Source organism: Cavia porcellus, unplaced genomic scaffold (genome assembly GCF_034190915.1).
Source record: "Cavia porcellus strain 051 isolate PalLab524CR breed Dunkin Hartley unplaced genomic scaffold, mCavPor4.1 scaffold_2, whole genome shotgun sequence".
NCBI classification, from domain to species: domain Eukaryota; kingdom Metazoa; phylum Chordata; class Mammalia; order Rodentia; family Caviidae; genus Cavia; species Cavia porcellus.
In genome coordinates this window covers 138,645,359-138,717,447 of record NW_026947485.1, presented here as the reverse complement: position 1 = coordinate 138,717,447, position 72,089 = coordinate 138,645,359, and the positions used below count along the sequence as shown (strand labels likewise).

Genomic DNA, 72,089 nt, shown 5'->3' with positions numbered 1-72,089 from the left:
AATAATACTTTCCACATAGCAGAGGTATCTTTGTATGAAATGACTACCAAAAAAAAAAAAACCAACAAAAACAAACAAACAAACAAAAAAACACCCAGAACCTTGTCCAGGGTGGAGATGGATCTGGAGAAAGTGTGAAAACATCAAGGCTATGCACTGAGTCCTTGAATCTCTTGGAGGTCACTAAATTTTGAACCTGCCTGGCTCTGCTACAGTCTCAGGTTGTGCAGAAAGGAGAGAGTGTCCAGGAAGAGGACTATTTCCTTCCATTCCACATTAATCAGGTCCCTTAGCAAAATAAATTCACTCATGGAAATTTGTTTTTGAAACCACTTGTTGCTAACTCTCCTGAGCTGGTGTGCTCATTAACTGACTCTGAAATTCTTTGTTGTATGTTTGTGGACAATGGTAGATTGTTGGATAGATAACTATGGTGGGGTGATTTACCTCCTTACAGAGCCTCTCGGAGGTTGTAACAAAAGCAGACTTCAAACCAAATTCTGCCTTGAGTCTATCAAATGTTTACTAAACAAGCATCTATTAATAAGTAGACCCAGTATAGTTCACACAATCTGAATTCTCAGCTCTCTGAAATCTGTAATGTAATTTGAACATATTTTCATAAAGAACATGCTTTATAAAGAACATATTTTCATAAAGAAGTTTCTAGAAGCAGATGTGGCAATATTTTAATGACAGAAACTTGTAACTCTTCTGCTACAGTTTGCTTCCAAAATGTAAAGAACTCTCAAAAGAGCAGCAGCTTAGATTTGTGAGGCAGATCAACAGAATCTAGCAAGATGCTTAAGAGAAAAAAGCTTGAGCCACAGACCTGGGTTCAAATACTGACAGTTCCCTTATATTGCCTTGGAAAGGCCACACAATTTCTTTAATCTTTCATTTCTTCGTCTAAGAAGCAGGCCTAATAAAAGACTACCTATTGTGAAGGTTGATATAGGAGCTAAGCTAAATAATGTCCAGAGTGCCAGAGAGCACTCATTAAATATAAAGTATTATTGCCGCTGTTTTGTGTGACTCCAAAGGAAGAGCTAGAAGCCATGGGTGAAAATCAAAAATAGGAAAGTAGTGAGTCTCTGAGCACAGTATTAAGATGAATTTGTTTAAAATATTAGGAACATTTCAGAGGAAATTCAACCTGAGCATAGAGGGATCTCTCTACTGCTCTGAAACATAGAGCTCTTAAGAGTCTTGGTGCTTTCTTTTGAGAAATAGTTAAAATTCTGATCACTCATGTCTATTCTCAGGATCGTTCTCTAGCCTTGTAGTTTTACAGATTGAGAACTTCCAGCTATATAAATCACCATTTCTTCATTCTTAACTTTATCATCCTTTTTTCCAAAAACCAGTTGGGAGCCCTTCTGCATGTTTAATCCTGCTGTAAACAATGCAAACAATTTTCTGTTCTCCTGTACCACTGTTTGCAATCTCCATTCTGTAGACCAGTCACACACATCTTCAACAAGCCCCACCTCGTATTTGTTTTAAAGGATGGGTCTGAACTGAAACAATAAGACTTTGTTTCTGGGATTTTAACCGTTCCTTGAGCTGCCTCTTGAGCTGTTTGCAATTTACATATTTATGCTCTTTGATTCTTGCACAATTTGTATGTATTTGCCTACTTCCCTGCTCCTTTATTGTATCAAGAAGTTTACACCCAGCTCTTATAAAATCTGTGCCACAATATTGCTGTCCATACAAAAATCCTTTCCTGACCTTCTTACTGGCCCCAATCATGTTTGAATCCTACCTCAAACCCTGCTCTGTTAGCCTGGTCATCATTTCAACTTACTAGTTATACTTTACCTAAGGATTCCCCTAACACCCAAATTATCTGTTAGTTTCACTCTAATGTTTAACAAATTACAGTCAATTTTTAACCAGCTCTTGTTTCCTGTGTCCATTGTTTTGCACATGAAGAGTCAGAGGAATCCCTTGGTCTTTGATGAACAGGCTAATCAAAAAGTGATATAAATGATTTGTAAATATTTTGAACCTTTCATTCTCACCCAATAAAAGCAGCAAAGACTCAGAGTCAGTTGTGCAGTCCATTCCTAGGGTAGGTGTCCCATGTTGCAGGCAGCTGAGTTAGTTAGAAATATTATGGGCAGTCAGACAGGGCTGGTTCCTCGATGGAACCAGTACAGATACCTGGCAACTACCGGGAGACAGACACTTCCTGCTGTGGGCCAGGCCTCAAGACAAAAGACCAAATGAATACAACCATATCCTGAGGACTGGTATTCTAAATAGTTCCCTGTCACCCTGAGGAAGCCTGGAGACACTGTCCCATTCCCTTAGGAAGAGTCACTGCTCCTTAAGAATGCCCGCCTTTTTCATGCTTCCCCATTTGTCCATAATGTAATCAATTTTACCTGAACTATTAATCTTATTGGCTAACTATAGTTATGTCCCACCTTATGTTCACCTGCCTTGTGAGTTCCCAGTTTTTCCCCCCACCTTGCACCCATGGTTTTACTTTATAAAGTCCCTGGAAAAGACAGTCCTTGGCAACCGCTCCGGACCCCTTCTGTCTCTCTTCAGAAGGAAGCTTTCTTTCTCTCAATAAATATATTCTACTCTTCACCTCTGTTGTTGCTAAAATTAATTCTTAGGTTTTAGAATACATGAACTTGCAGACATAGTAGGTCATGAGTTTCATTCCCCTATATCACTAGGACAGGCATCCATTCCTCTCCACTAATAAGGATGTAACATGGTACATATGTTTGAGAGAGCAGTTTGTTTCCTACCAAAAGTGTAGGAATATATAAAGAATTTTAAACATATATTTTAGATACTATTGGTTTCAAATACAAGATATACAAATATTTTTGCCTACTCTATGTCTGATCTTTCATCTTCTAAACAGTGTCTTTAAAGAGTAAGTTTGATTTTGATGCAGTCCAGGTTATCAATTTTTCTTTGAAGCCTGCTTTTGTTATCAAGTTTAAGCCCTAGACTCAGAATATTTTCCCTTCATGTTTTTCTAAAATTCGTATAATTTTACATTTTACATTTATATCTGTGATCCATTTTGAGTTGATAGTCATATAATGTATCAAATAGGTAGGCTTTCTGTTGTTTTTTAATATATGTCCAAATACCCTGGCATTCTTTGTTGAAAAAGCTCTCTTTTCTCTATTGTAATGGCTCTTCATTTTTATCAAACATTTGGTGGCCATATTTATGAACATCTATTTGGGGTTCTGTATTTTGTCTCATTGACCTATGAATCTGTCTCATAGTCTAAGTCCCTGTAGTTATATAATGTCTTAAAATTTAACAGGCTGATTATTTTCATTTTATACCTTTTTCAAAATGATTCTATTTCAGTTCCTTTTCGTTTTTATGAAATTTTAGGATAATTTTACCTATATGGATCAAAAGTCTTGCTGGGATTTTGATAAAAATGTGTGGAACTTATGTAACAGTTTGGGAAGAATTGACATAATTACTATGGTGAATTGGCTGATCAGCATCAGCATTTTGTAGTTTTCATCATACAACTCTTGTACGTTTTATTAGATTACACTTAAATATTTGTTTTATTTTCAGTGACTATAGATTATATTTTATTTTAATTTCAGTGTCCATGATCTCATTTGTAGTATACAGAAATATAATTAATTTTTATATAGTTTTCCTCTACTTTGAACAATTGCAAACTCATTTATTAGTTGTGAGAATATTTTGAATAGATTCATGGTGATTTTCTATAAAAACAATTGTGTCACATGCCTTATGGACAGTTGTATTTCCTTCATTAAAATCTGTAGGTCTTTTCTGCCTTAATGCACTGGGTGAACTTCTGAGTGGTGAAAATAGACATCTTTTATCTGTTCTTAATCTAAGGAAGAAAGTATTCAGTCTTGTACCACTTTTAAAATCATGAAGAACGTGCTTTTTATTAAGATATTTCACCTGTGTTCCCAATTTTATTTCTTGAATAGAATCTGGATTCTGTCAAATGGTTTTCAGCATCATTTTTCAGTAATAATTTGTTTGTTACTAGTTTTGATGTAAAAAACCTAATATTGAATATCATACAACTGCATACAAAATATAGTATCGAAGATGAGTGCATTTGCCTTTGTGCTCTAAGTACTTTAGACATTTCTGCATTGACTGATAAGATCAGGTAAATTTTCTCCCACCTTTCCTGAGACTGAGTAGTTTCTCCTGTTTCCTGTCACCCTTCTTGACCTCCTCTGCCTGATAATCTACATTCTTGAACTTTAATTAAAAGGCATCTACATCTTTGTCTTCTCACTTTTAGTTAGAGTCTCCAAAAAATACCAGTTTAGCTCAGTCCCAGTAAGTCTGGCTTTATATTCATATATCTATTTTCTTTCTTTGGTTGGAACTACTTTCTACTTATGGATTTACTTCTGTCCTTCTTATTATATTCTGCTACTATTAATGTTAAGTTTTTCTCCACACAGATGTTAATACTGAAGAAGATGGTTCTACTCAAAATCTGGCTTGAACCTGTTTAGCTACTTCCTTTAGTTTTCCCAAAAATTTTGGCCCTATTTCTGTCTCCAGTGTTCCAAATGAACTTACTATCTTCCTGAAGTTAACAGTCCTCAGATTTTCTCTTTTAGGGATAAAATAGCAAGCATAAATCCTTACAGCTATCAACATGGTCTGAGTAATAAACAGGCTTTCCACATCATACCTGCATGGACCTCTGTTATAGTATAGATCTAAAATATCCCCCAGAGGCTTCTGTGTTGAAGGCTTGGTCCCCAGCTTGTGGCACTAATGGGAGATGATGGACACTTGGGAGGTGGATACTAAGGGCTTCCCCCCGGAGGGTAAATTGTCTCTAGCCTCACATTTCTACATCTTGATCATCATGAGATGGTCAGCTTTCTTCTGCCATGTCTTCCATAATGATGTAGTCTCACCACATACCTAGAAACAATGAAGCCAACGAACTGTAGACTAAAACCTCTGAAACTGAGTCACAACAAATCATTTCTTCCTTTATGATGTGCTGAGCATGCATTTTTCAAAGAAATAAAAAAATATGACATGATCTAGAGTTGGGAGGGTCTTTCCACTCCCCACTCCCCCACCTTGTAGAAGCTGTCTCTCTTCATATGTGTTCTTGGAAGGGTAAACTTTGATGCAAATCTAGATCTGATTTCCTTCATCTCTGCCTATCCTCATTTTCTAATGGTCCTACTGCAGCTTGCCTGCAGTGAACACTGCTTTTCCCTTTTCTTTCTTTTTTCCTGCCCTTGCAAGTTCTTCCACCTTCAACTTCTATATAATCCATCTACCAGGCTGTCTCCTTCATGATTACCATAGGTTTTTCAGTCCTTTCAATACATGTCCTCTATTCCTTTAACTGGCTTTTAGTGATCATTCATTTCTTTAGAGGAAAAACACATCAGCCATATAGCACACACACACACACACACACACACACACACACACACACACACATACACACACGCAGCACGCACAGGATGTGCCTTTCATTCTTATAGCACCTCTTTCCAACAAAGCAGATGTTCTTCCTTCATACAACAAATAAGAAATGTAAACCACATCAAGATAGAGGAGCAACTGCTTACTAATAGGGTCATGGACTTAAAACAAGATGTCATTTGATTTCTAGCTGAGATCCACATGGGCCTGCAGAAAGGAGAAAATTCCTTTCACATTACAGTATCTGTGTGCTCTGGTGGTGAATGATACCTCATATTTGACCTCCGTAGCTGGTGCAATTTTCATCATAGTTTGCTTTGTAAATGATCATGTATGGAGAAGGGATTAGTGGGTCCTAGAATCATTTAAAGAAATTTACAAAAGTACAAACAACCAGGCTCCATTGGGAGGAGGAGCGAGGAAAGGAGTTAGTTACTCTATGCCTCTAAGAGTGAAGCTGGCCATAAGATATTCTTTCAAGGTTTCTCTGAGCAACTCTGATATGCACTTGAGTTGGAAAACGTGTAGACTCAAATCATTCTCATTCTAACTTGCCTTTGTATTTCTTAAGTTTATGCAAAGAACCAACCTCTTGACTCTTTTTGAGCACCATGAACTTGGCTAACCTACATAATTATTTCCTGTTCTTGACTTTTACTAGTGGAAAGTGACATGACAGGAATATCCACTGCTCCAAGATTGCACAGAACATGCAAGTGGAGATGGTAGCACTGAAGCCTGAATCAGAAGACACACCTAGAGAGTCACCCAGAAAAACAGAGTCCGTCCCTAATTTCCAGGGCAAGGAGGATACAGGCTGATTAGGGAGACCAGAGAGCTGTAGATAAAACAATGTCTGAGGTGGAGTCCAGTGTGAGCTCTACAAACAGATCCTCTGTGATGTATAAAAGAGTTCCCAAAATGTCTTCCCTTTAAAAGAAAAACATAGTATGGGACATAGAATGTCCCCACTAGAGATAAAAGCTTTCTTTTAAAAAGTCACTATTAGTTTTTCAGCTGATAAACCAAGGCTGAGTAGTTTCTGTGTGTGTAGCTGGTAATTGTCCCTGACTAGAAAATGGCCTTCATCTACCTCTAGTTACCACACAGCTCTGGGAGGGACCTGTGTGAAGCAGTGACACAGAGTGGACAGCCACGCAGTCATCCAGATCAGCTGAATCAGCCTTGGGGATCAGTCGAGTGGCAGATGTCCCAACCAGATGGTGCACACATTCAGTCAATAAATATACCCTAGAAATGTGAAGTCTAAGGGAGAAAGCTGCTCATGAGGGCTCCTATCTGCGAACAAGTCATGAACATCAGCTGAAAAGACAGGCGCAGGGAAGACCACAGAGCCCCTGCCTTGCAAGGGGGTCCCTCACCTCCATATTTGATGTATGAAATCTCACCTCATTTCTTGGTTTAAAAATTTCTGTTATGTAAAAATAAGAGTACATTTATGAAGACTAAGACAACTCTGCAGGCATTTAGTTCACAGGCCAAAAGGACTACAGACAGGTATGTTTTTTAGATCAAATTTATATATGAGGGAAGTATGATGTTTAATTTAATGTGTCAATTTGACTGGGTTATTGGATGCCCAGATACCTGATTAAACATTATTTTTGAATATTTCTGGTGAGAATAGTATTTAAATTAAATTGGTAAATTAAGTAAAGATATGAACCTCCCCAATGTGGATCTGACTAGAACAAAAAAGCAAATGTTTGATTCGCCGTCTGTTTGCCTCACTGTTGGAACTGGATTGATCGGTCCTTGGTGTATCTGGTCTCAGAACTCCAGATCAGAAATGGAATCTACACCTGTAATTCTCAGGCTTTTGAATTAAACTCTGGATTTTCTGAATCTCCAGCTTGAGGATGACAGGTCTAGAACTTCTCAGCCTCTATAATCGTGTGAGTCAACACCTGGTAATAGATCTCTATAGAGGGGCCATATGTGAAATGATATATGTGACAAACCATCAAGTGTCCTACACATGCCGTGAGCAACTGGCTATTTTTCACACTCTTCCTGAGGGCTGCTACCACACATTTTAAAAATGTCCTTCTGAGCTAATCCTCCTCCACCACAGGAACTCACATTAAATACTGTACTCCCTCATTATCACATCTGACAAACCAGATCGCAGCTGTTAATGACAAATTAAAGCATTTCAGATACCCCTATCTCCTAGAAAACAGTACTCTTCAGCTCTGAAGGGAACATTAGCTTTTTAGAAACTAGCCCTAGTGTTTAGGAAACAAGCCAGAGATAGCTCCCAAGGAGACCTGATGAGGCTTCTTGCTTGTTTGCCTGTCCCAGATCCCCAGTACCTTTTTCACGAAGCCCAGGGGAAAGAGAGAGGAAGCAGTGTCTGGGGTCTCCAAGGAAATAAGTGACGGTCTCCTCTCTTCTCAGAGTGCCATGGAAGCAGGACTACAGCACGCCCAGGGTTGGGTTGCCCAAAGCATGAGGCAGAGGAGAGTACATGGGAGTCTACAGCAGCTGCTCTGACACCAAACTGAAACATATCACTCCCTTCCATGCACTATGTCATTGAACAGCTTAATGATCAGACTACCACGCAGGATCTTCCTTCAGTGGGAGCTGCTAGGACCTTCCAGAGCTTAGTGATCAGTTATTAAAAGAACCTGGACCAATCACAGACAAGCTTCCTGTAAGACCATAGGGGTGCAAATATTCCCAGAAAACAGGTCCCAGGAAACCTGGCTAAAGGGACTGAGGGTACTCAGCTTAGAGAACAAAATGGTGGGGAGCGCAAGAAGGTGGAGGGGAGGTTGTTGAATGGAATAAAGAGGCAACTCTGAGACTCAGCTAGAAAAAACGTGTGGGTGGAAATTAATAAGTGTTGGGTTCAGTAAGGACCCAACTAATAATTAAAATCTCTCAACATGAAGGAATCAACAAATTAATGCATCCTTAAAATTCTCTTTAGGCAAAGCTTTCACATAGCCACATGAATCTCTTGATGAAATAGATGGCACTGTGTATTGAGTGAAAAAAAGATGAATTCTGTATTCCTTCTCTCTAGTTATGTTCACAGGTAAGCCTAATGGACACAGGCAATAAAAAATGATCTCATTTTTAGAGATATATAACCTGCTTACTGTGCTTTCTTCCAGGGCTCCCAGGGTCTCAGGCACTAAAGGATTGGAACCTCATCTATTTCCCATTTCTCTCACTGACGTTGGCCCCTTTTTCCCATGAGGGTTACCCTTGACCCAGCTCTTTGGGTGCACTTAATACGGATATGATGAAGAAGCTGTAGAAAAAAAGTATTTTCCCTAGAAAATGATTTGACCTGGTAGTGGAATGAAGAAAGCTGGAAGTGTCTGATCTCTTACAGTTCCATTAAATTTGCAGCCCAAGATGGCCAATCTCTTCTGTGACCTTCTTTAATTACTGCCTTGTGCGGCTGACACCTCGGCCCAATCAACTTACCCTGGTTAAGCACCAATAGGTAATGTGGAACTTCTCTTCCCTGCTCCATTATAAACCAATGAACAGTTTTACTTTACTCTGCTTCCTCAGTATCTTATTCCCTGGATTATAATAAAATAGTGGCTGGTGACCTTTGAGGGAGAATAATAGGGGGAAATTCAGACAATGTGACTAGTTGGGAACTATTTCAAGAGTGTAATTAATAATTAGTATAAGTATTCACTTTGCTCTAATCAGTAATTATTAATTACAATAAGTGAAATTACAAGTGCAGTTTTTTGAGATGAACATTTTGCAGTTAGTGCATTTGTAGGTTAGTATTATTTATTCCTTAAAAGAAACATTGGGTCAGTATAAATAAGCTATATAAACTGAAAGTGTTTTATTATAGTGCTATAACTCGGTTCTTTGAATTACTTCTGTCATATGCCAAAATTCATATTGTGACTTATTACCCAAAATATTTTTAGTTTTTTGCCACCCAACAAGTTGGTAAGGTCCTTCTGAAGAGAAGGAAGCAGAATGGGGAAAAAGAACTAAAATATATCATGTAGAGGTACACATTTCTTATAATAAATGCGATCATTATGCATATCTAATTTGTATCAACAAACTTAATTTTAAAAATGAATTTAAAAGAGTAACAAGTTGAAAAGAATATGACTAGGAAAGAGATTTATTATCCAATTGTTTGGATGATTCACTTTCTCAAATTCTGGAAAGTATACCAAGACAGTTTTAATATGATTTATCAAATTATTGTTAATAATGCTGGAACACCTTTACTCAGATACACCTTTAAAAAGTCTCTCTCTTTAAAAATGACAAAAAATATGTTTTTAATTTGATCACACTTTTGTCCAAAGAATGCTTTTTGACAAAATGCTTTGGATCTTATTTCTTACTTTAATATATTACTTCTACTTGGGAGCTGCAGGCTTAAGAAAATTGTAGAAAAGGACTGTCAAAGGACCTCAAGAGGAGGGTCAATCTTCATTGTAAAGCTGATTAGCCAAATCAGATTTATATCACAAAAATGTTTGACTTTTTTCAGCTCAAAGATCTATCTTAAGAGTTATTATAAAAATCACTGAGAACTAAAATTACCACTAAAACTATAAAAATCAATGTGACACAGGTCTAATGCAATTGTTGGATGTTACTATAAAAACAAGATTATCAATACCATGTCATTGGGAACAAGAAAAATGATACAAGGTATGAAAATTCCAGCAAAACTGTGTGCAGCTACACACACACTGGATTGACTTGGAAGAATAATTAAGAACTAGTATAAAATCAGAAATACAATTCATGACAAAAAGATTGTAGACTTCTACTCAGTCTGACAACACATAGTTTTTGCTATAATTATGAAAAATGTATTAAATATCTTATAGGATAAAATATAAGAATTGACTAAATAAATACCTCAAGCTATGGTTTGATGTAACTTAACAACTTTGATGCCATCAAATCTGAAAGAATCTACATGAAAGCTTTTTATCCATGGCTTTCCACATATCTTGTAGAAATCTGGTATTTTCAAAAAACATTCCAATAAAATTTATAATAATCAACAAGCTAGGCATGGTGGCATGGCTGTATTCTCAGCGACTTAGGTCACTGAGGCTTCCTGCCCAAGTCCAGGAGTGTGAGTCTACCCTAGGCAACACAGTGAAATTCTATCTCAAAATAAGCAAGAAGAGAGAAAATTAAAGAATCAACATTACAAATCTATGCTACTTTAGCTGTTCCAATTTAATTTTCGTCCTACCCAAGATACATCCTAGGGTGGATATTGAGAATAGTGGAAAACAACTACTTGTAATTACATGAAGAAGCCAATTTTACTGTTCAGTGTCTCCTACCAATTTTCTCATTGTCTCACTCCTTCAAGATTTTCCCTCAAGAGCAAAGCAGTCTTTGTGAGCATCAGGAAGAGAAAAAGGAAAAGGTGCTAAATCAAAATTGTCGTAATTTCCATCTTCTTGAATTCTAAAAATACATACATGGATCGAAACATCCCGTTTCTATTTTATTAAAATCATACTCACCTTTTATATGTGCATATGGGAAAACTGATGGATTTAGGATTAGTCATTAAAGAATTACTGTTTGCTACATCTGAAATTTTGGTGTCATGATAAAGACAATGTGTCATGTTAAGATTTGGGATAGGTGATGTCTATCTTTAAAGGAAGAACACGGGGAAAGGACTATTCTGAACCCAGACTCATTCTCAGCAGATTAGTATTAGAAAAATTACCATTTATACGGATGATGTATAAATTAATAATTTACATTTGCACATATTTATGCAGAGGAGCAGATGGAATTGCATCAGACAGAGAACTAATGTTGCAAACTGCCATGCCAACAGAGCAGGAGAGTGATGTAAATGACTGAATTGTGTGTGAAGGGAGACTGAATATTGGATCAAGGAGACAGAAGCCTCATCTAAAGGTGGAACTAGCTATTCAGCTCCAATTCCATTACTGATAGGTTGTCCAGTTTTCTGCTCACATTTTTATGTGAAATTTTAATATCAGCAATGAAATCAATGTTTTTCTAAAACACATTGTAGGTAAAATGAAACAAGTCTGTAAGTTAAACCTGGTTTAAGATTATTAGTTGGAAATGTCCACCCAAATGCTACATGGTAATATTTTTGCCTCTGGTGAGAAAACAAAGTCATGTTCTATCAGAGCTTGTGTTCCAAAACTGACTTCAGCTGGTTAATTCTTAGCTCTGCCTCAGCAGTTATTAATCCTTAACAAGTCTATAGTTAATTCTGACATGATTCCTGCAAGTCCAAGTGCAGTACAGGGTCAGTCACTTAAGATATCAAGCATTATAGAGGCTGAGGCAGTTGTCGTATGTGACAATGCACACATTTTCTCAGAAATTAAAACATCTATTCAAGCTCCATTGTCTTTATAGCTTCCAGTAGCATTCTATGAATGTTCCTGATGAGGCAAAAAACAGTGATTAACAAGTGAAGGCTGAGCAACTCAAGTATCATACTTCTGGCACACTCTTCTCTTACACTTTCAGTCTCTGGAGCTCCAAGGACTGTAAACTTTTTCATTTGAAAGAAGTAGGTCTTATTTTGGTTTAAGCTTTTTCTCACATCCAAGCCCTGGCATCAGTGACAGAGTTCTTGAACATCAGGTGATGTGTTGGTTTTGAGCAAAAATACGCTCAAAAATTGTTTACTTTTCCTCCCTTTCAGATGTAGATATTAGTTCCTTTCTTCTTTTATGTGGTCTATACTTAATAACTTGCTTCTAATGAACTGAATATGATAAATGATGGTGTTTTGAGACTAGATCAGACATTTTGGCTTACTCCTAGGCCTATCCTGAATTACTCACTGTTCAGGAAACTGAAGTTGTGAAGATACTTAAGCAGTTCTACAGAGAAGCCTATGAATAGAGAAACTGAGGCACCCCTGAAAGTAAGCCATAGTAAAAGCAGATTCTTCCATCCGACATCACTAAGACTGTGACCCTTGTAGACATCTGAACTGCAATCTTGAGACTCTGAACAGTAACTACCAGCTAAAAAATTCCTGAATTCCTGGCCAACAGAATCTGAGATGTGAAAAGTTCATTCGTTCAAGACCAAAAATGCGGTTGTACTGTACTATGCAGCAATAGATAAATAATACAGATAGGAACCAAGGAACCCAGGCCGCTCCACCCCAAGGCGCACTACCATCACCTTATTCCATTCCCAGTTTAGCACAGCAAGAAGGTACAGGGGCACACCCCACACCTCAACTGGGATAATGCTACAAGTGATGGGAAATGAGTGGGTTTTGTAGACTGAAATGTAGTCAAATATAAGAATTTTGCTTACACCTAGAGGTATAAATCTCTGAATGGAATTGCTCAGAGGTAATGTTAACTCCATTTTAAGAATTTCTCTTCAGGTTGAACAAATTCTGATTATCTGGTAGGCAATTTGGGTTTAGTTCCACCCTTGGCTATTTATCTTGGAAGATTAAAAGTTGGGGTAAACAGGACACTCAACTAAAAATCTGAAATGTTTAATACTTTCAAATTGCCATCAGTATCCTTCCCCATTTAAAAATCTCTCTTGATTGTATAATAAAGCCCAAGATTTCTCAGCAAGCACATTATGTGTACTCTCTAGATGGAGGGCTCCGGTTAGGGGAACAGTGTTACCTTTAACTTCTCCCTCTGCTTTTATCTCAAATTTTCTATTCCTTAGCCTCTGTTCAGGAGTAACCTTAGTATCGAAACCCAGACAATCAACTTAGTAACTTGTGCATATCCAAGTTAAAATTTCACTCTCACAATAGATCACGAAACCAGCAGACTTTTATCAACTCGGGGCACCGGAGTTCCCTGAATTCCAGCCTTTGAAGTCACAGGTGGCCTCCAGACGACTGATTCTGGTGATGTCATCTTATCATCTGTTAGGTTCCAGGAAGCTGAGCACATATAAATTAAGTCTTCAACTTAAAATTCTACCTGAACATTTTATCCTCTTACAAGTGTAAGCCTTTTATCTGTGTAAAAGTGCAAATATTCCATGAAGATGTGAGGTCAGGTGTCTTTTGGATAAAGAATTTCACAAAGTAGTTCTTAATGGCAAAGAGTAAGAAAGAACAAACGTTGAGGGGTGTGGGAAAGCCCTGAAAGGGAGAAAAGTCTAGAAATAAAAGGATCTTGGTCTAATTCTCCTTTGTGTCTGGAGGCAACTCTGCTAATACCATCTTAATGAGCCCCTGCCTAGCCCCTAATCTCATAAAACCCTCAAGAGGGAAAATGCATGTCAGGCAGAGCTGATTCTATCTCCTTTGATATTTACCCCTGGGTTTACTGGCCTGACTTTTGGAAGTCTGGGAACATAAAAATTAGCATGAACCAGTGAAGGCATTCAAAGTAGGACTCTTCAATAATGCACCAGATCAGACAAGTACCTTACAACTTGCATATTTATTGAACAAATACTACTAAAATAGCTAAAATACATTGGGTACTTATGAGTGCATCAGTAAAGATCACATTGTTACAAAAGCCTGCACTTTCAGCAGCACACAACTGCAACTCTACATAAATGCCACAGATGCAGAATACTGTTTTCTTGCTCTATTTACACAGCAATATACCTATTCTAACAAAGGAAGGGGCTGGGTGAAGTGCACAGGAAACTCAGGCCAACGGGGAATCGCGGAGGGCAGAAGTGCAGCGCATGCGTCATCGTGTCTAACAGTCAGGAGCAGAACAGTTTAGAACAAGGCCTGCCCTGTCAAAGGAAGAGCTAAAAGACAGTTATATAAAAATTAAGGTGGGCTTTCAGACTGGCTAACACAACAACACTCCATGAGTCGATGGTATTATCTGATTTTATTTTTGTTTATCCATTTCATTGGGAGCAAGGACAAAAATGTAAAATCTATACCTTGCTTGTCAAAACTGCCCCAAAAAGAGTGCTCTGCCTTTTATTATTAATTATGATTTTTGCAAAGATACTTTTCCAGTTTAATTTTTGGAAAAGGTGTATTTTTCATTTTTCCTACTCAAATGCCAGCATTTCAGAGCTTTTTCCACAGGGTATTTATTTAAAAAGAGTGGGCCCTTTTCCCCCAAATATCTGGTCAAGCAAAAGGAATTCTAAGAGACACCTCAAAATGCCTGTTAAATTATTGCTTTTCTTTCACTAGGTCAGGCAGGCGAGGCTCTGGAAAAGAAGAGATTTGGTAAGCAAATTACAGTTTTGTGATTGCTCCCGCTACCCTGACCGCATGCCCATGAGTGCCAGTCAATGAGACCACAGTCTCTCCCACTCTTGGTAGCATTCGTTCATCCTACAACGCTGAGGAAGAAAGCCACACTGAAGACACAAGGAAAACAGGTCAATCCAGTCTAGAGAGTAACATTCAGGGAAACAGAGTACCAACACCTTCTTAGAACATGGAAATAAAAAATAACTCCATCAGAGCTACCTCGCCAAGGAGCATGTTGAAAGTCCAAAATAGCACCATTCATCAGTGTCTCAGGTCCTGTGGCAGCATCTCGGTCACTTACCACAAGGAAACAATGAGTTTCAAACTACTTCTATACATCAAAAAGAGTACATGGATAAAATATAGAGATATACAGACAATTGATGAACATAAGCTACTAGGCTTGTTACATCTAAATGAAAAAAAAAAAAATGGGGACTCTCAGCCTCTGCAAGAAGCAGTCGGGAGCTGTGAGAGGGAAAAGGCAGAAGTGGACCGGTCATATGAGCACGGTAGGAGTTTGAGTTGTGGAAGACATTGTTGTAGCGAACCAGGCCTGAAGGCCCACCTGTAGGGATTGTAAACGTGGATTCACAGTGTGAAATTCTGAGCGGTTTCACTTGAGTCAGAATGATCAGAAACTGGTTTGATGATACCTATTTGTCCACTGTAAATTCTCTAAAGCAAGGCTCAGAGTCCCATAGTTTCTTCTTATACTTGATGATTTACACAGAAAAAAATCCCATATATGATACCATGACCTCATCAATACCCACACACCATATGTAATACAAATGGAGGTGTTACGATTAAAAAGAGTGGAGGTAACTGCTACTTGGAGAGCGGAGGTCACTGCTGCCCAGTGGAGTGAGGGAGGCAGCGTCGGTCTCCTTGTTCTTCTTGCGGTTCACCTCCTTTGGGACAGGAAGGCTTCCCTGCAAAGTAGGTGGACCCACACACAGACAGACACACAGAAAGACAGGCTTAGTCATACTTCTGAAACCATTTTTGAAGATTTTGCTACTGCCACCCACTTTTTATTCTTGAACTCCTGCTATTTTGGAAACACAGTTCACCTGAATGTAAACAGTAGGTATGTGGAGGCATGAAGCAAGTGAATACTAGCTGCCTTTGCTAGTGGCGCTGTGTTTCTCTAACAGTGTGTGGCCAGCCAGGTGTGAGGCGGTATTCCTCAGTCACACTTTGGGGGAAAGTTGCTGGTACCAGGCAGGGTCCAACATCCAGCTGGGATAGGGGTGCTCAAATGAACATTAATATACAACTTTTTAAAGTTTATGACTTATTTTTTAATATATAACAAAATTCTTAAGACCATATCACAACGTACATCTTTTCTACATATGGTTTATTCTCTAATTAATGGGTACATTCTCTGTTGGCTTGAACAGGACCAGAAATGAGTACCCAAGATGGGAGTGTTTGGGAAATAATTTGAGGAGGGCCTGGACAGGTGCTGGGGGAGAAGATGGGGGAGACTATGGTCCAATAGTGTGAGATCAGCTGTCTGGGCAGACTGGGGCCGGTCCTAAATCTCTGGGTGGTACGATGAGTGTCTGACTAGAATGAGCCAACCTCAGTGTGAGTAATGATTAGCCACTGCACTGCTCCTGCTGAGGCACGGAAGGCCTCTGAGGTGCATGCAGAGCACCTCTCATGCAGAGCAGCCTGAGGGCAGGAGCCTGAGGCCTACTGCCCCAGGAACAGAAACACCCCACTTACCACGGAAACACTGCAGGCCCTGTTTGGATATCAACACAGTGAGGACTTAAAAGTCTTACTTTTAGCTAAATCATTAATTACTGGACTTTTCTTGGAAAAATACCTTCTGTGGTTGTGGTTTTAAAGGATTTGGCTGGCTGGCTGACTGGCTGGCTGGCTGGCTTGCTTTCTTTCTTTTTTTCTCAGATCACAGGTTCTGACAAGACTGAACTGGTTAATGAACCAATCTGACTAGATGTAAATACTTAAAGTGATACTCTTAGAGATCTGTAAATTATTACATTTGAATCTATCTTTAAGAAGAATTCAGAATTCATGAACTTCTAAACAACTCAAAACTGAATACATATAGGCAGCAGCCTCAGGCTAAACTAAATGTAGCAGATAATTTGAATTTAAGAAGTCTTATTTACTGTATAAGTTTTCCATGTGAAACATCTGGTGTGCTAAATTTTGTTTAAAAATCTTGAGTCTGAGACCATACAACATTTGTAGGATGTATACAAAACCCACACAATGTATATTTTAAGGCTCCACTCTTAGATTATGAATTTCAAAGTCATTTTTGTATCATTCAATACCAATGGGACCACACCAGAAAATTAAAATATAATTGCTCATTCACAAACCATTAAGGATCCAGAATTCTAGATTTAAATACTCTAAAAACATTCTATTGGGCAGTTCCTTGTAGTTGTGGAAATAATTTCAATCTTAAAAATTTCTGTATCTAATCCCAAATTTAAAACAGAAATCCAGTTTAAAAAATGCTGCCACCCACTCCCTCTTCAAATCAGCCAGTTAGCATGGTTCAGAATATGACAAGCTTAAGTTTTCAACAAACAAACAGTTCAGTAGCTGTTACTGTCACAGGACAAAAAGAAAGGGAACTCAAAAAAGTTCACAGAAGTTATCACCCTCATCAACTCCATTGTTCATATGACTAGCCTTGAAACTTACTGTGCATAGAAGTCAACATAGATAGTACATTGGTCTGTCTCTCTACATGTGTCTGAATCACTAACTTTTCACCTCAGTGGAAAATACACAACAAAATGAACTGGAGAACTAGGGGTGGGGAAGAGGTGCTTTGCAGAAATTTAAAAAAACAAAAAAAAGGTTAAAGGAGAGTATTTCAAACTTGAATTTACCATTTCTTTTTTTGTTTACAATTTTTTTCTCTTTTGAGCTCCCAATGTATTCCTGCATTTCATTAACTATTCTGAGTGTGTAGGCCCTTTATTAGATTTTAACTCTACAGAGATGAAAACAGAAACCAAAACAGTATTTACCCCACCTGCCCTTAATTAACTTGCTTTATGGGGTATGCCCAAATAATTGGATGAGAGCAAGGCCTGACTGAAGGTCCTGTAGGGAGGTGTAGGGAGGTGTAGGGAGGTGTGCTACTCTACAAGACCCCAAGGGCACATGAACAAAAGTGCCTACAAAGAGAGGAGCTCTGGGCAGGCACAGTTCTGCACATTTTCTCTTTGTGGCCCTGGGTTTACTAGATGTCAACCTTTCTCCCTTGTACACTCTTCATCCTTACCACTTTGTTTTGAAGAATAGTCTTTCTGCTTCTACTAAAGGCATTTAAGTCTTCAGCTACAGGGAAGGAGGGATCCTGAAGAGGGCTCACAAATATGTCTTGCTTTTCCAGAAGTCAGAAATTATAAAATTTGGGGCAAACACAGTGTTATCTTCCTCCATCATCCAGCACATCACGGCCTCTACAAGACTGTGGGAACAGGAGTAATCTCGAGAGCTGGGGGTGGGGTAGGAGCAGGGGTGATCAGTGCTCCCCACAGACCTCCCCTATTGCTGCAGCTGATATGGCTCAGGGCGGGTGCCCCTCCTTTAAAGGCCTGCTGGGAGATTAGGCCCCAGCTACTTGGTAATGTGTTTTAGAATGAGTAAGCTGAGATTATTTTTCTTATAATTATACCAAAATAAGTTTTATCCAGATGGAAATTGCTGAAGGAAGGATAAATAAAAGGATAATACTAGTCACATATTTAGAGGCAATAACTTAAAATAGAAGGCATGGATGCACAATCCCTAGACCTCACCTCATGGAGCACGCTTCATGTAAGTAAGAACTGGCACTCAGATGGGCTTTCCAAGTGCAAAAGGAGGCAACCCGAACCTCACTGAGGAACTGGTCCTACTTTTCTGGTTGATGTCACCAACACAAAAGAGGACCGTTAGATGCCCTAATAAGAATGAACAAAATGGCCATATTCTCTTTTCCTGTGTCATGCTCAGCTGCTTTGGAGGAGTTATGCCTCGATCTGCCCCTGTACAGAATATCTAGAAAAACTATTATTCATCCATTCATTTACTTATTTATTCACTGACTCATTCAAAGTGGAGATGCAGCTCAGTGATACAGTATGTGGTTGACATGTGAAAGTCCCTGGGTTTGATTCCCCACCACAGCCAAAAAAAAAGAAAAGAAAAGAAAGAAAATAATTTAGAGACAAAAGAAGAATTAAAAACAATGTGTAAGGGGCTGGGGATTTAGCTCAGCGGCATAGGTGCCTGCCTTGCAAGTGCATGGCTGTGAGTTCAATCCCCATATGGATAAAAAAAAAAAAATAACAATGCATAAGGTTATGTTGCCTCCTGCAGCCACCACTGCAGGGGGTAGGGGCTGTCAGATCTCTAATATCTTAGCTCTCTTCCCTTCCAGCTCTACAACATCACAGCAAGTCTGGGCAGACAAGGGTCAAAATAATTTTTCTCATTTGCTTTCCTGCCAATGACTTCAACCTTGACCTTCCGAAATTGTCTGAAAGATTAAAAGTGATTTAGGCTTGTTTTCTTTTTGTGCAAACTACCAGTTGACATGACTTCATCAACTTATGCCAGTCAGTAAGAGGAACTGTTGAAACTAGTATAAAATAAAGTTTGTTAAATACTGAAATACACTAACAACCACGGGAAGATTCTGCCACTGCGAAATGCTACTTATGAAACTTTTGAACAGAAATTTTATTTTCAATGAACTCTTTTATTAACTGCAAAATCAGCAGTTCAGTGGTAAAAAGCACAATCTTTCTACCTGAGGGCAAATTGATATTTATGTTAATAGGTAAAGTCCAAAGGTATTTATAATAAAGGTTGGTAAATCATATTTGTTTCAAAAATGTCACTAAAATCCAAAATACAAATTTTAAAAGTTTTCTTAAGGCAGAGTATTGTCACACTAAGATGGAACAAAAATAAAATGATATTGTTATCAAAAATTTTAGGCCTAAAAATTAAGAAAAAATACAATTTTTTTTAGTTCTTCTTATTTTGTTTCATGAATAACTTTATCAGAAATCCAGACTTTACTAAACAGACAAAATGTCACCATTTTATTCTTTTCAGAACTCTTAATCACCCAATCCAATCTGTCTTCCTCTTCAAGTTTTTAGGCTTTCATATTTGAGTTTTTCTAACCAGTAATGGAACAAATTTGAAAATTTGTGAAATGTGTATTTGATAAGCTGATTTCATGATTAACTGAAAATTTGTTTTCAATATATTTTTCAATAAAGGAGGATAACATGAACTTTAAGAGTTATAGGACTTTATGTTTTAAAAAAAAATATAAAAGGTCATCATAGTACCATATTAATGGGTTATTTGGTAGGAAAGTACAATGAAGTATATCTTCAGCTTTTTTCCTCATTTTTTATTTTGAGACAAAGTTTCCCCCTACATTGCTAAGGTCCCTGGGCTGGGCTTGAACCTGTGATCCTCCTGTCTCAGCCTTTCAGAGTACTTGGATTTCAGGCATGTACCACTGGCTTACAGCAGCATATGATGGATATTAAAATGAAAAACAAGTTTTTGGTTGTTTTAGTGCTTCCAAAGCGCAAAGTGTTAACAAAATGTCAGCTACGGATCTTACCTTCAGAAGCCTTCCCTCCATTTCCTTGTCTGGAAATGGCTCCTGACTGACCCAGACAAAGAGTTCTGGGTAATAAACCTGTAGAGACATAAAAGTACACATGTTCAGATTAAAAACAGGACCCACTCTGGAACATGGGATCAGCATAATGAGGTCGGTTCTTTTCAGTGATCATTTATTTCTCGATCGCGAGTTAGGGCACTAGAGAAACTCATGAACTCTTTCAGATTGTCAGTGCTCCTCAGAATACATATAACACATATGCTTAGAGCTCTAGCTCAATGTCTGCCAAGATGAATGCCAACGGAGCACGGATATCAATCAATGTTATGTTCAGCAAGTAAAGTAGCAGCTTAATAGCAGGTCTGGTAGAGTTCATTAAGTCACTAGGAAGCTTAACTTGCAAAGCACCCTGTGTTGATAATTATTCATGTAAAACTCTATGTTTACAGCATAAACTGTCAGATACTCATCATGCACATTAGGGGCTGCTCAGAGCATTTACTAGCACACTAAAGATTACACACAAAGCAGAGGAAAAAGACAGTAGCATCCCAGATTCTCTTCGGGTCCCTGTAGCCACTAACAGCACATTGTATCCAGATGCCTGAAATACCCAAGCATCTGAAATAGGAGCAGGGAGCTGGGTGACATCGCCATGAATGACTCAGAGAATACTAGTTGATGAATTCTGGAGGGTGGGAGGAAGAAGAAAGAAGGAGTCAAACTGAGTAATTCTTCTTTAAATATACAAAGAGTTATTAGCATAAGATTTCTGACCAGCTGTTCTCCATCTCAGTAAAGATAGGAGTGGGGGAAAAGACTTAAAATTACAACTACAGATTTAGGTCAGCTATAAGAAAGAACTTGGCAGAAGTGCTGTTAAATTACTAAAAGAATTTAGAGAGGAAAACTGTGAAATCTGCTTAAAAATTTTTGAAACAGAATCCAGCAACCATCTGTCAAGGCTAATTCACATTTGATACAGCCCTGCTTGAAGACAGGATGAAATCACATGAGATTCCCTTCAGATTTGATTCTCTAAGTTTTGTAAGTCACACATTTAATACATAATAATGGAGAATTACACCTCCTCAATAGATTAACAAGTAGATTTAGCAGCCATTTGTTTTTGGAAGTTTTTTTTTTTTTTTGTCTTCTATTTTATCGGTACCGGGGATCGAACTCAGGACTGCCTGCTTGCAAGGCAGGTGCTTATGCCGCTGAGCTCAAACCCCAGCCCTCTGTTTTTGGAAGTATTAAGCATTGAGATAATTATAATGTTTTGTTATGTCCCAATCAATCTTTTTGTTTAGGAAATCTGAAGCAGGAAATGTGGGTTGCTATGCTCATTCTTTAAGATAATATCACTACTATCTTTGGTCTGCACCAGTAATACTTATAGCACATCCCAGCTTACCAAGCAGTTTTGTATATATTAACTGATTTATCTCGATATGAAGCCTGTGATTAGCTCTTATTATATAGCTGAGGAAACTGAAATTCAAAAAGTTCAACCAACTTAAAGCAACACAATCAGCATAGGTTAGGACTGTAACTCAAACTAGGTTTCTAGATTCTAAATTTTCTTCTTTTCACTATGTTTTTATACTTTGATTATCTCAGAATGCAAATCACCTACCACCTCTTCCTCAAAGTTATACCAGTCCACAGACACCACCCACATTTCAATCTTAAATCCTTGAGGGCGCATCCCGCAAGAATTGGCAATGTATTCTCACTTTGGACCAGCTCTTCTTCTGAGCCATGTGGTTTCCCCAACCCTAAACCATCTTTTTCTTCTACAGATTTCCTCTTTTTGTCCAGCTCTTTCTTGAAAAATTTTACCATCTGCCATATTTGGGACAAGTAGCTATGCCATTAGCCAGAAGTGGGTGAAGAAACAAAATCAAAAATTAAAATGCACAAGGTTTTTCAAGGCATATAACAAAGTTACAGTACATAAAATCCATTTGGGCTTAATTATAAGAGATCCCAAATTTTGATCAATTATTTCTCACTAAATATTATTGTATGTAAAACAATCACTTCTCAAAATTACCACTTTAAAAAGTATACTTTTAGGACAATATTAAATACCAGTTAGAAATAAGTTTTCCTTAGAAACACACTGCAAAAATCCATGTCAAGTAAACACCATTTTTACGTTTTTGTGCTTTTCTAGGATATCCCACATTAAAAACAGTACAATGCATTAGCATTTTACTTCTGGCTTCGAAGCAGTAATACTAAAGAATTCAACTTGTATAGCAATAAAATTTGTAGGGTAAAACAGCTCACATTTCAGAAATTATTACACTTACTCTAAGGATTTTTTTTCAAAAAACTTGCTTTTTTTAAGAAAAATACTCAACGATTTTTGCCAAAGAACTTGGGAATATGACTATCTGACACCAAAATCCACAACTAAGGACTTTTCCTTTTATTTCATGGTTACTCTCTGGAAACAATAATTCAGCTTACAAATTGACCAGTGACATTTATAATCAGGCATGTTTTTTAAGTGTTTGAACCACAAAATAATCATTGCATACTGTAGGAAAAACAAATGTTACTTTGGTCTTGTGGTAAGCTCTTCCAATCTTCTTCAAAGTCAGAACCTTAAGCCAAAAATGGTAGAACAGAAGAAATCGCATTTACGTTTCTAAAACCTGGTTGCTGGTTTCTAGGGTCTTAGCAGATCCCAACATACAGTATCTGAAAGGCATATTTTACCTAATTAATTAATTTTTAATTTTTAATCAAAAGTTGACCTTTTAGACACAGTAGGTTTGGGGAAGAGGTGACAGATACTGAAATAAGGATGATCCACCTTACAGTCTTGTTTCTTCTTAGATTTGTAGTCCTGAAACTCTTAAGAGTAAGGGGCTTAAGAGGACAAACCTATTGACAATCCTGATCCTTGCTCCCAAATCACTCAGATCTGACCTTTGGTATTACACAAGGCTCTCAATTCCGAATTCATTCTCAGTGCTGTACGCGGACAATGGAGAGTCATAAGCAATATACATTTGCTTTTAAATCTAATGATGTCTTGATTTAGATGTATTATATTTTCTCTTCATTATCTTTCTATCTGGACATCTTATAGTCTACTACTCAGGGTCTGCTGTTGACAGTCAAAAGACAAGGTGCCACTTCCTAGCCAGGAGGTCTCACTACACCTGTCAGGGACACAACATAACAACGCAAATATGACCCAGCAGGTTGCTAGTTTTCTAACTAATTCAGAATATTAAGAGCTGACAGGCATAAGTCTTCTAGAGTCCTTCTGTGTTTGCCAGACTGTAAAAGTTGCTCAGTCTTGCCTCTAGTCATCAGATGGTCGGAAGCTGGGTATGTGGCTCATACCATATTTCATTCATTCACGCAGTTTCTGAATTCATGTTTTTCATGAACATCAATTACACTTTTTTTCTTTTTTACACTTCACTGTTTTCCTTTGTTGATCATGGTTTTTATCTCAGAAATTCAAGTATTCTAGGTAATATACATGAAAATACCTGAATATTGTTGATCACGCCAGTAAACCAAAGGATGCCTTCATCCTCACAAGAATAGCATGTATATATTTAAAATTGTTTCTATATATAAACAAGTAATTGTTTTTACTTAAAAAAATCCTTAAAATCTTCTAGGATACGATACCAAGAGTAAGAGAACCTGGAAAACAAGCTGTACCCTTGACAACTAAGAAAAGATGAATATTTATACAAGATATAGAAAGAAAGGAAAATTCTAGCATTTCAGTTTGGAGAATACTTAAATTTTTGCTTAAGTTCTAGAAAAGCGTGTTGATACTTGTTACTGAATACATTTTTAATGCAGCTTGTTCTAGAATGTTGCATTTATCTTACCAATGATTAGGTTTAAAAACAGTGGAACAATGGAAGAATCACACTGGTTTAAATACATTAACCATGATACATATATTGCTTTCAAGTACATTTAATACAATTAAACCTACTGCATACTTACACATAGCTTGTGGTGAAATTTTTTCTTACAGTTTTCTCAGATATATTTAATGACTGGTGTTTAGATTTCAATATTCTTACAGCATGCAGGTTGAGAATAAAATGCTTAGGGTTTTTACTTGCCACCAGGTCTTGCTTTCTTCATTCTTTTAAGGCTTGTTTTACTCTCTAAATAGTGACTAACAACAATAATTTAATTTTTCAAACCTATAGGTAATTATCTTTCTAGTGATTATTACTCAGCATGGACTATTGTTAACAACTAGCACACCAAATTAGAAAAGCAAATTGTAGGAGAAATTGGACAACAGTCCAACAAGGTTTTAAGAAATACATAAAATTAAATTTTTTTATGTGTTTCATTTAAAAAGTTGTTATCTTTTTTCCAATAGCATGGTCTACATAGAATCAATCTAAAAGTCTTTTGACATTTCCAATCAGTACCATTATACTGCATGTAAAATATGAACTACATCTATTACTAGTTTCTAAATTTCCCGCAGTTCATTTACTATCTTTATTAATATTTCTTTGGAAAGACTGTTCTGTGATAATGATCCTCAAAATGAGGGTCATACCTTCACAGCAAAAATACACAATACATAAACGCTACTTACTTCACGGCTTAACTACAAAGAAATCTAATGTAAAGACAGGGTATATGGCATGGTGGTTAATGGCCACAATTATAAATTTTATTCTTTATCTTTATGTTAAAAGAATGCACACACAGGCTCTTTTATGACTTAACAAGGATAGAGCCCATCCCCTGCAATTAAGAAAGCCGACCAGGGTAGCGGGTGTCCAACCTGCATAATTAATTCTTTGTGTAGCGAAGGAGTATATTTCATAATATCTCTGCCAATTAAACAGTGTGTGTGCCTGCATACGCACATGTTCTATTATGCCTAATTGGCCAGGAGGTTGTGAAACCCAGTACTATAATTTACAAAGAGTTTATGTGCATATACATATACTTCACTTCTGAAAATGCCCTTTGAAGTGGCACTATTAAGAATTTTCCTCAAAAGCCACACTGCTCCCAGGTGTTAGTGGTCACGTGAGGGCAGAATGTAAAATGGAACCACAAATGAATGACAAGAATCATTTTTTTTCTGAATAGCATGACATCAAAGATTAGACGGTACCAAAAGGTGATGTGTTATGCCTAGCGATCTGCCTAACCCAGAGAATATTTTCAGAGAAGGCACACAGCGGAGGAAACACTACCACTGGAAGACAAAAAGATAAGCATGGAGAACCCTGGGCCATGCAGATGATGTAAGTAATCGCTGCGTTCTGGAAAGCAGAATAAAATATTAGTGCCTAAGTTGGCAAACATTCTGGTTTGGGAATGAAATAAAACAAGCACTGACCTAATTTAAACACACACACCAGGTTGTGGTAACAATGGGCAATTACAGAGGAAGCATTAGGAACACCTAACTATTGTGCTCAATAGTCAAAAATGCCCTACTGCTAGAAATGAGGAGAGCCTCCAGGGCTCCGCTGCATCAGGACACCAGCCAATGCACTCAGAGTTGCCTGCCTGACCAGTACTTGATGTGTGGAAACAGAGCTGGGGAACAACCATACTTCGAAAGACATCCCTAGCTCACAAATTGGCCGAGACCACTTGCATTAGTTTTACTTTGCATTTCCGTGGCCACTTTGGGCCACATGAGGCAAGCCAAATACTGATAATTTATCTCTCTCTGCTCAACTTTCTTTCCTGTTTTCTTTCTTTCTCTTCCTTCCTTTTTGAGACAGAGCCTCATTATGAAGTTCAGTGTGGCCTTGAGGTCACTTATATAGTGCACGTTGCCCTTGAATTTATGGCAATCCTGTCTCAGTTTCCCCATTGCTAGGGTAATAATCTGCGCTGCCACACCCGGCTGGTAATTTCTTACTTTTTGAGTTGCAGTGTGAAACACACCGTCAAGGCTTTCATAGTAGAATCCTCTAACTTCACTCTGCTCATCCTAAGCCACCTTGAAAGTGCACTGATGAATATGTGGGAACCTGACAGCTGTGGAATTTTATTTCTAGACTTCAGGCAGAAAAAGGGAATGAAAATCTCGCTGGCAACAAAAAGAAAGTGTTTACATGTGAAATTAATTGTCAGCACAAAGAGCTTTTACAGTCGCTCTGTTCTACAATATAATATTCTGTTTATGTGGCTGCTAGTCTTTCAAAATTTGATTTCTAAGAATAACAGCAAAGACTTTGAAGGGGAGAAACAAGTTAAGTCAGGACCAAGCCACAAAAGGTTAAGAATACAATCCGACTTTTCTTTTTCACTACTGTTTAAACCTGGTCATTATGTGAGTTTTCAGGGCTTCAATAGTGCATGGTTCAAGGCTGGGCGTAGCAGCAGCTGGCTTATTTGAGCACGGTGACCTTCAAGGTCAGCTGCAAAGATTTACGTTGCGCAAACTCCTCCTCTCTCCCAGCTTCATTCCTTTCCAATAGGAACATGCTTAGCACTAAGCAATCCACCTAAAGGCTCCAAAAATCCAAAAAAGGGAGTCACTGATCGAGGAATTCTCAGATTTCTGCCAAGGCACCCTCCCTTGGATGGAGGTCAGCCTGGTACAGTAATCAGAGTCAAACTGTGGACTGGACTCAAGGAAGTAAGTCCAGTGTTTCAAATCATGCCTGTTAATGGGCAGTTTCTTTTCCGTAATGAAGACAATACAAAGCGCAAATAGCTGATAAACAGCCCAAAGTAAACCAGGAGCAAAGGTGTAAGAATAAAGTTTGGAAACAAATCTTATATCTAAGAAACTCCCCAAACAAAAACAGAAAAATAATCAGCTTTTTAAACTCTGGTTTGAGATTATACAGTCGTGCAAGTACAGTAAGAAAGTTGAGATTATGATACAAGATACTTGCTCTTTTTAGCAATAAAAAAACCCCAGAAAAAATAGCCTTTGCTAAACATGCTTAGCAGCAGAAAAGCCTTTCAGGCATTTAAGTATAACATAAGCTTTTTGTCATCCCATGACCTCAACAAATATGTTAGTAAATTTTTTACCTAAGTAGAACCACAGTAAATATTTACTTAACACATCTGAGGTTCTAAAACTGGACCACCTTATTCCACTGTATAAATTGGTTTTCATCTGCAACCAAAAAATGAGAAACACTATATCTTGTGGTCTTTTTCTACTTTTAAAAGAAAACAGAACACTTAAATGTATGAGTTCTACATATGCTATGTTCCAGCACACCAAAATGCAATTGTAAATTTTGGAACTCTATTGTCCACTACAAAGGAGAGCAATGTTCTTGCGATGCTTTCCAATACTGGACATCTGGAGTAGCAGGATTTTTTCCAAGCACATTCCAAGGCTAATGGGAAACATCTAGACTTGCTTTTATTAGCTTGTTTGAGTAATTTTAGGCATGTGATCCAATGTTTCACCTTTAAATAACTATTAGAAGTCTGATTTCTAGTCTCTAAAGATACAAAATTTTTTTCTTTCCTCGTGGTCATTGCGTTATCCATTAAATTCTCATGAAAAAACTTCAGAAGCATGGACAAATAATTGCTTAACGACCCTAATTCTTTGTTAAAATCTTCAATCAAGTACTAGTATGATACTTATTTGTTTACCTAAAAAGGATTTTGGGTTCTTCCCGGTCTGGGTAGACTACAAGATAGCCAGCTGCTTTGAAGAATCTACAGACATTCCAAAGCACTCCTCTTGTTGACCTGTACAAGACCAAGATTTCCAGAAAGTTTGCCTTTTGTTCACAAGTGCTCATTCCAAAAGAAACTATTCCCTTTTGCCATTAGTGCACCTGCTGGCAGTTACAACCCCCTCAGCATGTAGCAAAATTCATTTCACAGCTCAAGGCTTGTCATGTACTGTTCAGGTCATTGAAGACTGATACCTCCTCAACAGCAAACAGCAACCTAACAGGCCACTAATTTGGAGGGAAAATGGCTTCTACTGCAGGAAATTATTGCTTATCTTATAAAGAAAAAAGAAAGAAAAAGAAAAATATATACAGATCTGTGTAAATATACCATAAGTGCTCAGTCAAAAAAGAGACAAGAGGGTTCCAATAACCTGTCCTATAAGCAAACTTCCAAAACAAACAACAGTACAACAGGAATAGAATGAGGTTAGAATAAATGTGATATAGCCCTGCATCATCCAGGTTTCCAATCTCACTGGTGAAGCTAGTTGGTTTTATCTTTGCGGTTGTTATTGGCAGCGGTGGCAGCAGTAGTGGTGGTGATGGTGCTCTGTGTGTGTGTGTGTCCCACTACTGGGGCTGAACCCAGGGACTATCAAGCCACCATCCCAGTCCTTTTTTTTTTTTTTTGAGAGAGAGAGAGAGAGAGAGAGAATTTGTGATCCTCTTGGTTCAGTGCCGGCTAGAGAAAGGTTTGACTCTGCAAAAGCTTCTGTGATTTGCACTTCTATTAGGCAGCATCATGGAAAGCAGAGAAGACCAAAGGGAGGAGCCTCTAATCCACATGGATAAGGTGACTCAGGACCAAGAGCCAGCAAAGAAACACATGAATAAAGACTTGTAAAAATAACTGCTAAAAGAATGCCAAATCAGGAGGTAAGATACCTTGGACAAGGAATCACCTGTCTTCTAAATACCATGAAAAAGGTGGTCCTGGAAACTCAGATTTTCATTTCAATTCCTGACTATATTCATCAAGAGAAGACCTCACTTACTATTTTTATTTTCTTTCTCTCTCAGTCTTTTTCCTATTGCAAACCAAACTTCAAAACTATAATTCCTCAAAGGAAAAGATCCTACATGGGACTTATTGGAACCCATGTAAGCAGAGCAATATGGAAATTTGAGGACTCACAATTTTCTATAAAAATGGAGTCCATAATAAGTTTCTCACAGTGCTGGGGATGAACACTGGTTCTGTGCTTGACCACTAAGCTATATGCACCTCCAGCCTATAATGCCTTAAAGGTTTCTGATTTTGGTTTTGGTGCGCTAGTTTAATGTTTACAAGTTCATTTCAAGGGTGAAATGGCAATAGGGTCAGGCACAAAAGTGAATGAATCAGAGAACACTATTTTACAGAGGAGAACATTAAGGGAACTGGCCCAATGCTCACAGCCAAAAAATGTAAAAGACAGGGTTCAAAGCCAGCATAACATCTCACAGAACCGTCTGTCAGGATTGATCTGTTGTGCAGTTTCCCCAGAACCACCTGGATGTCACCATGAAGCCCCCTGAAAGCTGGGGCCTATTTACAATTCTCCAAGTAGGTGTTGAGCATCTCTTCCTACTGCCCTTGTGATAAAATTCAGATAGATTTCTGACACCTATTGTCAAGAGTAATTTTCTCAAAATTCTTTGTTGCTCTTCTGTTTCCAATAAATAGCCACTCTTCAGATATAACGTACCTTAAAAAAAAACCACATGGTATTTGAGATCACAAAAGGATTTGTTCTCTAGCATTCAAGTGGTGCAGCGATTGAGAAAATGCCAGTCTTACAGCAGCAACTTGGATATATGGCTACATTAAGACTCTGGATCTGGGGCTGGGGATTTAGCTCAGCAGCATAAGCACCTTCCTTGCAAGCAGGCAGTCTTGAGTTCAATCCCCAGTACTGATAAAAATGAAAAAGACAAAAAAAAAAAAAAAAAAAAAGACTCTGGATCTACTAATCTCAAGTAATACTGGTAATCACAGTTTTGTCCTTTTTTGTTTCCTTGGAAGGAAATGTTCAGCAAATATCTAGTAATCACAGCAGCCAATTATAAAGGGCAGGCACTAAGAAACCAAAGTGTTGCAGTATGACCCCAAATGAACTCTCAAACAGAACCTTCTTAGATGGCCTAAGATGAATGATCTGACTTACTCTGGATATCTTTTTCTTTTATCAAAGGCATCTGAAATCCTGTTCACTATACTTTGTTTTTCAAAATTCTAGTCAATTTCAAAAATGGCTCCAGATAGTTAGTCTTATTTTTATCATTGATAAAAATAAAGACACAAACCATATACTGCATAAAAATATAAAATGACTCTAATCAAAAGGAAGAAAATTAGACCCCAGAGAGTCAGTGAATAAACTACTAAGAATGGTAAATTTAGGAAGAAAATAAATTTAACCTGATTACACTTGGAAACTTATAATGTATTAGAAATTCTGGGCAGACTAATGGAAAAATGGAGATGAAGTAATAACCAATTCTTGGTTTTACTCAATTATAAAGTTACCAAACAGCAATAATAAAGTATACCATCCTCAAATTACATATACAGTACCACATGCACCCATAGTAAAAAAAAAAGTGGTGTCCTATCAGTTTTGATTAAACAATAGAACTGATCAGTTAAGTAAAAAAGAAAAAAATCACATTAATTATCAGATGAACTGTTTCTATGATGCCAAAGAACAAATTTAATTGAATCTCTGATTGAATTGATTGTGACAGTGTAGACAGTCAAGCCTTCACATAATAAAATTAAAGTTCAAAAAGCAGTCCTCATGAAAGAAAAGGGAAAAAAGGCCTAAATGAAGATTAAATGAAAAGATGGGAAGACTTGGCTCCCAGACCATGATAACAAGATCAGAACAATTTAAGATTCTATTATCAAAAAGTAAGCAAAATATGCAATGGCAGAGCATTTTATGAGGTATAATTAGACCCCAGACACCATAAGGCAGCAAGAAATGAAGACTTGTTTCTAGTCTAGAGTATTCATTCCTTGAAAAAGTCAAATCCAGTTAATTGAGAACTAAAATTAGGTGTATGACAAGAGATCAAAGAAGGAATGAATGAAATAATTTTTGATCCTATATTAACTAAGTTGGTCAGATATATAATCTCAGGCACTCAATTAATTAATTGAGGAATATTTACTCAATACTCCCTATGAGGTATTATCGACTATTTGATAGGCAGTTTCTTAACCTTACAGAATGAACACCATCAGAGTATACTCCATTACTCTGCATTTGAATTATAAAACATGCAAAGAAAAAAATATTTATTTTCAAAAAAAAATTTTTTTTAAACTAAGCCACCGAATCCTTGTAAGTCTATTCAGAAAAGGGGTGTACTACTAAATATAATTTACCTTTACAAATTCTAACTTTCTAAATACACAACTGAAATTCTTTGATATTGCATGCTGTAAACCTTTGGGTGACTTTCCCACAGTGTCCATTCTTCAGCTGGTGTAACTGAGTTCCTACAGTGCAGCAGGTCCTGGGCTAAGTGCTCAACTGTGTCCTACCCAACCCACACAGCAGGCTGACACACTGAGACTCAGCAACTGCCTGGAAAATGCATATAAGAACAGACTGTCAACTATGGTACCAATGAGCCTTTCGGGTAATTTTAAGTAGGACAACTTAGTGAAGGACATGAAATGGTATTGTGTGGAGGGAGCACTTAATATCAAACTTCTACTGGGGTCATGCTTATAAATAGGTAGCAAGTTTTATCTATCTAGCTACTCTCTTTACGACCAACTACAGTACTTCTTCACAATTCAGAATGCTGGCTGTCAAAGAAGCAGTATCTTCTTAGTTTCTGCTCCTTCCTCTGAACAGATTCAGACCCCAACTTTATTCAGAAAGTGTCCTCAAAATGCCTAGATCCATTTTAAACAAACAACTTCTATAAATTTTCCCCTGGCCAGCCACTGGACCAGGTCAGCAGTACTTTTCCCTGCTGGATTTGGATCAAACTCAGTCCAGCCAGGAAAGCTGTTACCTGCTCCAGTAATCAAAGGACAGTGGTGTATGATGGTGATCTGAGTGCAGGGGGTGAAGACAAAAAACCACACAGCCACACCAACACTTCTGTGCACACTATGAATCTCCCCCTTGTTTCAAGCACCTATTGGTGAGCTTGGCTCAGGATTTTTCTGGCAATGACTCTTTGGCTGCTCTCCCTTTCCTTCTAATCAATGGCTCTCCTTCCCAATCTTAGCCAAAAAGGGTCCAACAGACCTTATTTTCTTTGGCCACGCTCTCTTGTATTATCATTTCCTTCTTCTTGAACACAGTTTATGTATATAATACACAGTATCAAAGTAAGCATGAATGCTGAATTAGTAACCTAAAGTTATACGGCTTTAAAATATCCCCAGCTAGATAATCATAACACTCGGAAGGCAAGAAGCTTAGATCAGAAAACATTCCAAGGTAATGATTTTATTAAAAACTATTTCATTACCTTGTGAAACTGGAGCAGACTTTAGTGTCATGGCTGCCTCAATTAGACTATTGAGAAACTAACTTCAGCGTGTTGGAAAAACACCACTAACCTCTTTCACAACACCACCGCACAGTCAACACTGGGGAGGCAATGGGGGACTCTCCCTCAGAATGATATTCCTCTATAAGCAGTCAATATTTCTGTGCTCTCAGAGAACCTCTTTTGCTTGAAGGAATGTAAAAAAAGGTAGCATAGAATGCAGGAATTATACTGATAGGAAACATAGATTTCACTTAGGGCACACTTATTTCTTCCCCTTACCTCCCTAACCTTGAGACTTTTGAAATCTTCAGTGACAGGGGCTTTGCAGCAGTGAATTTATTATCAGCACATGGTCACTTCATTCCCTAAACCACAAGATTTATAATTTGAAATGTCTCAACTCTGCAAAGACCCAGGCTCTTAGTAGACATAAATCCCAAAGTAGGCCACCTGATTCTGGACAGAAATAAACAGATTCTCATGTATCCATGAACACAAACTCATCCATTTATTGAACAGGCATTTAGGTGTTTATTGATCTCAAGGGACAGGCCAGATCCTGTTAGGTACAGGAGCAGAGATCAAACCTTTCAGAGATGCGAGATCTTTCCAAGCTCCCATTATAAATGTCAATATGGTTAGGATTTCCTTCCTCTTTAAAGGAAGAGTATGCCAAATAATCTCACTACCTGCCCAAAAGTTCCCTTTCAGCGATAAAACTTCCACATCTGAATTCATCACCCTACTGATAGAAGAAAAGTAAAAACAAGAAGCATCACAGTCTCAATTACTACCAAGAAATACAGGTGATACAGTTACTAGGGGGTTAGTGTTCTTGTTTCAAGACTACAACTTTGAAGGTAGAAAAGCATGCTGAAATAAGTCAGATTCAAACACACTTAAATTTGTGGTAGGCATACAGAAGAGCGTAAGATTATTCCTGCCTGGTGTACTGGGTGAGTTTCATAGAGGAGTTGTCACTTAAATTGTCTTGACGAATACTTTTATTTGTCAGGAAATATATTCCTTTTAAGTCAGGTCACCGAAGGAAGGAATCCCTGGACACAACTGGAACAAAGGACCCAGTCTCTCAAAGAAAATACATTCCATCATGGCTACAAATAGAGGATTATTTTATAGTTCCAGACAAAACTCTCAGCACCATAACTAGATTCATGAAAGTCTAAAACAGTAGCTGAAAAAACTATTTGAGAGTATGAGAAAGGAGAAAACAAATTCAAAGAGCGATGATTACCTAAGTCACTTTCATCCATTTCCAGGTAAGCCCAACTTATGGAAGGAGTTAGATGAGCTAAACCTAGAGACTTTGCAGCTCAGAGCTTCTAAGGTGAGATTTTGTGCTACACCCGTAAGAAAATCTTGAACTTGGCTTTCCCAACTTTTGTGTATCATGTAATGTAACCCTTTAGATGGTCAGAAGACTATGACCACATGAGCAGCCTGTAAGCTTCAGATTGTAAACAATTTCGTATGATGATTTTCACTGCTGGCTTGCATGCTGAATCAGCATATCTAGTCAGGAAGAGAGAGGGAGAGAGGCAGCTGAGCACATGGCTAGTCCATTCTTGCATCCAGTCTGTCTCACCGTAAGGAGCATGGTAGCCTCTTAGGGAAGATGACAGAGCAGTGCTGTACCAGATGACCACGTGGACACTACTGGATCTTCTGGGATCTGCCCTTGGAAGTGCTGCCACTTTCATGGGAGGAAGATGATCATGTTCCTTCTTGCCTTCCCAGTTTCTTCTAGCTAGAGACTGAAACCCCACCACATGAAACCCCAAATGGACTGAGAAGAAGCAATAACTAGAAAAGGTATGTAGGGTGTGTGTTCTTTTCTGTCAGCAACAATCAAAAGGCAAAGAACCTGAGACAGTTTGGTAACCTGAGCAAGAGCCCTGGGCCATCTCTAAGATGCCCAATCAGTAGCTTCCTATTGCTTAGCACATCAAATCTTTGACATTTAGCTCTAACTTTTGAGTTCCGTCCTTGATAGCACTAAGGCCTTAAATAGGGAGGAAACAGGTATAAGCATCACTTGCTAACATATTCCCTTTATCTCAATACTCTTGTCTCTCAGGCAAATCTACCTGAATAATTTAAGTTCTCCATTCAATCAATGCTTATTAAGTACTGGGGCTAAGCCCTAGAATAAAAGCTTAACAAGGGACTAGTTCACTTCTATTTCAAATTTTTGTCAATTCCAAACAACTGTGAATGGTTTCCTGGAACACTATGTTGAGAGTTTTGACATTATATTCAAGAGGAGTAAATGAGTCCCAAGGTTGATTACAACACCTGCCCCTGATGCAGGAGGAGTTTACGGCCATGTGCTTGCCAGCTCTGGCTCTAGCGTCATTTCTGCTTCTTAATTTTTCACTGCTATTCCTCAATCTTCAATACCATTCTGAACCTTACCACTTAGCACTAGATCATATTGTTTTGCACTGCTTGATAAGCTTGCTATGCATGTTAGCTTTTTTCCCACGGCTGAAATATTAATCTGCTGAGGGCAAAGGCCCAGTGTGTATTTTCTCCAATGTAAAGAACTGAGCATGAAAAAAATATCAAACAAAACAAAACAAAACAAAAAACACTTGCCACTTGATAGAAATGAGAATATATGTACAATCTGACTGCTAACTCTTTTCATTCTCTTCGGATTTTCAGGTACATTTCCTTTGTGTTCTTGGGTTCACAGAATCAAGTTATACTGGAAATAAGTGTTAAACTTCCAATACTGGGAACAAATCTCCTCCTGGATTCAAGAGGGGATTTTCATGGCTATAGAATAAGCTGTTGTGAGCTTTGAGCACCACTCCTGGCTCAAACCCAGGGACTAGGATATCACCACATCACCCAGAGCAGCTCTGAAAACTGGTAAAGATGAACAATCACAAGCTTCTCTTTCAGCCACACTTTACATTTTAAACACAAGTTTTTTAACCTTTTAATAGATAATGGAAAATAATTTCTTTTGTATGCTACAATTTGTTTCCACTTCCTAGCTCTTTAGAAGGAAATGTTAAGGATATAAATTACTTTTAGTTTTCAATAACTATTCCTGGTTAACTTAGTAAAGTTGAGTAAGAAAAGTTTAGTGTAATAGACATTAGCATGCACATAAACAGTTATTGAACTTCTACTCTACATTTAATATTTTATACCAATCACTGTATATGAAGTTTGTAAATCCCCTAGGGGCCTATAATTTCATTTGGCAATGGAAGAAATGCATATGAGCCAACTAACAAATAAAGATACCCTGGCTAATACCATGCCATTGCTACTACTAATGACTGAATTGAAATTCAAAATTTAATTGAGAGGTGTGCTAATTTAATGCTAAAGTCCCAAACTATTAGGGATAGTAACATGTGACATACAATAATAGATCAATTTCAGGATCATTGCTAATTTTTAAACCACTGAACGGAAATATTCTTGAAGTTCTCCCTAGGCACAAAATACATAGAAATATCTATTTCAGATAAATTTAGACCCCATAAGCAGTATTTTTCGCAATCATATTTTCTACGGATGTGGGTTGAGATTAATGATTAACCTGTTTTCCAGTTCAAACAAGAGTTTAAAACTGGAATTTTGCAAAATACCTTGATCATCCAAGATGACATAGTCCAAGTACATCTGATTCATTCTCCCTGGTATATTTAAATTGGATATGCTGGTAAGATTTCCTTATCCCTACTCTTTTCTTGTATAGCACATGAATTATAGAGATAATTCAGGCAAATCTTTCCTACTCCTACATCACTCCAGTAACATTTTGAATTACCAAGTGATGAATCAGACAAAAATTGAAAGTTTTTTTAAGGTATCATTATTCAGATAATTATTTCAGTCCTCTATTTTACGTAGGCTGTGAGGATACAGCCTTTAAAGACTTTCCATCCAGGAACAACATTGAGGAACACAGGACCACAGAAACTGCAGCACTGCCCACCAATGCTCCACAGTCAGACCAACCCATCTGGATGACTTCAGATCTTTAAGTGACCAGATACAGAAATAGCTCAATGTACAAAATTCATACTTGGGGATTGCTCATTTAGTTACAAATTATTTTAAAAGCATCCTTTATTTTAGAGATATTCATCATAGAATTTAAAATATAATGAACTCTTTTAGTATATTTGAAATGATCTGATTTGTATTTAACTTTAAAATAGTTGTATCAGGTTAAAATGGCTGAGTAGTTGTTTATTCCAAGATCTCTACTCAAGTACCTTCTCTTGAATTATCTATATAGTTCAAGAGGAAGCTGGACTACGGTAAACCCAGATGGACTATCTCTGCTGTCCTATTTCTCCAAACAATTCTCAGTTCTCCCCCTCCCTGTGCTTTGGAAACCCTTGTGAAAGAGAAGATAGTACCTTATAAAATTACTCTCCTAAGTACTCTTCAACATCTCTACAATCAAGAATCACTAGAGCAATTTGTTAATTTACATTCCAAACTCAAAGGCATAGGTTACCAATGGGACCTCAATCTTTTCCAATTCTTGTTTTTGTTTTGCTTTAAACAAGGAACGTTATGCTAACAATTATTGAAAGAGTCTTCTTATAAATTCATGAACGCCATTTCAGACTATACAGAAAGCACAGATCTATGAATGGTACAATGGAGTCAACTCAATCTTTTTAAAAAGCTCAGCATCAGCCACAAAGAAAACTTAATTTTCCAATTCCTAGGTCTCCATTAATAATGAGCCCATCTTTTGCCACTGTAAGTCTATGACATATACATACTAGGAGATAAGTTTACTGTCTATGGGTAATCTGTTGAAAATCTAGATGTGGTCCACTAATTCTGCAAAGATTTCTTTTCATTGATATACCTGAGTCAAGTACCTTTAAAGTAAAATACCTTAAAAAAATTAGAGAACCATAATAACATAGCTCTAGAAATTAAAATTTAATAAAAAGTCAAATATTAACTGTCAAAAAATTTCTGCAGAACCACAATAATTACAAAGTTGTATATTCTATTAATTTCAAAAAACAAAGGGGGCATGATTACTAGAAAATTGAAAAAAATAGAGAATTAATTATATTGAAAAGAATATTCTGGTCAACTAAGATACAGAACATTATAACTAAAACTGAAATGTTTAACAGTAATCTTGGGTTGCACAAGCCCAAGTGCCACCATTGCACACTGTAACCCATGGGAATGACGCCCCCTGCAGTTGTCCATTCCCAGAGTACAGTGTGAATGGTGCCTCAGAGCTGAACAAGGTGGCTGCTGTGTGTGTGTGTGTGTGTGTGTGTGTGTGTGTGTGTGCGCATGCTTGCTTTAGGAAACAATGAGAATAAAGTCTAGAATTTCTGTATGTCTGGAGATAATTGTTGTGAAACATCTTCTCTTTACAGTATGTTAAAAGTCTAGTCTAGATACTTAATCACTGTTTAGAATTCTGGAGTCTACCAGTTAATTTCTTACACTGGACTGAGCTGATTATAAATTTGTGTCTGGAATGAGCATTTTATCAGACAACATAACACGCTGAAATTAGATTTCCTTTACTGTTTTATATTACGTAAATGAAAACATACCTTTAACAGAAAAGTCATGTTTGTATCTACTCTAGGAGTGGCCAGGAATTAAATCTGCCTCCTGCTTAGTTTTCCTTTTATGAAGGCAAATCCTTACTGCCGGCCAGATACAGAAATCTACAGAGTAATTCTAGTTTGCATCAGGGGGGAGAATTAACTTTATTTTGCCAAAAAGAAGAAAGATACATGGCACCTGTAAGATCTGTTTTAAAAAAAACACATGATAGAAACTTTTTTTAAAAAAATGTTTTTATATGCAAAGACTTCTAGGAGCGCAGAGTTTCCAGAATAAGAGAATTGCTAGAAAGTTACTTGGAATCACCCACAGACAATAACTGTCAGTGGTTTCATTTCAAGCAATGGGCTTGTGCCAAAAGAGACTGACATCTTGATGAAAGGATCACCAAAAAGTTGTGAAAATTCTTTCATGTGTAAAAACCTTTCCAAGAGCAACAAGTGGTGACTGTCCATTCTGTCACCATACATAAATGGCAACTATAAAAAATTAACATGCAATATTAATGTGCTTTTCTGCATCCAAATGGTTCCAACTTTCATTCTAGGCTCTGGCACACCCGTTTGCCTTCTAAAAGCCCATTCTACTCACCACTTTGATATTTATTCTGATCTTGACCTACAGGGCTGGTTTTGGCAAGGTCAGTAGTCATATTTATATTTAACCAAAAGGTAACCTGAAATATTGCAATGTACCCTCTTCATCATCTATCCATGGTAACAAAGAATATGTAAGATTCTAGGATACAGAGCCAAGAGGCAAGATGAGGTGTCCAATCATACTAAAAGAATTAAATAAACAAAGTATTTTCCAACAATCTACTTTATTACACTAGCTAATTGGGAATTTAATATGAAGTCACAGAATTCGTTGATTAATGTAATTTTACTTTCACCTCTTTTGTCTTTTTACTCCAAGTTCCTTAACTTGACTATTATCAAACTGGTCCAAGTAAGACCTAATTTATTTAATGTTAACGCCCACATGTTGAAATAAAAAGAGAGTCACACATAAAATTGTTTTTTAAAAAACCTTACTTGTTAGTAATAGACAATCTGAACTCACTGATTGCCTCTGATTCATTTTTAATCCTTAGAAGCTTATTCTTGGGTTGTTCTCAAAGAATATGTAAAGTATATCAGATTCACTAAATTCCACCCTTGTATAAAGAAAAAACTAAAACTTAAATGGGAAATCACCCCTCTAAGTAGCAAAGAGGTGTTTCAAAAAGCACATAAACATTTGCAGTCAGACATGCTGTACTCAAGTAAAAAGTTTTATAACATTTCTATTATTTTGTTTTCAGATCAATCTTATTTCCAACCTTATTTCCAAATTTTTCATACAAGTTTAATGTACTTATTCAGGTGCTTTTAATGTGTATTCTCTTTATTTCTTCAGTTTTGAGTAATCAAACATTTGATTGCTATCTTTGGATCATAATCCTTCTTAGAAATAGCTACACTTTTATTTAGAGATTAGCATGACTTCTAAAATTAAATAAATGTCTTCTATAACTGAAGTTATAAATCAGGAAAACACACACCAATGCATTTGCATAATAAGGTACATTAATATAAAAATCTACAAATTTTTATAAACTAAAGCTGTTTGACTACTACATACACACTCAGTAAGTTTTAGATAAGTTCTGCCTATTGTAATATAAGATTCATTGTTTTGTTTGAGCCCTAGTGCTGTCACCCCTTTCATGGATGTCACATGTTACTCTTAAAAGAACAGAACAGTTTCCGTGGTTCAAATCTTAAAAAAAAATTTCGCATTAAAGAGGAATTCTAGTTTTCTATTCAAAACAATTGCAAGTCAAAAGATCTAATTCATCACATCCAGTTCACATAAGCTGCTGTACTGCAAAGCTCCCACATGCTGGAGATAGAACCTCTTAAAGGTCAGAAGGGGTAGGAACAATGAAGAGTTGAGGCGGTTGAAGGTGGGTGGTTGATATTTATATGTAATAAAGACTGATAAGCTACTGAGAATTTCCTCTGTCGACCAAATCTTACCATTTTGAGAATCTTAATAGTCTTGGGCTTCTACTCCCCCTCTCTTCAGTCCAGGGAGACCAACCTGCAAAATATGTTTAAATACAGTAGGCAAACTGCCTCACCACAGGTCAGTAAGTGTACATTGCTTCTTTAGAGGTTACAGACAAACAACCACTTTCTATGGTTAAGTTACATGCAAAGTATTCTAACCACTGGGGTTTCTGCAAGATTTCCAAGTGGTCTGCAGGTTTCAATAGGGGACAAAGGAATCCCTGCTACCTGGCTCTGCAGAGTCCAAGGCTATTCTTAGCATTTGGTTCATCTTTAAATTCCAGGAGTTCAAAAGGTTTAGCAACTTAAAAGTAGAAACAAGTGATAAAAATAGATTGTTTTCTGGCTGCTCTTTGTTCCCAGACATACTACTGGCAGTATATTTGCAATCAAGACAGCAGAATAGGAATCAGCCTTCCACCGTGTAGTGTAATGCCTCAGAGTGGATATTTTTGGAAATGGCACTGCATTACATAACCTTCCGTGTTTAAAAAAAATCTACACAGAGAAAAAAAGTCAGGAATATATATCATTATTCCCTTCTCTTTAAAACCAATAAACATTAATGTGCATGCTGTAGGGATTTTCCCTCGACCTTTATGGGATCAAAACACAGCTCTTTTGTTAATATAAGTTATGCCAAAAATTAAGATGAATGGAAAAACTAAAAGTTCTCAAAAAGGGTGGTATAAGCTCTTAAAGAGTTATCCCATAATGTTAGCATAGATACACATAAAGGAAATCCAGCTATTTTTATTACTAAGAAAAAAAGTCATGTATTTTGAAGCTCCTCCACCCCAAGTTCAGCAGCTTTGTAAGAAATTGCAGAAAAGTGCTGCAAGATCAGAAGCATGAAAAGACCCCTAGCTGCAGCAGCCGCTGGAAGAGTAATCAAGTGTACGATGGAAGGACACAAAATAATTTTACAAGGTGGGGGCATGCGTACACCAAAGTGCATTTAATGCAAAAACACAACAATTCCTAACAATGCTATAGAAGAGCAAAATTAACCACACAGCAAGCAAAACCCCACCCCTTCTCAAAAGAATGCATTTCTCCCTCTTAACTTGTGCATTTAAAAGAAAAAAAAAAAAGCTGAAGTTAAATTCTAGCCTTAATGCAGCAGGACCAAAATGCTAGAATTTCTTCAAGGCATATGCTTCAGCTCTTTAAAATTTAGAGGGAAGAAGCATGAACTCTGCAGGGTTGAAGGGTCCAGCTAAGGGCAAAGGCAAGGAATCGACACAAAAGAGAAAGCAGCGCTCCCAGCCGGAGATGAGAATGGCATATACTTACAGACAAAAGCCCCGCGCCCCGCTCACTCTCTCCTCTCTACACCTGAAACACAAATGTGGATGAAAAAGGGCATCATGCTAGAAAGACAGCTAGGGAAGGGGGAGGGGAAAGGGGTGGAGGAAGAGGAGGGGGAGGGGAAGGGAAACAAAACCCAAACCGGCTTCACTTCCAAGAAGTGCAGCCTTGGAAAAGAAGGAGGGGAAGGTTTCCCTGCCTGTGCGCTCTCTCCAAGTGTGTCTTGTGTCTTTCTCTAAATCAGTCTCCCTCTCTCCCTCCCTGCCCTCCCTCTCACGCCCCCTCCCTCCTCTCTCTCTCGCCAGTCGCTAGTGTACTAGTGAACAATGAGCTAATTCTGATGGAGCTGGCCCTTCGCCAGCGCCCCAGTCTTGCAGCCACTGTGCTGCCGCCGAGGAGCCAGACTGCTTACTCGGCAGGAATCGGCGGCCTGGGGCCCCGTTGGAGAGTGGCCAAGGCGCGCGCCCCGCACGGCACCCGCACCCGCGCCCGCGCCCGCGCCCGCGCCCCGCTCGCGCCGCCCCCACCGCGCCCGCGGCCGGCTGGGGACAAAGCGGACCCGCACCCGGCGCGCCGCCCCGGCCCCGCCCCGGCCCGGAGCGCGGAGCGCGGCGCGCACACACCCGGCCCTGCCTCCCGCGCCCTGCCTGGCTACTCCGCCTCGACGTGCGGTTGCTTTGCAGACAAATAAGGAGGCGGAGGAGGCGGTCTGGGGGTGCGCCAGGCGTGAAGGCGGCCAGGGCGCTGCACCGCCCGGCGGCCGGCCAGGGCGTGGGGAGAGGCGGCGCGGCCCGTACTGTAATAATAAACCTGCCGCAGAGGGCATCTGAGGGAAAGAGGACAGCGACGGGCGGCAGCCACCTTCCCTTTTATGTGCCTGTCCTGAGCGAGGCAGAAAATGGTGCCCACGGCGGCGGCGCGGAGCCGCACACAAAGAGCCCGCGCCGCCCGCGCGCCCGGCAGCCCTCGGGGAAGCCCGGGCGGGAGCACCCGGAAGGCTGCGCTCTGGGGCGCGCGCGCGCACACACACACATGCACACACATGCACACACACACACGTACGCACGTGCACACAGGCACTGGCACACTTGTGCACACGCGTGCACACATTCAGCCAGAGCCCTGGCCTGGTGTGACGGCCCAAGACGCGCTGCCCCAAGAGCTTCCTTCTCCCTGGAAGCACCCAACAGGTTACCCACTTTCTGCCACTCTGGAATTACACTGTTTTAAAATTGAGTTTTACTTTAAAAAAAAAAAAAAAAACAGCTTTGCCATTTCTGATCTTTTTTTAAAGTCTTACTTAAAATGTCTCTTCATAGTAATGTGGCTCAAAATTTTGCAGCAAACTCGATCAAACTCTTGTGAACAAGGCAGGATATCATTTTATGGTAGCTGTCAGATGTTATGGAGGGGAAGTTGTTTCCTAATTAAATGCTTTGCCAAGAAAAAAGATACAAAGGATCATAATTCTTCTAAATTTGGTACCCATATTTTATCCCTAGTAACCAAAGCAATGTTTTCTGTTATAACAGTCAAAGAAAATAAGACAAATTTACAAAACTCAATTTTTAAACATATGTTTACAGAATGTCTTATTTTTTTAGATTCAAGTGTACTGGATACAGAAATAGCAGAGTTTAAAAAGCAACACTTTTGCACCCATAATTGTAAAAGAATAAATCGACTTCTGTGTAAGCTTTTTGCAGTACTCTGGCTCACCTTTTAAACTACAAAAGCCCCTAGGGTGGCATTTAGGAAGCCGGGTAGGAGCTTCTCTGAATTGAACTATAACATCGCTATAATTTTCCGGCAAAAATCTTTTCTGAGAGCCATGACGATGAACACAGGCAAGAAACAAATTTCACCCAAATGCCCTGACACCTTCAGGGCCAGTGTTTACCTGCTAGTGCTTCAGGAAAAATGAGGAGCAGGCTGGGTGTGGGGCAGGGAGAGAGAGGCCTGAGCCTGCTTCTCTTGTCTGCAGCCCCAGCAGGCCAGCCAGGGCTCCTCCACACTGCAACCTTTGCTGTTTGTCCCCTCAGAGTCAGGCTAGAGAAGATACCCAGGGATGCCACCACATCAAAAACTCCCCAAATGCACCTTAGAACATCTGTTCCAGAAGAACATGATGTACATGAGGAATTACACACACACACACACACACACACACACACACACACACACACACACGGACCCTAGTGCTTATGCAAAACTTCCCCAAAGTCTTCTTTCAAGATACATGGAAATCTAGGATTTATCAAGTATTAGGGTTTTTTTTTTCATTGTAACCGTAGACATCAAGTTTCAGATTTTAAGAATTAACAGTGTTTTAGAATTATAGTCCATTCATGTAACATTCATCTTTTTGTGTTCCAGAAAATCGTCCTAATTTATCCAAGAACATTCTTGAGTCTCTTCTAGATGGAGGAGACTTGTCAACCACTTAAGGATAAAAAGGAACTCACATCCTGTCACTTCACTAAGGAACTGTAGTATTAGCTATTTCAGGGTTCGAGTGCCCTGCCCCCTCCATCTATCCTGCAGGTTGTGCAGTACACATTTGCTCCTAAAACTCATTTGCAATCATGGTACCCCACCCCCTTACAGACTAAAAGCCGTGTTAGCTTCAATTGACTACAGTCTAACTTTCTAGCTTTATCATCATATATCTTGCAGTCATAGAACACTAATCCTTCATTTCTGTCTGATTACTGTGATGGGAGATGGAACTGGGCGGGGAGAAGGCTGTCTTGTGCATTGTAGGGTGGTTAGCAGACTCTCTGGCCTCTTTCTACTGCAGGCCAATAGCAAATCCCTGTTGTGACGATCATATATGTGTTCAGACATTGCTAAACATTCTTTGGGAAGACAAATGGCTGAGACAATCGGTCTTTGCTACAGATAGAGGTAGCCTGCCTTGACTCATGCGGACCGCACAGAGAAGAGACAGAGACCATTAATAAAAACAGGTTTTCTTAACAAGAGGATAAAGAAGTAAGCCATAACCGTCTCTTCATAATATTTGTAGTCTGGTTAGGAAATGGAGGACAGCCAAAGCCAAAGTTCTGGTGAATTCTTATAAAGACAGTTGTAGTATTCTGGATAGGGTAAACTGTAAACTCAGAAAGCTCTTTTCTAAATCAAAACAGGGCTCAAAGAAAGTTACCTAAAGGATGCTTAAGCTGAATTTGTGAAAAATGAGCAAGACGTTACAAACTGAAGAAGATAGGGTGGGGTAGAGTGGAGGCCTTTGAGCCAGAGACTAGGACCGATCATCAGCTAAGACCCTGGACTGATGACTAGAGACACCCAAATAGTATGAAAATGTAAGACTCTGTAGTCAGATTCTGATCCCTGTAGTCTGTTCTCTGGCAAGTATACTGAAAAAAATGATCCATTAGATTGGGTCAAAAGGAGAGAGTATATCTTAAATACAGGATTTATTCATACACGTGTCTCAAATATATATTTCTGCAACTTTGTTCACTTTCAGTCAGTGTCATTGCTTGAGATAAGTTCTATGTGTTTGAGTTCTAGGCAAAAGGTTTTATGAAAAAATAGTTAAAACCACCTTTATGTGACCTCTTGGATAAGTTATTTAATCTTTCAGTCTCAAAAAGGGTTCATGCTATGATACCAAAAAGCTGCATTTGTGAAATTGTGGGCAGCGTTTGGTATATATTTAGAATTCAAACAAAGTAACAACTGAAATTACAGGTAAATTTCTAGTATAAAATTTATATGGTGTTTCATGGTCTACCCAGTCCTCTCTTAAGACTCAGTGAATGATGTTCAGCACCCCAGTGAGTCACACTATTTATTGTACAACATTTGCAGTTCTTGCTGCTAAAATGCTCCTTCTCCCCTCCTGCAATTTTCTGGCCCTTAAATTTCCTTCAAAAATTTAGTTTAGGGTCTAGGAATATAGAACATTAGTTAAAGCACATGCTTAGCACGTTCAAGTCCCTAGGTTCAGTCCTTGGCACTGGAAAATTTTCAGTTTAAGCACACTTTTAATAAACTCTCTTAGAGCATTCGATATGATTTCCATTGAAATTTCTCCCTGTCCACAACTCTATACTTGTCCTTATATAGTCTCTAAGCATCATAACTTTGATTTTATTTTTCTACCTTTACCACTCCACTATAAGTTTCATGAAAAAATAGACTATAGTAGACATTATCAATTGTCTATCTAAAAACCCATTGTCCTTTTTTTTCTCCTTTATGAAATCCTGATTTTGTTCTGGTCTCTATCCTTCCCCATACATTTCACAATATTCAGGGAAGAAAAATGCTGGGAAGTAGATCCTAATTATTTTAGCCAATAAGTGTATTGAATTGCATTGATCTATTAATAAGCTGGCGATGATCGTGTAACCTAAATTCAGTCAATCAGAGTAGAGGGAAAAAAGTTATGTTGCATTCTTGAGTTAAGAAATTTGAGTGCAGTCCTTAAGGAAACATAAAACTATTGAAAAAATTGATGTCAAAGCAGCACTAATATATTTTTCCCAAGAAAGACCATTCTGAGAACAATCTGGAAGACAGACTTGAATAGGAAGAGGGACATAAGTGAGAAAATGAGATCAGTTAGGAGACAGCTTGAGTAATTCAAGTGAGTGATCATGAATGGCCCATGTTAAGGTAAATTCCACAGGAAAGATGGGTAGAAGAGTCGTCTTAACTGTGGAGTAGGATCACAGGACTTATTGTGGTCTTCATAGCGCACAAGAGATTAGCGGAAGAAACGTGTATAATATGACTCCAGGTTTCTGGCTTTGGAGCTGGTTGAATTATGACGGCCTTTCCTAAAACAGAAAATACAGGAAAAGGAGAGCAGTGCAGAGATGCGAGTGACAGTTAGCTCAGTCTTGAACCTGTTGAGTGTAAAGCTCACATGTTTAAAGTTCTAACAACTGGCCCAAAGTAGTTTTCTTATCACTGTCTCCTTCTTCCTTCTGCTTTTTTTTTTCTTCCTCCCAAATTTATATGCTGAAAACCTCAGATTTATATGCCCAGTACCTCATATAATAACTGGAAGGAAGGTCTTTAAAGAGATAATTAAGGTAAAACGAGGTCATATGGTTGGGCCCTAATTTGAAGTGACTCATGCCTTTCTAAGAAAAAAGATTAGAACACAGCTACCCAGAACGAGGACTATATAGAAGCCAAGGAGAGGCCTCAGAAAAACCAGATCAGAAGACATTCGGATCTCCATTTTCCAGGGTCCAGAATCATAAGAAATACACATCTGTCATTTAAGCCACTTACTTTGTGACATTTGGTTATAGCAGCTCTAGTAAAATAATACATCTCTCTTACACAAAATATGTAGAAGAATAAAGATTTACAATGTTGGTGTTTGCTATCAGATTTAGGATATTATACAATGGAAGATACTGTACAAAGACAGAACCCGACACTAAAGGGGTTAAGTATTATGGAGTCTTTATCCAAATCCAGAATGACACTTAAATGTATGTATGAAAGATGGAGGAGGCTCATTGAAATTCATGGTTTGTGGTTCTCAAACAGCATTCCAAAGCACATAGGGGAAAGGAAACCTATTTACAACTGGCTCTGTCCACTTGCAACTTTCCAGCTGTATTTACACAGCTGCTGAAAGCAGCACAGATGAGAGATTCTCTGCTTCACCACAAAGAAATACACTGAGAATATGTTCAGAAAATTGCCTTCATAGTTAAGAATTCACTGAGTCTCAAGAATGAACGTACAATGTCAAGAACTGAGCCACTGACATTGAGGACATTTCTGATGAGAGAAAAAATAGGTGAGCAAAATGTGAAATATGAATGCAAAAGTAGATATAATCTGCATCTATATATACATAAATATGAACAAAACATTTGAAAAATAATGGATAAATGTGAGAGGTAAGAAAGTTTTGAAAATCATGTGTCCTCAATCTTTATTTTACCCAACATCTGGGAATGATTGAAAATGCCTGGAAAAGATAAGTTAGTCCCTCTGCAAAGGAAGAATGAGGAGGCTGTTGCGGAAACAAAGAGATAAATGAAAGGAATGCCTTGGAGGAAAATTTATCTAGATTATTCTGCCACAAAACAGAGCACATGGAGCACATTTAAAAATTACCCTTCTGCTTGCCTTAAAACTAATCTGAGGCATGATGTGGCATAAAAATATATAATTCTTAATGCTATTCCAAAGTAAGTAAAAAGAACTGTTTTAAAATCTCAGAGTGTGTGCGTGATTATGTTGCATGTATGTGTCTTAATTAATTTGCCTTAACAAATGATACTCCCTTGGAAATTTCCGAATTTTAAAGTTAACTAAAGTAATAAATGGACATTTTCCATAACACTGGGAAAAGGCAGAAGCATCTTCAAGAAGCTTGTATACTATTCTGTATTCCAAGGTACTGCTTGTTTTATCAACCAAGAAATGTCAACAAAAAATGCCTCTGTTACTGTGTATGATTAAAATAAAATTCTGCATAGACCAAATCTAATTTTGAAAATTAACCTAAACATCTAGACAATTGAGCAAAGACCTGTTACAGTGGACTTAGCCTAAAATTCCAGGATTCTATGTCCAGGGTTACAGATTAGAACATTTTCATTTAAACTTAATTTTCACTGTGGGAGTAATAAAACTCAAAAAGTGTAATTGTTATTGCAAAAAAGAGAGGAAAGGAAGGTGGTCTAAGGGATATAACTGCATGTATGTTTGAGTGTGTAGGATGGAAAACCATACTACTGAGCTTTTGTTGGATCATTGAACGGAACTGTCCGCAATCTCACTGTATGAATGTCCACTTTATATGCTTTAATTTTACAATTTGGACAACTGTTTCTAAGATGACAATATGTAACCTATTAACTAATCATTTCATACTGTATATTTCTTTCTTGAAATTCGGTATTACTTGTAACCTTTTACTGCTTTATTTTTTTTTATTTCCTTTCTTTTTTCTCTTTAAATAATAATAAAAAAACTTTAATCTTCATTATCTGACCACCAAATGGTACTTACTCATTTCAGAGGCACAAATGGAAGGAAGAAATTATCCCAAGAAACAGTTGACTGGAAGACAAAAAGAGTCTTTGGTTTTGGGATAAACTTTCTCTTTTTCAAATTTTCCTTTTCCTCTGCTGTTGTGACTCAAGAAGGTAACCTGGCAGAAACATGAAACATCAGGTGGTCTAGTCCCTTGGAACTTAAGGAAAGAATAATGAAGATATTTATATTTGATAGTAATTTTATAATCTTACAAATCTTTCAGTACATGTCTTCTAAGCTACTGAAAATAGGCTTTATTAGTCCTATTTTACAGATGGCAGGGTAAAGTCAGAAAAAAATGAAAGGAATCATTTAGAATCATAGCTCTAATTAGTAACACGGACTGGACTGTCTAAATTGTGACCTGACTGCACTAGTTTCCCGAAGCCCTTATTCCCCCTGAAAATTGAAACAAGCATTCTCTGTGGACGTGCACTGTCCAGGGCAATATAGCCCCATCAATGCTAAAACACACAGTTCATCAATGTCCTTACTTCCCAGATGAGAACCTGAGGTAGACAGAGGGTGAACCATCCAATTAAATTATCCACCAGAATATACAGGGGATTGGTTCCAGGACTCCCTGCTGATGCCGAAACCCTTAGTTGCCTAACTTTCTTCCATAAATTAAATCGTAAGTATTTACATATAACTAAGCACAGCCTCCTACATACTTTAAATCATCTCTTGATTACTTATAATACTCAATACAGTAAAATGCTATGTAAATAGCCACTATACTATACCATTAAGGGAATAATGAGAAAATAGAATAAAGAGAAAAACGTCTGCACATGTTTGGCACAGATTCGATGTTTTCCGTAATATTTTTCATCCAGTGTTGGCTGAATCCACATGGACAGAGAGTCCACAGATGCTGAAGGCCAATGGCACTTAATAATGTAAATGATGGAGCTGATAACTGAACTCAGGGTGTTTGCCTCTAGAATCTACTTTTTTCCCGGTCAAGCTCTTGTGCAGCTCTCACTCTATCTCAAAGCCCAGAAATTTGCAGATTCGTTGATTATTGAAATTCTTAATCGTTTGGACACAATTTAGCTGCTTCTCTATTTCTCAGGTTTTTATAGATTCATAGTCCTTTTACTATCTCACAAATTATGAAATTTTCCAGAAATTATATAGTACTTCAGACAAAAGTTTGCAAAAGTGACATCTAAACTGTCCCCAAATCACCTGTGATTCTTTGAGAAAATTAACCGATCTCAAAAATAATTTTCATATGCCACACATCGTACTCACTCTACCAAATACTGGTAAAGACATTGTCAGAAAATTGAATACAAAATCCAAGTTCCCTTTTCCCACTTCACATATAAGTGTAATTTACATATCTATCATTTTTAAAGTACACATTCGTAGCATCAAGTTTTGTTGTTGCATATAGCCTTTTCATTCTAAATTAATCAGCTTGCTACAATAAAAAATGTGCCCTTGTCATTGTTTTAAAACACTGTTTTTACTTTTGTTGATTCTCATAGGTATCTGACAAGACAGTAAGAATTTGATGCTGTGATTTGAAAGATTCATGAGACTTTCCTGAGAATTCTGAGGTTGCTCACATGTAAAAGCTGACATCAGTCAGGACAGTTCCTAGAAAAGCTGCCAAGTTTTCATTTGTATGAATTTGCCGCATTTTACACTAAAATGTCAGTGTCTGAAAACATCCAGCTGTTAGCCTTCAACTGTGCCCCGAGAGCTGAAGGGGTGAAATGCTTCAGCTACTCATTAGAGAGGGAAAGTCTTACGGTTTAGACGGTCAAGAGCTCAAGTGTAAGGGGAGCATGAGATAATCCTCTATTATCCTCCTCAAGTCGCCTCTCAAGTCCCGAGTCCACTTGAGGTGGACATCTGAAAATCTCGCTCCTTGGCACTCCCTTCCCCACTGTCCTTAAACGTTCTGAGACCTTCGTCTTTCTCTTTTCCTTCAGGGCCCTGGAGTACCGCTGCTTTCTCCTCACAACTGCAAGTTCAGATTGCCAGTCTACTGCTTTTTCTCCATGGATCTGGGTTTCCTCCTAGTTCTGGGAGGACAGAAAGGTCCAGGAAAGAGTAGATAAATACATTTCCTCTGAAAGGATTTGTTTAGGGAAAAAACTCTCTTTTTCTCGTAGGTCATTACTAAGTTCAGAAACATCTTCTTCATTTCTGTCCACAAATTCATTTTTTACTGTTTTACAGTTTTTAATATTCTGAATTCTTTTCTGCATATCTTGAATAAGTTTCTATTTACTTAAGTATCCCTTCCAGACTGTGGATTTAAAGACAGGTGAACAAAGCCTCAAATGGGAACACATAAACACATCCCCAGGAAACTAAGCTGTCAAGAATTTTTATTTCAACTCAAGTTAGGCTGAACTGAGGCTAGACAGAAGAGCTATATTTTTCAATATATGGGGGAATATTTTATCAAGCAAATTAATGGGACAAACTGGAAATAAACATTTGGAAGTCTGAACTTTCACAAAATGTACTCAAATTACCAAAACCAATCTTTTATTTATTAAACTATTTCCTGGGCTTCTAGGAGAACATGGCGGATACATAGCAGCAGCTTCGGAGGCTCTCTGAGAAACTGCACTTGAAATCCAGGAATGTTTCCAGGCAGGAAGTCCTAGGCAAGGGGGGATATTCTTTGCCGACCCAGGAATGAACTAAATTAAGAGAAACCAACTGGAAACGCAATCCCGGTGGTACAGCAGGAACAGATAAGGTCTCAGCTCGGAAGCTGGACCCCGCGCCACTGGAAGCTGCGATTTGAATTTTCTGCAGCCGCTGCTGCGTCCAGTCCACATGGCGGGGAGAGAGGCTCGAAAGCTCTGAGAATGGGAAGTGTTGAATGGAGTTGGGAGCAGGATTGGCCGGGTGCCCTGCAATGAGTGAGCGGATCAGGGATGGGGGACCCTTCCATAGAGAAGGAGGCTTCAGCGGTGATGCAGACTACCCAGAACACGATGCTGCAGTGACTTCAGTCACACATCCCCCTCTCAAGCAGGATTGGTGGGGAGTGTCTGGCCTGTGTAACACAGCTGGCTGAGACCCAGTAGGATAGCCCAAACCAGGTCCCAGTGCTTGGAGGTGCATCCTAGCGGTGAAGCCTTCGGCAGGTTGACGTGGAAGGGCAGGCCCAGCAGAGGCTGCCCAGGTCTGTGTCTCCCTAGTACACTGCAGGGGGCAGGAACACCTAGCCGGCGCAATTCAAACAGACTGTGGCTGACAAGGAAGGAAGCTGGGCCTCCTATATATGCTTGTATATAAGGAACAAAGAATATGGGAAGAGGGAGCAACAAGAAAGGGTCCTCGGCCCCCAATCCTGAGAAACATGCAATAGCAGACACGGCACCAATAGACATAAAGCGCTGTCTCCAGAGCCTCATAGAAGAGTTCAGGAATGAAGTTATTAATGACCTGAAGCTAGACAAAAGCAGAATAGTTAGAGAAATGCTAAGCACCACCCAAGAAAAAACAGTGGAATGGAAGAACAGAAAAAGAGGGGAGAATTGTTTGATGGAGAAAATAGAGAAAACATAGAATATGTGAAGCAGGTTCAAAGAGATTACCAGGAAACTAAAAACTCTATCAAAAACTGGCATAACAGCTTGAAAGAAACTAAGGATAGATTATCTGAACTGGAGGGCAGATTTGTAATATGGGAGCATGAAATGAAAAACTTCTTAAAAATAACAAAAAAACAAACAGCAACAATACGAAGGATAGAAGATGATAAGAGGATCTATAACTTAAGAATTAAGAACATAAAAGAAGAAGTGGGGACACAAACAAATGGACTACAAATCTATTCACAGAAATAATCCAACAGAATTTCCCTAATTTAGCAAATGGTAAAGATACTCAGATGTATGAGGCATACAGAACTCCAACTGCCTACAACCCAAACAGAGCTACACCCAGGCATATAATAATCAAAGTTCCAGAAATCCAATGTAAGAACAGAATATTAAAAGCCATCAGAGACAAGAAACAGATCACTTACAAGGGAACACCCATCAGAATTACAGCAGACTTCTGGGCACAAACCATCAAATCACGAAGATGGGGGGAAATAAGTCAAGCTTTGAAAGATAATAACCTCCAGCCAAGATTGATATATCCTGCACAACTGTCCCTAGAAATTGATGGAAAACAAGGTGCTCCCAGGATAAAGAGGAACTAGGGGAATTTGCAACCACCAATTCAACTCTACAGAGAATACTGCAGGATAGTCTAAAAAAGGAAAATACCAAGATTCCAGAAATAGTGGCAGAGAGGCCACAAGGAATGGAGCAGAAAACGAAATGAAGAAGACAAACTGACAACAAACGACAGAAAAAGAGCTCAACAGAAATGAGGCAGAGAAGATCAGATGGTAGGAACAGCTATTTTGGAGAAAACAAGTCATCATAATAGCTAGTGCTGATTTAGTATCATCTTGTTTGAAGTCCCACCAAACTTGTATTCTTCTGTCTCCATCGGTCTTAAAAGGTTGTATCTTATTGGATTTTATTATATGTGATAATATAAGCAAAAACTTTTATAGACAAGGAAATTATACAGAAACCATTGTTTATTTTCTGTTAGCTGGTTCTAAATACCCTGTAATAATGTCATTCTCTTGAATGGTTTTATAGTGTCTTGATATGTTTGGTGCTACAGTATAGGAAGTTATACTCAAAGATTTCAAGGAAAGAGACACTACGGTAACTATTTTTATGTCAGGATATCTTGTGGTGGAACACTATTTGCTTAAATTGTTATGATTTGACCTGCGCTGTTCTGTTGTTATGCCCTCTTTTGTCTCAATCCTTTTTTTAAAAAATTATTTACTTTTTTCTTTTTATCTTTTTTAATTAAGGGAAAATAAATTAAAAAAATAGCAGGATACATTATAGTAAACTACTTTGATCTCCTATTAACTTGATTTGAAATCCTGTATTGCCCTCACCATCTTGTTTTGACTGATTTTCCCCTATTCTGTTTTGCTTGATAGTACGAAGTTCGAAAGTATAGGCAAAACTGTGAAGACAATAGGATTCATTATGATGCCCATTCTGGTTGACTATTATCTTCTTTTAAAGTCCTGTAATGTCTCCAAAGGTTTGGTTTTATTCGTTACTGTTTTGTTCAATTTTATTATAACTGGCAATTCTTCTTAAAATAGCAAGAGGCAGTATGGTAACCATTGTTGATCACCTTGTATTTTGTTTTTACATTATCTATTATGTCCATCCTTTTGATTTGACTGACTGTGTTCGGATACGTCACATTTGGTTTTTCTCTCTTCAAAAAAAAGTAATAAGAACTGTGGGAGTAATAAAATCCAAAATGTGTAATTGTACAAAAGAAAAGAAAAGAAAGTGCTCTAAAGGTTATAACTGCATATATGTTTAAGTGTATAAGATAGATAACCATATTACTGAGTGTTTTTTGGATCACTGAACAAACTTTCACTGTTTGAAAGTCCACTTTATATGCTTCAATTTTGTAACTTGAACAACTATTTCTAAGATGAGACTATGTAATCTATTAACTATTGATTTCTTACTGTATATTTTTTAAATTTTGTATTACTTGTACCCTTTTTCTGTTTTTTTTTTTTTTCTACTTAAAAAAAATAAAGCTAGTTCCTGAAGAATCACAGCATAGGTACAGTTCATTGGCAACTCGTCTAAGTGACTTAACAAGACCAAAAGTAGCAGAAAGATTTGTCTCCCACACAGGCTGATTTCCTTTTGTCTGTGTCCAGGAAACATCCCCACCTGAAGGACCCACAAGCACTGTAAACTCACCTTATCCCAAACAGAAGCCACTGCCTCCCTTGCAAAGGCAAGGTTATCTTCTGCTCTCTGTTTGTATGAATGGTCACACTTCTATATACTCTCTCAATCAAGGTAGACACTTCCTCAAATCCCTCTTCTATTTAGTCTTCAATTTGCACAAATCCTTCATCTTAAACAAAACCCTTTAAGCCTCAGCTCTAGCATCACAGTACCTATTGTACTCTTCATGGCACTATGTACTTATTCATCCATCTTCGGTAAATATATTAAATATCTGCTTACTCCTTGCAAGGCAAAGTGCTGGGAACTGGAAAGAAGAGAGACACAAGGACACTGTCCTGGTGGAGCTCAGTTCTCACTTACAAACACAAGTTCAAAACATTAGAAAAACACATTAATAGGCAAGGCATTTTCAGATAAAGAAAATGAGCAACACCAAAACACCAGGAGACAGGGGCAGGAAAGGAGTATTCAAGGAGTATTCAGATTGACACTTGACCTAAAATCTGAACCAGGTACTGTAAGGTATGGAGGAGGCCAGGGATTAGCTCAGCAGCTTAGACACTTGCCTGGTAAACATGAGGTTGTGAGTTCGATCCCAGGTGCCAAAGGGGGAAAAAAAGGAAGCAAGCACTCTCTGAAGGATGAGCATTTCTATCGGGACGAGACAGCAAGCACAACGATACTGAAATGAGAATGAGTGGGGATGCTGAAAGACAGGGAGAGTGTTGCTGAGATCCCGGGTCCACGGCAGAGTGAGCAAAAGAAAGAGCAATGATGAGCAAGTCAGCCGGCCCTCTAATTGAGCACGTGCCATTTTGTTACAATCTTATGATAAGATATTTGCTCTATTCTTTTACCTGCAGACTTTGGGGGTCATTATTTTATACTTTTATGTTCCTCCTATCTGAAACAGAACCTGGCACTAAGTAGCTAACATATCTGTGTAATGTACAGATATGAAACAGTAATGTTTTTCTTTAAAAATAGAGTTTATGATGGCTAAATTGGTTCAAGTTAATAGGTTTCATTGAATGTTTAATAAGTAATCACTATACAGCTTTAAAGATTCATAAGATTTCTGAAGAATTACAACAAGAAATTATAATTAAATCCGCAAAGGCGGCTTCTTAATTTTAGGATTTTTTTGAGGTGCTGAAATTAATTTTCTTAATCTAACAACACTAAAATCAAGCTCAATTTAGTATGAAAACTGAAAATAAATTGACCCCAACTTGACTAGACTTCAGGAAGAAAAAATGGGAATAACGATCTTTCCTAATTCTCCCCATCATGAAGCAAGCGAGGGAGAATGGAGCTATAGGCTGAAATGAATTTGTTTTTACAAAATATTTTCTAAAGTTGCTGCACAGAATGGCTCTCTTTCCCAGGAAACCAAGAGTAAATTTTACTATCCCCTGAAAAGCAAAGTATTTAAATTTATTCTCATCTACGTTAATATTTCTTACCTTTTTTTCCCTACAACTATGAGAAGAATACTATTACACTTCATCTGGAAAGAATGAAATGGTGCAGAGTGCGTTTGAGAGGCAGGTAAAGAAAAAAGAGTGGTGGAAGGGAAGAATGGAAGGAAGCACTAGTGAGCAGGTATGTTTTGAGAAGTACCATGATAAGCATATTCATCTGTGTAATCGTCTTTAAAAGTCATACATTAAATTAGACATTTTAAAATTTATTTTAGTTCATCTGGGATTACTGCACAGTAATCTGCCCCAGATCACAACAAATTACACACATTAAATTTTAGGATTTAAAAGCAGGATTGTCTGACCAGAAACTAGTTCTGGATAGGTAACTATAGATATATAGATATCAATACTTTTATATCTTAATATGAAACAAAACAATACCAAAGTCCCTAAACATGTTCCATATAACTTCAATTTAAGCTAAAGAATTGGGTTACAGAATTGTTTTTCAAATCTCCTATTACATTCACTTAGCTGATAGTTCATTAAAATGTTCCAGTAAAGTACTGCAACTTGGAAAAAAATTTAGAGAAAATGAAATTATTAGAAATTCACACACAAAGTTTGGGCTACAGAGTTCTCCAAATCCTTTTCAGTTCTAACACTTTACAATCTTACCTACAACTCTCAAGTTTGCATTGAAATTATTACTGGAAAGTTTACAATTTTAAATGCCATTTTTAGTTGCTCTTAAGCTGTGATTTGTAAAATTATTATCCCAACTATAATCTGTTTGGTCAAAGACCTCATGTTGACACTCCTGATGAAAAATCAGAAGTGAGAGGATGGATAAGATTTTTCAGGGTTTTGTTTTTATTTACTTTAAAATTATGTAATTCTTTTGAAATACAGTTTTTCATTTTTATTCATCCTTGTTTTACTAAGTTTACAGAACTTGTTTTGAGATTTTCATCATGAATATGAAAGGCTTTTGTTCAAAAAAGCCTATTGTATTCCTACTCAGTAAGTATTATAGTTTCAGAAAGTGTGGAAGTTCACCTGCATTAAATAAATCATGATTTGGTTAGATAATTATGCATTTAAAGAGACCCTGTGTGACCCTCCACAAAGGGACAGGTGTACAGCCTCAGAGGTGCAGAATAAAGTTACTAGCCAGGCCCTCATCAAACACAATAATATAGATGCCTGTACATAAACTACAGTATAATCATATAGTACAATCATTGACCTAAGTGAGTGGGGTGCTTCCCAAGAGGAACACAACAGGAATCACGTTGACTCAGCACCTGAAAGATGTTATTCCCCTGAAAGGTTTATTTCCCATGAATCATTTTTGTTATGTATTATTAATCACAGAAGTTTAATATAAATGATTCTGTGTTTCATAGTATGACGACTTTGGATTAGGTACTGTTACCTTGTTACTAATGGTTACCGCTGCTTAGTTTCTCTTAAACAGTAAAATGATGAAATTTAAATGATATATTTTAGGTTCCATGTTTATCTGTATTCAGCTGAAATCAACATTGCCTTGATAATTCCAGAATTTTATCAAAATGTAAAGACTCTTTCATGTAGTCATGTATCATCTATATCTTGCTGATTTTAGACCCCAACAGATAGAAATGTGGAAATGATATGAATAGTGCATACAACTTGCACTTAATTCTCCAATCTTTTATTGATGTTTAATTTTCTTTCAAAAAAATGACTCTTCACCCTAGTCTTGAATTAAAGATGAATCCTTTGCTCAAGGCAGGAATAAGCTGAGAGGAGACAGAATAATGCGTTTTTAAAAACTAATGAATATCCATTTCTCTAAACAAATGTACTAACAATATTTAAAGGTTACTTATTAGTCCCTGGCCACTCTAAGGAAATAACAGTGACATAGTGTTTTTGTCTCCCTTAAACCAAGAATTGGGAGCTAAATAGTAAAAATCTTTCTGCTCAAGAAACTTGGAGATGACTATTTACTGACATTTTGTTTTTTATTCTTTTTTGGTTTTTGGTACTGGAGATTGAACTCACGACCCATATTTGCCAAGCAGGCACTGCTGAGCTAAACCCGTAGCCCTTACTGAGATATTTAACATTGAAAACTTATCTTTAGTAAAATTTACTAGGAGAGTTGGAAGCCTGTTGTTTCCAGTTGTATAACAAAGATCAGCAAGAGCTTGTCTCTGAGTAGGTCATGGTCAAACTGATGCACAAATGTCTTCTTACTCTCCACAAAGAAGTCTCTGGAGCCAAAGTAAGGTCTGAGATCATCTAAAGTTTTTCCCTTGCCACAGTGGTATACTTTTCTGCTAAAACATATAATGCTTTCTATTGAGTGCCAAATATTTTTTCCTGTATTTCCAAAAATACTCTCAGGTTCAAATTTGGCCAGTATTATCACAGCACTTAATCCATTCTATTCCTGGAACTCAGCTTTACACAACAATCTTGAGGTGGTTGGGGCAATTCAAAGGGTCCACTTAGACCAAAAGACACACAACTGTACTCTTGCACCTGGCTGGCACCCAACCCAGACAGAGGGGAAGGATGATGGGAAGAAAACTCCTCCCTTTAGTTCTCAACTCTGATTTGGAAACTTATATAGGACCTGACAAATTCCAGAGTTTAGATGAAGTCTTGAGATAAGATCTCTAAAAACATCATCCATCAGATAAGTAATGGTTTAGTTCTCTTTGCATTACGCGTCTAGTATTGTGCAAGGTGCTGTAAGGTGAGGTGGGAAAGAAGGGAGGATTACGGAAGGAAGAAAGGAGGAAGGGAGGAAGGGAAGGAGAAAGGGAAGGAGACGGAAGGAAGAGAAAAGTAAGGACCCCTCAAAGAAGCTCATATTCTATTCCTAAACCTCTGAAAATGTTGTCTTATCAGTAAAAGAGACTTTGCAAGAATACTTGTCTGTAAAGTTACATATCTTAGAATGGGAAGATTGCCCTAGATTTTCTCATAGGCCTTTTAAAGCAGGGAACTTCATCCAGTTATAGTGAGGAGAGATGTCACAGATAAAACTCAGACTCAGAATGTGGAAGCAAGTCAAGGAGGTGTCGCAGGTGTGAAGATGGAGGGGCCAAGATGACCAGGAAGGCAGATACCTTTGAGTAACAAGAGGCTCCTGGCTGATGATCCATTTGGAAATGGAGCAAGGAAATGGAGCCCTCTGCCTTAAAACCACAAGGAACTGAATTCTGTCAACCACCTGGATAAGCCTGGAAGTAGACTGACTGCTAGAGCCTCCAGAAAGGCATGCAGCCCGCAACACCCTGACTTCTGCCCTGTGAGGATTTAGGCAAATGATCTGTTTGAGGCATGGTAACCAACACTTCAAACCTGCAGAACTACCAGGTTTAAAATGGATGTTGTTTTAACTGCTAACATTGTGACAGTTTTCTATGACAGCATCAGAAAACTGATGCCAGTAATAAAAGATTACTTGTTGCAAATAAAACTTAATGGGGGAGAAAGTGAGCGAATCATAGCAAGTGGTAAAAACTAACGATCTTAATGTGAGAGGGCAATGGGTTGGGGGGAAATATTCCTGAAGAATAACACATAGTTGTAAGCATCTCAGAGATAATCACTATCCAGAACGATGCTTTATGTTCCTTTCTACAGGAATCTTTTTTGTTTTACATGGTGGTGGTAACGGAGATTGAACTAAGGACCTCTCATATGCTAAACATAAGCTTTCCAATTGACTGACACTCCTCCCCACCCAAGCCCTCAATTAAAGCCATTCTCAGGATTGACAAATATTTTAGGGAGCAGTGTGCAGTTGCTGGGTAATTGCTCTGTAACTGGACTGCCTCAGAGTAGCCACTGAGTAACTAACATTGCCACATATAAATACTTTGCAAAGCTGAATAAGTAACCTAACACAGACTAACACTGTAAATGCCTTAGAATGTCTTGGGAAAATTGTCAACAACAGAGCCATGTTCTGTCTGCCTGCCAACAGTGTTTTACACGCAGCTTTCCTTTTAATTCTCTAGGGTCTGTATTAGAGCAAGATTATGTTTAATAATCCAGAAAGTGTATGTAGAGCATAAATTATTTTATTAATTAACAGCAATCATAACACATCTTGTGGATGGTGGAAAGATAGACTGGAGCTTAGTAAAATATGCTTTGGAAATCTGATGTAAAGAAAACACTACAAGTTATTCTGTCAACTATTAACAGAAACAGTAGACACAACAATCTGGGAGAGAATATTTGCAAGTCACATCACGAAGCAAGGACATAATTTCTTTAATATTAAAAGGGCTCTTCTAAGTCAGTAAAATACTAAGAACTTAGTGGAATAAAGGGCAAAGGCTATTAAAAGATAGGTCACCAAAAAAGAAAAGCAACTGCTTTAAAAGTCATAAATATATTTCCACCTAAAATAAGAACCTTTCAAATTAAAAATTTTAAAACTATAATTTAGATCTATTAGGCAAACAAATTCAAAATATTTGATGACTCACCATGTAAATATGAGGTGAAACAACCTCAAAATTGACTGTTGAGGTACGCATTAGTTGAAATACTCTGGAGATTATCTGGTCATATCTACTAAAATTTAAGATGCACATATCTTTAGATCTAGTAAATTTACATATCATACCTCTTCCTTTAAGTATATTTGCATATGGGCAAAATGATTTATGTGAAAGTATAATATTTGGAACACATTTGTTCCAAGTAAATGTTTGAAAACAACTTTCCTATTTCTATTAATAGTGGGTTAGTTTAAATAAATCGTAGAAAAACCCATAAAATTATAAGCAGCTGTTAAAAAGAATGAGCAAAATAGAACAATTTTGGAAAATTGATATTTACTGAAGCTAAGTGTAAGCCTACCTTGGCACTGAGTTCTCCTAGATGTACAACCAAGACAACTGAGTGGATATACCCATCAAAAACATGTACAAATATTTCCATAGCAGCTTTCTTCAAAATAGCCCTGAACTGGAAACATTCCATAGGCCCATCAACAGGAGAATAGAAAATAGAAGTGTTGTAGTCATCTAATGGAATAATGCTCAGCAACAAAAAGAATAAACCAATGGAAACATTAATTTACACAACCACATGGAAAATCATTCTGACATATAAAGGGAAAGAGGAAAGATCCACTTATGGTTTCATTTGTGTAAAATCTCTTGTCTGATTTCCATGATTATAAAAATTGTAATGTTTTTGTAATAAGAGAAATTAGGCTAGAGCAAAACTTTTGTAATACTAGAAATTAGAGTTAGGCTACAGATTGCCTTTGTGACATGAAAGAACTTTAAAAGCGTTAGAAGTGTTCTATATCATAGTCTAAATGGTGGATACATAAGTGTTATGGTTTCTCTGTAAATGTCCCCCCAAAGCCTCATGAAGTTACGGGAGCAGGCCTCTAGAGTCTATGATTGATTTATGGCCCAATGCCGGTATGAGTGCTACACCTTCCCTAGGACAGGTAGCTTGCATACAATATAAGGATCTCTCTCTCTGTCTCTCTCTGTCTCTCTCTGTCTCTCTGTCTCTCTGTCTCTCTCTCTGTCTCTCTCTGTCTCGTGATTTTGCTGTTTTCCTCAGCCATGAACAGTTGCCCCTCTGCTATGTACCACTCTACCTTGGAGCCAGCCAATTATGGACTGAAACTCCTACAAACTGTGAGCTAAATAAATCTTTCCACCTCTAACTTTGGACATCAGGTATTTTGTCTCAGCAATGAGAAAAGTAGCTAAGACACATGACTATAGAAATATGTAAAATTGACCACATATTATACTTAAGATTCATGTACTTTCTTATATTTACCTCAGTAAAAAAGGAAAAATGAGGAAACAAGTAATGAAGAGAAAGAAGAGGAAGACAGTAGTTGTATATGTACCAAATGTATGTATGTATATGTATAAAATCTTCAAGCTTGATTAAATGAAAGCTCAAGTCAAGCTTCATCTTTAAACCACAGCAGTGCACAGAAAAGTATTTATGACAGTTTCCTCAATTCTCCCATAGAACATATAGTTAATACTATTCTCAATAATGAGAGGAAAAGTTAATTACTACATACAATGGGTATCTTAGAATATAAGAGCAATTATTACAAGGAACCCTAGCTAGGTACATGTGCTACATTTTATGTGTGTTTTTCATGTATGCTTATCACAAAAAAATAACAATGGTTGCCTCTGGAGAGAGAACCAGATAGCTCACTTTTCACTGTAGAACTTACTGTATGATTTGAATTGTATATATATATGTGTGTGTGTATGTGTGTGTGTGTGTGTGTGTGTGTGTAAACACACAACAGTGTTCCTTTTTTAAAAATCAATGTTCCTTTAAACTGGATAGTGGGAGTATAAAAGATAGAAACTTTGGAATAAATAAAATTATGCCTCAGTGTAATTATACATTGATCATGATATATATGTTTGTGGTATTTAGCAATGAGTATGTTTTGAGATCATTTTTAAAGACTGAAATGCTATTTATACAAGTTTTAGTGATAAAGAAAAGGCCAAGATTTTAAGAGCGAGGTGCATAATTTAAGACTGGAAAAGTTACAGAGATTACAGGTTTAGTGCAGCAGGCGAATATTTATCTTGAGCATAGTTAAACTGTGGCAAGTTTCCAGTAACATTCTACTAGCAGGTTGGGTCACTTCCTCACCATGTGTAGCTGTAATTTGATTGCTTATGTGATGGTTCACATGAAAAATGTTGATGATTAAGATAAATACAGGAGGGCAGGTCCAGGATTCTGATTGTTTTTCTGGTAACTTGAAAGATTAATCAATAAAGAATCAAAACAGCTTATCATCACCCTATGAAAAAGCAAGCCAAAGAAAGCCAAAGAAATTGAAGGCTGATTGTAGAAACTGTAGAATTTTGTACAGACCAAACACACACACACACACACACACACACACACACACATTCCAGAAATAGGAGTGGTCTTAATGAGCAGAGGGAGTTTGTTTGCCAGTCTCCAGCTAGCACACTGGGCTCTTCATATACCAGGAAAATTGTACTAGTGTTTCTTGATATGTCTGTAATAATAAAGATAAGAACAGCCATTACAAGTAGTCAGATTTGTTGAGCACATCAACATGCTTTACCAGCATTCTATTGCTAAATCCTTACAATATCCTACTGAAGCAAATAAAGTGTTGTCTTATGTTACAAGTGAGATAATAAAGGCTCAATATGTTTAAGCAGTTTGGTAGTAGTTCATAAACACTGAGCCTACTTCCTTTCCTCTGAACTATGTCCTTTTTGCACGTTGTTGGTCAGGCATATGAATTCTTATTGTAAGGAATTTCGTATACAGCTTTCCACAGAATCAAATTCCCTGTTTACTGAGTTATGATTTTGGCTTTATCCTTAATCGATTACATTTTTTAATTTGTTAATGCATTTGATCCCATTTGTTGAAATGGATATAAATTTCTTTGAAATGTTTTACAGCTTTATTTTTGTTTGCTTGTGACTTTTTTTTTTTGCGTGGTTGGTTGTGAAATTCTAGATAGAGATTTCTTGAGAAAACTGACAAGTGTATTCTTAAGCATCTTACAAACAGCCCTGTTATGAAATCTTCTCAAATAAAGTTCACTCTTCAGAGATTAATATATGCAAAATACCTTTGACATATCTTTAAGAAGATATGATTGCTAAGGAAGTTCTTTGAGATAGGTACAGTAGTATACACTTGTAGTTCCAGCTACTCCAAAAAGTGAGGCAGGTCACCTGATCTCATTAGTTTAAAGCCAATCTGAGTAACACAGTGAGACCCAATCTCATTTTTTAAAAAAAATCCCTTGTATACCTAGGATTGAAATTTACAATGACATTTCATTCAACACTAATGTATGTTTTATTCTTTTAAAGAACCTAGCTATAACACATGATAAAGATCCCAGAGGAATATCAGTCATACTTTCCTAAACTCCCAAATACTTACAACATTATTTACCCATAAAATGGTAAATAAAATAATTGCAACAAAATTTTTTCCCATTTTCCTTTTCATGTCCTGTGCAGAATAATTGCTATTTAATTGGTTGCAAATTACCTGAAACAATAAGGTTAATTTACTGTTCCAGTGTTTGGAAAATCTTATCAAGCCCAGAAGCAAAAGGAGTACCTAGATTTCCTAAGGGCCTCATAGCAAGAATTAGATGGCTTGCACGAACTGTATTTCTTTCTCCAGTTTGCAGAAGCCAATTTGCTTTTATGCAATCTCTCTGCATCTACTATGTGCTTCTGCTTCTGTGGAGAGGTTTACTGTGCTTTCTCAGACCGTTTGAGCTGCTATCTTTTCGTTTCATTCCATTGTTTTGGGAAGACAATCTCATTGGTTTAACTTGACTCACGTGTGTACCACAACCAATTCAACTGCAAGGAGATAGACACTATCACACTGTCTCGGCAAGTCTGTGGGAAACTGGAGGAGAGGGTTTAATTGGGCTTAGCAGAGGTAGATGTGGTGGAAGGCAGGATATGGCTAAGAAGAAAGTCATTGGAATTTGTTTTATGGCTACCACATTAGAAGCACTCTTTTTCCAGTGTCTGATTATGAACTATTTCAAAGAGCATTTCTTTCATACTTAGATTTTCCATAAAGCCCTCTCTTGGGTTTACAGAATTTAAGGATGAACTTTGGAAAGGAACCTTAGTCAAACCAAAATTATATAAAGGAAAAGACAGAGGCATGGCTTTCCAACTTGGTTTAGACATAAGTGGGAATTTCAGGATTCTCTATATTACGTGGTTATATTTGCCTCCAAGTTCTGTTCTTAAGAAATATTCATAACACTTGAGGTCGAGGCTTTCTCTCAATGTCTTTGAAACCAGAGATGGAAAACTTAGTGAATAGTACTGGCTACAATCCAATGCATAGTAGTATAATATGTACAGGAGGTGGAGGGGTTGTTATTAAAACCACAACTGAATGTAGCAACTTTGGCCTTTCCATGGAGAAAATGAGGGTGTGAATAGGAGATAATTCATCTAACTGGAGGAATAAGATCTCATCGCTGCTTCTTTCCTTTTAAAAGGGAGATGAATGGGAAGAAAGGCTGAGGCTCAGACTGAGACAATCTGAAATTCAGCAGACTACATTACTGAGTCTTTGGGTGTACAAAGTGAATCTATGCATTAAGTATAGTTATGAAGGGCTGGCAGAATTTAAAGAAACTACTTTTCCCAACAATATGGAAGCTATTTAAGATTTTTGCTTCTGTGAGACAAGAGACAGGTAAGAAAATAAAAGGAAACAGTGAGAAAAGTCCTAAAATATAACGAAGAATTCATAGAACTTTTCAAATGAAGGGTTCCAGTAGTCTATGTTAATATTTTTTTGTCCACAATTTAAATCTCATCTACTACTACAGAAAGTCAAGTCTGCTACACAGAAGAAGCCTTTGGTTAGTGGTTTTATTTTTATTGATATTTACATTATTTGTACTTGCAGGATACAGTGTGATGACTTGGTACATGTATGCAACATGTTATGGTCACATTGGGTAAGTTAGTTTTTCCAACTTCTTAGACATTTAAAAAAGTTTTGTTTGATATACAATAGTTACATATTTATGAATTGTGAGATCTCAAAACATGAGTGCAATCATTATGGGTCAAATCAGGGTAATTAACATTTCTATCTCAACATTATTTTTTGTTTAGAGCTTCAAAATTCCTCTCTTCTAGTTATTTATAAAATATATAATGGGGTATTGTGAATAATAATTAATCATGCTTGGAAGCACTAAAACGTATTACTTCTACACAACTGTATTTTGTACCTATCATTCAATTTTCCTCTATCTTCCATCTTCCTATTCTTCTCATGTTGTAGCTGGCACTATTTTACATTTAGACTGACTTTCTAGCATCTACATATGAGAGAAGCATACGATATTTGTCTTTTTGTGTCTGACTTATGTTGTTTAACATAATATCCTCTAGTTCCATTCATTTTGTTGCAAATGATAGGTTATTCATTTATGTTGAGGATTGAACCCACAGCCTTGCTCATAAACATTCATGAAGCTTACCACTGAGCTACATTCACAGGTCCTGGATGCCATTTTTATGACTGAGTAGTATTCAATTATACATATATATTAAATTTTCTTTATGTATGTGTTATGATTTAGGTCTAAAATGTTCCCCTAAAATCTCAAATGCTCAGAAGTGAGGCTTTTGGAAGAGACTGGATCATAGGGGTGCTAATATTTATCAGTGAATTTATCCATTGGTGAGTTTATACCTTAGCAGGCTATTAGGAAGCCGACTGGGGCTCAGTTGGAGAAGGTGGGTCAATGGGGGTTTTTTAGAGGGTACAACACTCTCTCTCATGTTCTCCTTCTTTTTCTTACTGCCATAGATTGAACATCTTTCATCCATGTGCCCTTCTGCAGTGCCATTTCTACCTTGGAGTCAGCCAACCGTGGACTGAAGCCTCAGAAACTGAGCTAAATTAACATTTCCTCCTTTAAGTTAGGTATGTCAGATATTTTGTCTCAGGAAGAAAAAAGTGACTAATACAATGTTTATCTATTGATTGGCATCCAGGTTGATTCTACATCTTCATTATTGTGAATAGTAAAGCAATAAACATGAAAGTGCAGGTATCTCTTTGATAAGCTAAAAATCATTTCCTCTAGAAATACACCCAGAAGTGGGGATGGCTGGATGGTAAAATAGGTCTATTTTTAGATTTTGAAGAAAATTTTATACTATTCATAATGGACTTACTAATTTAAATTCCAGTCTACAATGCATAAGTTTTCTTTTCTTACATTCTAACTGAGGTAATACAATTATTGTGATCATTGTGGTAATAGCTATTCTAAGTACATGATATCTCACTGTGATTTCGATTTGCATTTCCCTGATGATTACTGAAGCTGAACATTTTAAATAATTTTTGACCATTTTAAGTTTTTCTTTTGAGAAATATCTGTTCTTATCATTTGTTTTTCTTAATTAGATTACTTTTCATTACCGTAAATTAATTAGATTACTTTATATATGCCTTATATATTCTAGGTGTTAATTCTGTTTCAGATAGTTTGCAAAAATATTTTTTCATTCTGGGTTGTCTTATGTTTTCTTTGCTGTACAGATGCTTCTTATTTAATATACTCCATCTGTCTATTTTTGCTTTTGCTGCCTGTGCTTGCTTTTGCAATCTTATAATGAAATCATTGCTCTACCGGTGTCATGAAGTATTTACACACTTACGTTTTCTTCTAGTCATTTCATAGTTTCAGGTCTTATGTTTAGGTCTTTGATCCATTAAATGGAATTTTCTATCATGTGAGAGAAGTCTCAATCTTTTGCATGTAAATATGCAATGTTTCTAGCATAATTTATTGAAGAGAGGATATCTTTCCTTTAATGTGCATTTTTGGTGCCTTGTTGAGACTCAGTTGGCTATGAATGCATGAAATTATCTGAGAACTCTATCAATAAGTGTTTTCATTCACAAGTGTTTATTTGGTGTGTGTGGATGATTTTTTTGTGTGATAAATCATGAAAGTGAGCTAGATTTAAAATCCCATTTTGTGTGGTAAAATATGCAGAACAGTTAGACAATTCATTAATGGAACTAAACTAGAAAAAGCACAAGATAAGTCATCAATCAGTGACTTGAAAAATTTAAAATCTTTCACTGCTACTTCTTACAGCAAAGTTTCCATTACAAAGAAGTCCACATCAGTGTATACCGTCATCCCACATGGTCTTTTTACAATGCAATGTTGTCACATTTCCATCAACAAATAGAATCTATGCTTTTTATTTTGAACCAGGCAGATCACTCTAAGTGTCTCAACCAACCAAATGGGGTGGAAGTGGTGCCACTTGACTCCTGGGGCTAGGTTTATAAAGGCAGTGTGCTTTCCACCAAACTCTTGCTTCCCTTCAGTATGCCTGAACTTTGAACAGTTTTGAACCATACCATCATTATGTGAGGAAGCCCAGGAGAAATAGAACAGCTTTGTGTGTGTGTGTGTGTGTGTGTGTGTGTGTGTGTGTATGTGTGTGTGTGTGTGTGTGTAATCAACAGGCCCAAATAAGCATGTAGCCACTATTAACCACTGAAGAAGTGAGAAAGTAAGCCTTAGGATGATTTTAATTTCTAGTCATCAAGTTTTCCAGATAATACTGCACAAGAAAGCCATCTTCTCATTGAATCCTTGGCTCAGAAAATCATGGGAAATGAGAAACAATTATTCTTTTTTTAAGGCATTAAGTTTTATGATGATTTGTTATTCTGCAAAAGACAAATAATATGTACTAACTCCCCAAATCCCCAGAAAGATTAAAAGAACTTGGTGATGAATTTTGGACTGATTCTATTTGCACTAGATCATGCCTCTTTTCAAGGCACATGTGAGAGCCCACTCACTATTCTTTGCACTTCAAGCGTTCTATCCACTTGCAAAACAAAGGCAATTCTGACTGTGGAGATACAGGAATAGAGTTAGTTCATCTTTTAGAAATACAAGAATAGACATCAAGGAGAAAATTATTGTGTAAACACACTAAAAAGATCAGGTATTTCATATTGAGCTATTTATTAAGCATGTAACTGAAATTTTACTCTGGTTTTGCCTTGATTTCTGTATTTGTAAAATGAGATAATACATTTTATAACTGTAAAGATTAACACTGTAAATGAATATGAAGTGTTTAGCAAGGTGTCTGATATGGCATAAAACATTCTATAAATGTTAGCTATTATTATTAATAATGTGCTCAATGTGGGACCGCACATCGAGTGATAGCTTAAATAAATGAAGTTGTAATTATTTCAGTACTCCAGATGTTTACCATAGCATGAAAACATGTCACTAAATTCTGAATTCCTACTTCAGTGACTACTGTTCTTAAAAGCTCTGTGTGGAGAAGGTAGAAAATTCTATATGTATATGGAATTGCCAATTTATCACTCTGGCTACTAAACTTGCCATACAATTGAACTCATTCAAAATGTTCTAACCTAAAGCAATTAGTTAACTAAAAGGCATTGATTTATCTTTGTGTATTTTAGAATATAAATGGAAAACTTAATGATATGATCATATATATTCTGCCAACTCTGGAAAATATTCATAACTTAGAGAAGCTGTATTTCAAATTAGACTTTAACTTTTTGGTATCTCATTTTATTTATACACTACTGTGTGAGATGTTTGATTCTTCTGTAGAAAAGATCTGAAAGTAGATTCTCTGAGCATGGACAGTTCTAAATTCTAACAGCAATATTTTAATGAGTGAAACAGAACAAACATACATTTCTCATAAAATACACAATAAGTAGAAAACTCAAGTATGTGGGATTAGGACAACAAAGAAATTCATGGTATTTTTTATTGGCTTGTATTCCACTAGTTAAACTCATGATAAGATCTTATTGAAAGAAACAAAGAAAAGGAAGGAAAGAAAGAAGGGAGGGAGGGAGGAAATAGGAAGTAAGGCTGTACCTTTTTCATCTACTTAGTCCTTAACCTTATATGTTATATGTGAACAATAAAAGTTTTTTTGAACAAATGAATAAATGACTCTAAACTTATCAAGTATTTGTGGATTTATATATTTATCACTAATGAGAAAACCTTTCTATTCAACATCAGTGATCTGTCAGACATGCATAAATTTAGAATAAAGCACTGTTTTTATTTCTCACAGAAAGTTCAGTTTTGAGAAATATTAGCACAATACATGCTAAAGGATGGAATTTAATTTACAACATGTTTTCAAGGTTCTTAGGCACCACTCATTCCACTTATTTTTATAGACAAAATATGATAAAAACAAATAGAAATGAAATTCTTTCCAGAAAACTAGAAGGATATTCATGGGAAGGGAGAAATTTATTCCACACAAGGGGAGTTTTGTACTATATGTCCATAGTGTTCATGAGATATCAGTGTTAGACCTGGTGTTACAGTCCTTGAATATCTTTCCTAGGAGGCCACTGAAGATGCATAGAAACAGAAGTTAGCATCTGTATCCTATCTTGCCTAGAAATAAAAAGAAATATTTGGAGCAGTAACCCATCTCTAGGGTGCGTATTTTATTTTTGTCTTTAGTATAAATTCTTAGGACAACAAAAAGCCCATTATGATTTTCTACATTACTAACAAGCATGGAGTTATGGCTTGTGTCTAGATATCCCCCCAAAGCTTCATGAGTCACAGACGAGGTTTGTCAAAGGTGGCTGGATCTTCAATGTGGATGTCGGGATCACAAGTGTGTGATCACTGAATAAGTCCATTGATTGGTTTGGCATAGTTCGGGGTCAGAGGAAGAGGATCTCATTCTGAGTTTGAATACTATATGCCTTAAGGGAGGGTAGATAGAAAGAGGGTATTTTGCTGCTTGTACATTGATGGCTGGTGCCTTTTGCCTTCTGTCCACCATAAACTGTTTATTTTCTGTGATGCCCCTCTGTCATGCCATCTGCCTTGGACCCAGCCAACTATGAACCAAAAACCTCTACAAACTGGAGCCAAATAAACCTTTCCTTCTTTAACTTTGAATATCGGGTATTGTCATGGTTTATGTTTGTGTCCCCCAGGCCTCATGAGTTTGCATTGTTCATGTGTGATGGTTCATTGTGTAGTGCTTGGATTGATGGTGTCAGTGCTCCACCCACATAGGGGTGGAGCCAGGATGTGATGTAATGGCAGGAAGAAGTTGTGTTTTTCTCTTTGCTGATTCGAGCTTGCTGTTGGCGGCCGCCATGAACTGCAGCCCAGCCATGCCTGCCTGTCTTGGAGCCAACTGAGTGTGGACTGAAACCTCTAAAAACTGTAAGAAATAAACCTTTCCTTTCCCAACTTTGGGCTTCAGGTATTTTGTTTCAGTGACGAGTGAAAAGTAACTAAGACAGGTATATTATCTCAATAATGAGAATAGTAACTAAGACACATGGATTAATAAACATAGAGATGCAGTATGTGGAATGACTCTAGAATATTGTTTTAAATGTTCAAGGATAACTGGAAATCCAGATAATCAATACTTACTTCAAGAACCTGCACTCTAATAAAATGGAAAATACAGGAGAAATTAACAAATTTCTAGGTACATATAAATTACCAAAACTGAATCAAGAATGTTCTGAATAACCTGATATGACAATGAAATTGAAAATGTAATTTAAAATTTATCAACAGGGGTTGGGGATTTAGCTCAGTGATATAAACAACAGACTGGCAAGCACAAGGTCATGTGTTCAATTCCCCAGTACCAAACAAAACAAAACTTACCAACAAAGAAAAGTTCAGGCCCTGATAGATTTACCATTTACTATAAAAGAAATTTAGAGAAGATGTAATGCCACTGAAGCTCAAACTCTTTAATAAAATTGAAGGAGAAGCAAAATCATTCCTGAAAATATGCATTACCCTAATACCAAATTTTAGAGAAAGATTTAAACAAAATAGAAAACTGCAGGCCATTTTCCTTCACAAACATAGATGCAAAAATCCTCAATAAGATACTGTTAAGTAGAAAGCAAATTATCTCAAGAAAATTATACACTGTGATGAAGTAGGATTCATACCAGGGATTTAGGGATGGTTCAACATACATGAATCAATGAATGTAATACAGCATATTAACAGAGCCAAAGGTAAAAATCACATGATCATCTCGACAGATACAGAAAAAGCATTTGGTAAAATCCAACACCCATTCATGACAAAAACCCTGCAAAAACTGGAATAGATCTTTATCTCAACGTTAAAAAGCCATCTATGACAACCCAATAGCCAGTATCATACTAAATGATCAAAAACTGAGAGCTTTCACTCTAATATCAGGAACAAGACCATGATGTCCACTATCACCACTCCTACTTAATATAATTTTGGAAACATTAGCCAGAGCAACTAGAAAAGATAAAGAAATAAAAGTAATAAGGGATAGGAAAGGGAGAAGTTAAATTATCATTATTTGCAGATGACATGATAGTTTACATAGAAGACCCCAAAAACTCCACCAAAGACTTGTAGATTTATTAACCATATTCATTAGTGTAGCTAGAAACAAAGTCAGCACCCCAAAATCAATAGTATTGCTGTACACAAACCACAAATTTGCTGAGACAGAAATTAAGGAAACAACACTTTTCAATCCCACAAATTGAAATACCCAGAAATCAATCTAACAAAGGAAGTAAAAGATCTATATGTTGAAAATTACAGTACTCTACAAAAAGGAGATCAAAAAGGTTATCAGAATGTATAAAGGTAATCCTTGCTTATGAATAGGAAAAA

The 72,089-nt window shown here is 37.4% G+C and overlaps 1 protein-coding gene across 2 annotated transcripts; it reads right to left on the bottom strand.

Annotated features, from left to right (window-relative positions):
* Positions 1-13,876: 13,876 nt before the first annotated feature.
* Positions 13,877-42,037, bottom strand: Nrep (neuronal regeneration related protein). 2 transcript variants are annotated; one of them, XM_063245462.1, is made up of 5 exons: positions 41,927-42,037; positions 41,500-41,541; positions 40,171-40,234; positions 20,328-20,405; positions 13,877-15,621 (listed from the first exon to the last, which is right to left on the bottom strand). In XM_063245462.1, the coding sequence occupies exons 3-5, from the start codon at positions 40,171-40,173 to the stop codon at positions 15,496-15,498; spliced, it is 207 nt and encodes a 68-aa protein (XP_063101532.1). In that variant the 5' UTR covers positions 40,174-40,234; positions 41,500-41,541; positions 41,927-42,037; the 3' UTR covers positions 13,877-15,495. The 2 variants fall into 2 exon arrangements, with proteins under 2 accessions (XP_063101532.1, XP_063101533.1); XM_063245463.1 differs by lacking the exon at positions 41,927-42,037 and adding an exon at positions 41,714-41,757.
* Between the last annotated feature and the right edge of the window lie 30,052 nt (positions 42,038-72,089).

Excerpts from the sequence above, each read along its gene's own strand:
- Nrep (XM_063245462.1), bottom strand. Across the intron at positions 15,622-20,327 it reads TGGAGGGAAGGCTTCTGAAG|GGAAGCCTTCCTGTCCCAAA; the intron begins GTAAGATCCGTA and ends CCTACTTTGCAG.